General features: G+C 39.7%; 3 protein-coding genes across 16 annotated transcripts; all 3 read left to right on the top strand.

Annotated features, from left to right (window-relative positions):
• Positions 1 to 247: 247 nt before the first annotated feature.
• On the top strand, positions 248 to 5139 carry LOC104601746 (Agenet and bromo-adjacent homology (BAH) domain-containing protein). The gene is made up of 6 exons (XM_010265207.3): positions 248 to 912; positions 2465 to 2550; positions 2683 to 2790; positions 2983 to 3822; positions 3939 to 4155; positions 4266 to 5139. Exons 1-6 carry the CDS (start codon positions 630 to 632, stop codon positions 4856 to 4858), a joined length of 2127 nt encoding a protein of 708 aa, XP_010263509.1. The 5' UTR covers positions 248 to 629; the 3' UTR covers positions 4859 to 5139.
• Positions 5140 to 29877: 24738 nt separating this feature from the next.
• Positions 29878 to 33670, top strand: LOC104601717 (uncharacterized). 3 transcript variants are annotated; one of them, XM_019198662.2, is made up of 7 exons: positions 29878 to 30044; positions 30179 to 30260; positions 30388 to 31073; positions 31186 to 31473; positions 31670 to 31733; positions 32305 to 32718; positions 32815 to 33670. In XM_019198662.2, exons 6-7 carry the CDS (start codon positions 32362 to 32364, stop codon positions 33454 to 33456), a joined length of 999 nt encoding a protein of 332 aa, XP_019054207.1. In that variant the 5' UTR covers positions 29878 to 30044; positions 30179 to 30260; positions 30388 to 31073; positions 31186 to 31473; positions 31670 to 31733; positions 32305 to 32361; the 3' UTR covers positions 33457 to 33670. The 3 variants fall into 3 exon arrangements, with proteins under 3 accessions (XP_019054207.1, XP_019054211.1, XP_019054208.1); XM_019198666.2 differs by lacking the exons at positions 29878 to 30044; positions 30179 to 30260; positions 30388 to 31073 and having other exon boundaries at positions 31332 to 31473; positions 32635 to 32718; XM_019198663.2 differs by lacking the exons at positions 29878 to 30044; positions 30179 to 30260; positions 30388 to 31073 and having other exon boundaries at positions 31332 to 31473; positions 32333 to 32718.
• A 16731-nt stretch (positions 33671 to 50401) lies between these two features.
• Positions 50402 to 64259, top strand: LOC104601690 (uncharacterized). 12 transcript variants are annotated; one of them, XR_016084140.1, is made up of 15 exons: positions 50402 to 50916; positions 51492 to 52822; positions 52912 to 53084; positions 53262 to 53479; positions 53699 to 53767; positions 58808 to 58880; positions 59045 to 59201; positions 59302 to 59593; positions 59671 to 59785; positions 59913 to 60076; positions 60934 to 61008; positions 61146 to 61575; positions 61922 to 61986; positions 62557 to 62607; positions 63263 to 64259. XR_016084140.1 is itself a non-coding variant. In XM_010265139.3 (12 exons), the coding sequence occupies exons 1-12, from the start codon at positions 50518 to 50520 to the stop codon at positions 61332 to 61334; spliced, it is 3168 nt and encodes a 1055-aa protein (XP_010263441.1). In that variant the 5' UTR covers positions 50402 to 50517; the 3' UTR covers positions 61335 to 61691. The 12 variants fall into 12 exon arrangements, 2 of the variants coding, with proteins under 2 accessions (XP_010263441.1, XP_010263431.1); XR_016084141.1 differs by having other exon boundaries at positions 61922 to 62007; XR_016084142.1 differs by having other exon boundaries at positions 59913 to 59989; positions 62557 to 64259.
• The last annotated feature ends 605 nt before the right edge of the window (positions 64260 to 64864 follow it).

Genomic DNA, 64864 nt, shown 5'->3' with positions numbered 1-64864 from the left:
TTGCCTTTATTCGGGATCCTTCTTTCCCTCTTGTCCCGAAATTGAATATAATATTATTTTTAAATATTAAAATTTTGAAACTGAAAGAAAGGAAGGGTTTAGAAGCATGTGAGGGATAAGGAACATGGTAAATTCCTACACAAGAAGAGGGCATTTTGGGGAAAGTAGTTACAACTAAAGAATCCCGGCAATTTCTAAGCATTTTCGCGAGCGTTATAGTCACGAACGAAATCCACGCCGTTGATCTCTAAAATCAATCCTCGAAACCCTAACGTCTCCCTCCCTCTTTTTCCTCCCTCTCCTCCATAAAAGACGTTCAAAAAGCCATTCAAAACTCCTCCCCTGCTTTCATTTCCGAGTCCCTCTACTGGCTTTCTCAGAACACAGGAGGGGGAGAGAATCACAGATTGCAGAAACCCTCGCCTTCGAAATCTCTCGTCTTTGTTGATTCATTTACTATTTCTATAATAATAACAATAACAGTTGTTTATGCTCTATTTATATCTGGCATAAATTCAAGGTTATTGGTTGAGCCATCCCTCTGGTTCTAGGGTTTATAAATTAGGGCGTCTCTGTTGTTTTTTCGCGTTGAAGAAGCTCGGATCTGAGGTTGAATTGGTTTTCAAGATATGGAGAAATCGACGACTCCAACAAGAACTGCGTTGTTTGAGCGATGGGAAGAGGTGTTTGTGTCAAACAATAAAGGAAAAAGAGAGGTGCATTATTATCTGAAGCGGAAGGATGGGAATTCAGAGCTTGCTGTTGTTGGTAAAGAAAGGGGTCTTAGGCACATGGCTTACTACTATGCCCTTCGTAATCGTTCGCTCCTTCTCTCTCTTTTCCCTTCCAATACTATCCTCAAGCTTCGTTCTCGAAGGGATGTAGTTGACTGGCTCTCCTCTATAGTTTCAGGTACATACAAGCGTTATCAATTCTGATTATACGAAAGTCAGTTTTTTCCCTTTTTTCTACTCGGTTTTAGTCCCTTTTTTCTTTTATTTTCTAGGTCTATTTTGTGTGGTTTTTGTTTCTTTCTATTCCCTCAATTCCAATCTCATCGAAAAGGGGTTTTCTCCTTTCTCTGTCTTGTTATTTTAAAGAATAGATAGTTTTAAAGCCCTTTGTGTTGTGACTTTTGCAACGATTGTGGCGCAATTTGCAGATCTGCTGTAAATTGATAACCTCTCTAATATTCAAAGCGGCATTCTTTTTCTTCTTTGTTCTTTTTCAAATCCTACGGCAGTCGGCCCTTCTCCTACTGCAGAGCTGAGCCGGGGGCGGCTTACTCGTCTGTTCGTCGTGCAAAGATGGCTCCTTTCTCGACCATTGATTCTCCACCACCCTTCAATTTTTCGTCTTAGCGGCTACCTTCGACGAGGACGCGTCTGTACTTGTTAATTAGCTTATTATAGATCGCGTTCTTGAGAAGGTAAGGATCGTAGATCCACCAGACTGCGTGGGTGTGTTGGAGGTGATTTGGCCGTTGGGAGAGAGGTGCACGCCAGATGATTGCAGCAGGGGCGATTGCATCCATTTTTCCATGATGGTGAGTCAACTTTTAGCTTTTGGGGCCGGCTGTGTGATCTGAATGATGGATTAGACGAAATCCTGGTCATTTTTTATGAACAGCCGTTCGATCTCTAAAATGGTGAGATAGTAGTGCTGGTTCCTTGCGCGCTGACTAACGCCTTCATACGACGGGGGAGGTTAACAACCTTGTCAACACATGATGTAGGCTTGAAAGCTAAAGTTAGTTGAGTTTTCCTGCTCTGTTTCGTGATTCGTTGTAGATCCGGTCTACCGGTAGATCCTCTTTCATAACGAAGTTGAGATTATAAAATCCGCATGATGTAGGTTTTGCGTCTGCGTGCTTTTTTCGATCAAATCGATACTTTGGTAAATTTTTGTTTTATCCCCAGAAAATATTTTCTTTGGTCGTTTTATTCGTGCTTCATATCATTCTGATGCATGGGGGTTTCATGATTTGCTATCATTCCACATCTTATCCCCGTTTTTCTTATATTTGTACAATTCATCCTGCTTTTTTCCTTCCCTTTTCTTTTTTCTGTTCCTCCCCCTCTCAATCTATTCTTCATGTTATGGGAAACTAACTACATGGTGGGATGCAGGAATTATCAACCACTTAGGTAATTGCTGGTTGAGAGCGTTGGAACCCCTTTATGCCATCCTAACTGCTAGGTCAAGGTCAATAAACCTTATCTTTTGCAATCCCTTCCCCCGCCCCCCTTTTTTGTTGGGACTGCTCCCCATAGTTTCCCAACCAAAACTTCGCTTCAGGCAGTCTTCTTGTTCAGTGTCTTTTTCATTTCTAATGTTTCTATTTTTGTTTTATCTGCACAATCGTTGCTTTGTTCGAGCAATTTTCTTCTTCTGTTTGTTTGATTTCTTTCTAGATGCACTTCTTTTTCTATAAAATTATAACCTTTGCCCCTTCCTCATTCAGATCCTATTTCTGATGGGTCTTCACAATCGGATGATGGTCCTTTGGAGAGTGAATATGGTCAAGAATCAAAGACACAATCTTCCAAGGTAGGAAGAATGGGCTCAATTGGCTTCCTTGATTTTTTCCTTTGGGTTGTCTTTCGATTACTTTTAGGAATTACAGAGGGTATTGATATACTTTTCCCTATACATAATTTATTTATTTATTTATCTTTGCAGGATTTTCATTCACAGAGAAAAGAATTTACATGGTTGGGTTCTGCATGGACATGCCGGAAACGTAGAAGACATTTCAAGTCTTTCTGCCGGAATTGTATTACAATTTCTGTAAGTGCAGTGGGATCTTCCTGATTGATTTTTATCTTTATATGTTCATCTGTAATAATTTCAATGCTGGTATTGAGATAGTTTCTATGATCTCTGTTTATTTATATTTTGGCATTGGGGGGTGAAGGGTTTGTTATCCCTCCTTTTTTCCTTCTAACTCTTGGGGTTTTCGTTTTTAAATTTTCTTTTCAGGTCCATGATTTTGTATATATCATGGCAGAAGAGAACAAAAGACTATTAGCATACATAGAGGATCTTTATGAAGACTCCAGAGGCAACAAAATGGTTGTGGTACGATGGTTTCACAAAATTGATGAAGTTGGTATTGTTTTGCCTCCTGATTTTAATGACAGAGAGATTTTCTTTTCTCTTTGTCTTCAAGATCTCAGAGTTGAATGCATAGATGGATTAGCTACAGTGCTGAGTCCCCAGCATTTCAAGAAGTTTCTGAATGAGGCAAGACACAGATGGTTTGAACCATTTGTCTGCCACAGGATGGTGGACAATGATGATGTCAAGCCCTTCGATATCACCCAAATTCAAGGTTATTGGAAACAAGAAATCCTCAGATTTATGTACACCACTGCCCCTCCAAGAACTGACTTAGAGCCTCTCCATGGTGGTGGTGGCCTGGAAGTAGATGGGGATGAGGATGTTGCAAGAACTAGACCCAAAAAAAGGCTTCGTACATTGAAATGTGAGGATGTGGATCAGCAGGACAACAAAAAAGATTTCAAAGATCTTGGCAAGGGTAATAATAAGTGCATTAGCTACTTGGTTTCTGGCATCAATGGATCTGAAATGCATATTCCAAGAGAAAATGGTTTGATTGCACCTTTATCAAGGAAGGAAATTACCAAGGAGGAGCCTCATCAGCATCTAATTGTGGGTTCTCATGTTGAGGTGCTCTCTCAGGATAGTGGCTTGAGAGGATGTTGGTTCAGGGCCATTGTTCTCAAGAGGCATAAAGACAAGGTGAAGGTGCAGTACCAAGACATCCGAGATGCAGTGGATGAAAATAATAATCTGAAGGTAATTTCATTAATCTGTCTTGTTATTTTATTTGTTGATACCTTATTGCAGGGATGTTTTTTTTCTTTTTATCTCTTGGTTCAATTTTGTGACATAATTGTTTTTCTACAACGCAGGAGTGGGTTCTAGGATCAAGGATTGCTGGCCCTGACCTTTTTGGTCTTAGGCTATGTGGAAGGACAACCATTCGCCCATGCCCTCCTTACAATAAAGGAAGAGTTTCATGGGGATTTGATGTCGGGGCTTCTGTAGATGCGTGGTGGTGTGATGGGTGGTGGGAAGGCATTGTGGTCAGGAAGGAATCCGAAGATAGAGTACATGTATATTTCCAAGGTATGGGAAAATTGTTCCCTATCAACACATTGACTAGAATTTGATTTGTAGGTAACAAACCAAAACTAACACATGGTAACATTAATTAACAACCCCTTGTGAACATGCAGGTGAACGGCGGACTTTGATCTTTGGTTCCGGTGACTTGAGACGATCTCAAGATTGGGTGGGCAACAGGTGGAAATGCATAAAAGAGAGGCCAGACATTGTGGCTTCAATATTATCTGGCCTAGAGAGTGAGCAAGATGTAGGTAGACCCAACAATGTTCTGGTATCAGATAACCGACAACCTGGGAATAACAATCATGTAAATACCTTGTTACAAGAGGATGATAAAGCTACATGTAATAAGACTAGCTTAGGAAAGGAGCCGAAAACTTCAATTCACAAGAGTACATCCTTCTCAGAACCTCGTGATAATAATCAGAGGAAAGAAGTGGAGTCTGTACCTAACCTTGCCAATGATGGTTTACTTGCTCAGTTGAAGTGGAAGTCTTCCAGGAAGAGGAGACGTAGTAGAGAGTCGAAGCGTTATGTTGATGGTAGCAGCAGTAGCAGCCAAGAGGAAGGTGGGTCTCCTGCTTCAGAAAGATTTTTGATACCGAAGCCATTGATGGTTGATCACGAAAATTGCAAATACAGGGGAGATTCTCTATTCAACGCATCCATACCTCCTTTGTCGAGTTTGGTCATGTCTAGGTGATTGCTGATGCTGTTGTTTTTCCCATCAAAATTTTTGAAAATTTTTTTAGTCTTAACCAAAGATCTTAGTCCATCCCCTTTGTTCTTCTCACACACCCTGTGACTGACGACTGTTTTTACTCAATTTAACCGAGTGTTATCTCCGGTGTTGACCGGATGTGTGAGTTGTGTATCATGCTGTATCAATATCTAACTGTATCAATATGTAGCCTGAGATGCCATGCTCTATTGGCATCATTTTTGAATGAATGCATATTGAAAATATCAAATTTTTTCCTCTAATACAGTCTATACATGCTCTGGCCCTTGTTGCTTTCACCAATTGGGAGAAGGGGATGTTTGGTCGCATGGTCTAATTTGTTTTATCCAAGCGAACGATTACTCGAGCCAGGAACCCAAAGAACGAAATAAAGGGTAATTGAACACCCTGTAAGGTTTTAGTCAAATAGAGTGGTTTCTGGCTTATTACGAGTGAAAATGACATTTTTTGTTTGTATATTCTTTGATTAAATTTATTTAAAATGGGATTAATGTCCTTTTCCATTATCATCAAATGAAAGGTCAATTAAGTAAATTAAATCGATCGATTAGGAGTGTTTTACTAAAATGCAAATTTATAGCATTCGTTTGACAAAGGGGTGCTTTAGTAAGTGAAAGAAGTACCTGGGGTTGGGAAAAAGATGGTCGAAACAGCGTATCTGACGCCCCATCTGCGCTCGGTTGGATTTTTGCTGCAAGTCATTGAAGCAGTCAAGCCGACAGTCTGCACACCCTAGGTGGTTCTTTGGTGTTATCCAACAACAAACCATTAACCATTGTAGTTTCAGCCAATATAGGGGGGCAATATTGAACATTTGGATGTTAAATTTAAGAATAGTTTTGGACTTTGTAGTCAGTAAATAACCTATTCTCTAACACGTGATTTCTGTAATCGGTTTAATGTCATTTTGCTATCGCGAAAAGAAAATCCTAAATCGAAATATTCCTCGACATCGTAATTTATTATTTTATAGGGAGACTAATTTTATTTCACGCGATAGGCGATGGGTCATGTGATCCATTGTCTTTTTACCGACGTTTTACTGATGTAACATTTTAAGACCCGTCTGAGGAAAAAGGAGAACCAGTCTTCGACGGTTCGACTGGTTCATCATCTGTATGAAATAAATAATCAACGTGGGTTCAGTTTCATGGAAACCACCAAAATCCACCGTTACAATATATATATTTTTCTAAACCTGCCACTGCTTTTATTTGATTCTACAGCATTTGGCTGGAAATAATGGGCGTTCGGCGAGCACTTGGGTTCTTCTGTTGTTATTAAATAAAGACAACAAGGGATGAAATCGTGCAATACGATATTCATTGTTGATCAGTTGTTCTCAGTGAAAACTGAAAATCGTAGTGCAGCGGGAAAGCAGAAAAGCAGAAAAGCAGAAAAGTCATGCTGCGGAAGTCCTTCCAATCAGCCCGGCCGTATGATGGTTTCACGAGAAGGAAGAGCTTGACGTTCAAATAATGCATCTTCTCAGTGAGAATTGTATGTATGGCGTGTGCCATATCAACTTCTTGGACTCGGAGCCTTCTTCGATCAGCCACACTTTATATGGATGGTCCGCTTAACCCGCCACAATTTCCCGAGGTTTCTTTGTTATGACCTCCAAATAGTGCAACTGCAACATTTGTTTTTACTTCTCTCTCTCTAATAGTTAATGCTTGGCTGCTTGAGTCACACATGTTTTACAATTTGTCTGTTTGTACAAAAAGTCCAGAGCTAGTGTTTTTAAGTTCGCCCTTTCATCATTTATTAAAATATCCTTTTAATTTTATAGATTTATTGGAACTTATCATATAGTTAGGGGTGGATTCAAGCCGCACCTAACATAGTTTCAGCGAGTCGAGCTCGAATATCATGTCTTCTTTTAGGAGATAATGAAGGGACCAATTTGACATTTTCAGTCTCAAGTAAAAGACAATGAACAATGTTTTCTTTTGAAGGGTAGTTTTGATATTTTCAACAGATAACACCAACTTGACACTTTTTAATTTACTAGTAAATATGTATGTGCATTTGCATGTGATAGTATCTCTATGGCAAAACTATTTATAATTCATGGGCAGTTTTTGAACAATTATAAGTGGGCAGTTTCTTAACGGTTATAAGTGAATAGTTTTTATAGTGAGAGTAAATGATATATATACCCTTTTTATGCTCGTTGTATGCTGCTTAGATAAGAGGTAGAAAATTTCCACTAAAAATTCCAGAAAAAAGGGACATTCGCTCTTTTATAGGTAACATGGATAGTATGGATATGAACTTTTAATCAATCTTCCATTATTTGAAAGTGAAAAATGACAATTTTAAGTTTAATAGCCCTTGGCTTCAAACAAATTTAGCCTATAGAAAACAAAAATAAAAATGTCTTTTCTGTTGTAGTAAAATGCAGGTAAAAAGTCTCTTTTATAAAATGTGTTATCTATTTGAGGAAGGCATATTATTGTTGACAAAAAAACCCTGGAAGCCATTGTCCTCTTTTTTCATTCTGCTGAAGCAAAACATTTTTTTTATTGATAGATCTAAAAAAGATCAAACCTTATTTATTTCTAGAAGCTTGATATGAAATTTTAGAGATATCTTTGAAATAAAAAAGCACGGGCTAATCTCTTAGACATTTCCCACTCTTTTTATATGGTCGCGTACTCACGTTACTAATAAAATTTCGATTAAGCAAATTGGTTGCAAATTATATAAGGTATTTTAATAAAATGTAAACTGCAGGGTTGGTTTTTATAAATCCGAAGGGTATTTGCACGATTTTTACTATTATGACATCCAAGCTTAACTTACCCAAGGGTGAGTCGGTGACCCAATCCCACTATCTACCCTTTTGCTTCTTCCCATTTCTTTAGTATTAGCATTTGAACCAAATCAAATTAAACTAATTATCTATCTATTATAATTTCATATGGGCATGTTTAAAATTGTCATTTTATAGAATATGTTTTAAATAGTTTGAGAATAGAGTAAGGCTTGGCAGTCATTATCGGATCTTGTTGGGTCAGATTTCATAAGCATGATTAATTAAATAACGGGGGTAGTTTTGTGTCTATCATTTATTGAATCTATACTAGTACTGTTCATAAGAAGGCCCAATCCGACCAAACTGATCAATTCAGACCGACCCAATTTGTGTCGGTCGGGTTTTCATTAGTACGGGTCGGTTTCAAGTTGTGTAAATTCTTAAATCGACGATTCGGGTCGGTTTTGGTTTTCACACAAGAAAATCAAAACCGACCCGAACCGAATCTACTTAGTTCCTAGTTCAAACATGAAGTTTCAAAGCTCATTAGGCCACCTACTTTTGAATGGTTGCAAGAAACTTTGGATTAGTGAATAGTGATTAATGAACAACTTTTTTGATTAACTTTTCATTTAAATTTTATCATAGGAAATGGTTGAAATGATATTCAATTTATGACTGTTTTTAAAATTAGCAAGATTTTATCACAGGGATGAACCTAGAACACAAACCGACCAGGTCGGTTTTGCTTAACACTAGGTCGGTTTCGATTTCTATGTCAAGTAACCCGACCAAGTCAAGTCGGTTGAAAAAACCACAGTAAACCGATCCAACCCGACCCGTAAACAACCCTAGTCTGTACTCTATAGGGTCTCTGGAAAAGGATATGAATGTTAATGAGTTCAGGGCCGGGTCTATCCTGACCTGGACCAGACCTGAGTGATTGACAGCTCTTCTAACAAACAGACAGTGTAAGTGTTGGAAATGCGAAATGGTCCCCCTTTCATTCTATATTTAATTCTACCTTCACGGATGGACCAATGTACCATATGGCTGCATACATGCATCTAAATGGTGGTGGGGGACGCATCTAGTGCGATACAGTACAGCCCTCGATTGACCTACCCAATATGACATGCTAGGGAAGAAGAAGAAAAGATAGATATTGTTTTCTTTTTCAAAAGATTTTGTTACAATATCGATTGCTCCTACTTTTTCATTCCATTCAAATTCCAAAACCAAACTAATCGAATTTTAATTGGTGTTTGTTTATGTTAGCATTTGCCCTTTGATCTAATTTAAAGGGCACGAATCATGCTCGTAAAAATTAGACCGTTCACCAATTATCCAAAAGAATCAGAATCATTTACCAAGCATGGTGGGTCAGGCGGCCTTTGGTATCTAAGCTGTTGTTTGAATTTGAAGTAACAATTTGTACCATGCAATTCTTTATTTGTATTTATTTAGATTTAAGATATGTAAAATATCATTAGGCATCACATAGGACAAAACACCTCTCTTAAACAAGAAAATTACACTTATTTTTTGAAAATTATTTTTTACAGAAATTGAGGTAAAAGAATTTCAACTGCTTAATATTGAATCAGTCAACCAAATTAAAAAAAAAAAAAAGATTGCTTAAAATGTCTATATGACACTAACATAACATTTTTCTTGAAAAAATGACTACGATGCCAAACTCTACCTTAATCATAAGATTTTATTTATTTGAATTTGGATCATGAAATATCAACCAAGGTTCAAAGTATTGACATAGGGCGTATCAACCTGTGTGGTACTTTTTCTATGTTTTATTTATTTATTTTTCAAAATCAATTCAAAGGGATTAGTTTAAGTCCCGATTATTCTCTGAACCATAGTCACCTGATACAACCCTTATAAAGACGTATCGGGAAGCCATCAACACCATACATATTGACCAATACGAACTGATACATGTCAATACTTTAAACCTTGATATCAACTAAGTGCTCTTTAATTATAATTATATATATACTTCTCTATTTTATTAATATTTTTATTTAGGATACATGTAACATATAAGGACAAGGAGTTCTTAGGTGATTGATGTTAAATATTTTCCAATCTTTTATCTCACTTCACCTTGACCCCTTTGTGCCTCAACGGTCTCAATACAACAACTTCATCAGTCAGCTCTATTAATAGGACCGGACAAATTTAGAGCAGGGTATGGTCATGTTTTGTCGGATTTGTGTAAAGTCCAACCTGAACTCGACCAGAGTTGGTCCAGCTTCTTCCTCTTTTGTTAGAGGGGGGTAGCCGTAAGAAACTTTAGCTTTTGGCGCTTTTTTTTTTTAATGCAAAATGGTCCCTTTCAAATTTGAACATGATTGTTAAGGGGTGTCGGTGGGGGTTGGTTTAGTTGGATTAAGCGGTAAACCTTTGACCCAACCCAACCTTGTCAGACTTAAGTGGGTTAAATGGGCATTTGCTGCGTATAGAGATACTATTTGTGGGATGGGGTGGGTAATGTTCAGAACCCCATTTTATTTAATTATAGTCAGGTTGAGTCAGATTCGTGTTGGCTAGATCTTAATTAGTGCAATATCTTGATCTGATAATGACTTTGTAATATACTAATTAAAATCTATGACACACTACCTCAACCTCAATGATGATATGAAATTTTTTTACCTTCTAATATTTCAAACATCTGCTGGTTACATGAAAATAATCACAATTCACAAACTATGAAATGATGAACACACTACCTACTGATTCCATTTTAGTGAGAAAGTGATTGAAAGCTTCAACACGTCTGCAATCACTCCTCACTTGTTAGAAGTAACTGAAGACTTTCATAAACAGAGGATCTCTGGCAGCCAACACCATTGAAGCTCCTCTACAGGCCTTCAACTTTGTACCGGCGCTCCGGCCAATACCCAAATTCGGTGACCGACCTTGGTGGCAAAGCAAAGCAATTATCGGAGAAATTGAAATTTGAATAACAAAACATTAAAACAGAGCGCGTTTATAAGCAGTTCTCTATTAAGTAGCTCTGGCTCATGGGCTCCCTCCTGGATAGACAAATACAACAGTGTAATGTCAGAACCATTTATAAAAAGAAAAAGGAAAATATTAGGAGGCCAGATCTAATATAAAAATCCACACTGATCTTCTTGGTGGAATGCATTGAAGTGGTGGGTCCCTGGACTTTTTTTAATAAACTTTGGGGCATTGGTGGGCCTTGGGATGAAGAGTGATGGTACTTGTCTAATAATGGTAACTGGGCAGGTAGAGATTAACTTCAAAGCTGCAGAGATTTGGGCATCTGCAGTGCAAGCGTCTTCTTCAGAGGAAAAGCGCTCATTGTAGAACTGTTATTGAGCAAGAGGCAGATGCACATGGGCTGTTGATCATAGGAAGCTGAGACGGTGGTAAACAAAATGAGAGACGGCAGAAGTGCAGAGCCATAGAAAGAGAAGCCATGGTGTCTCAACTTAGGTTGAATGAGATGGGAGGAGCTGTAAGTTGCCAATGGAGTAAAATGGATGAAAATGCATTGTTTGGGTCTGAGCTGCTGCGTTTGATTCTGCACGCCACTCTCTCTCTCTCTCTCTCTCTCTCTCAAGCATTACTGACTCCACTAAGCCTCTTGCAATTCATTTTTGGTAGTATTCTTCTTTCAATTCAGACATATCTCATAGCTGGAAGTCTAAGATCCTCTCAAAGATGTGAGGTGTGGCTGGTTGGTCAGTTCACCCATTTAGGAAGGAGCCTTTCCTTCACTCCAGGAAGGAGGTAGAGTTCGTTAACAAAATTGAATTGTACGTCCATAGGGAATGGAGAAAGGGTCTGAACTCCTCTGATATGGGCACTGGTCTTTTGGTTTTCATGAACAGACAAATATCGGAAGAGAGGAGTAAGTAATCAATCTGACTCTGTTTCCTTTGTTCTTTTATATTGAACTCCTCTGTTGTGGGCACCAGCCTGCTAGTTGGTCCATTTCCTCTCCTGAAAATTCAATTAGCCACTTCATTATTAAAAAAAAGGTAAAAGAAAGAATCGTTCTGTTCATTGGAAGTTGGAACATCAGAAACATTCCACTGTGTGACCAAATGTGACCTTAATTAACGAAAACTACCGATAAAAAGATCAATATTATGAAGCTAGTTAAACAGGACAGGATTACTTGACGCCTAAATCTAATCATCTAATGGGACTTGACCCTTTTAACAACATCGACTGAGCTAAAACAATGTGCAATTGATTCTTGAATTTATGACGCTTTTATGTAGATTGGCCTTGTGGAGCAAAGAATCGGAACAACAGAACATATAGCTAGTTGCTTGGGCTAACGAGGAGCTGCTCTCCAGGCGTGGAAAGTGGAATCTTAATCCTAAGGCCTACTGCTGCTACTAAAAACTAGTTGCTAAATCTTTGACCATGGCTTTTGTTCTCTCTCTCTCTCTCCCGCGGTGTGTTAATTTATAGAAACAGGGTTTGGTTGTTCATGTTTGTATTGGTGTTGAGAGCAAAAGAGCGAGTTAAAAGCTGTTCTCTCATCAAACACCGTAAGGAGCATTGGCCGCCAGAACAGGATAGATAGCCCACATGTTTGTATTGGGGTTCTTAGATGAGAAATTGGGTGGTGTGTTTTCATCCACAATATAGATGTTCCAAAAGGATACTTGTTTTGCACCATGGACAAAAATGTGTATACTGATCCATATCACACCTTAATGGGTGTTTTGCAAGGTGTGGCATATTTCTATCCACATTTTGTGTTTGATTCCATGCATCTCAACTACAACATGTGAGATTATCTCTGCCGTTAACATTAAAACATAATATTTTATTTTTTATTAATATATATAATAAAAAACATTAATAAATTACAAAAATAATTAATAATTAATAAAAATAATAATAATAATAATAATTAATAGTACTAACAATAATATTAATAATATTTAATAACAAATAATGATATTAATATTAACCAAAAATAGTAATAATAATAATTAAAAATAATTATCATTAATAAAAATAATATTAATAATTAATGATTAATAAAATATGTTAACAATAATTAACGATATTAATAATAATATTTGATAATGATTAATAATATTGTTACTAGTTACTAATAATTAACAATGATTAATAACATTAATAAAAAAATATTCAAAACTTATTGATGAAGGGTGATTTGGCCCGACCTCATAGACAGACGACACGTGTACGTGACTCAACACAAGTGACAACCTGACATAAGCCAACTCGGTATAAAGCAAGCTCGGGTATGCTAGTACTTCGAACTGGGACCACCTCAGCCCAAGAACACTTCAGCATTCACAAAGGCAGGCCAAGGCGCGAGCTCGAGAAGCTCACTACCAAGCAGTCGGATATCCCGCAGATAGCCCATCTACCGTACAGATCTCCGCATGGTCACCTCGAGGAATGCACCCCCCCTTTTTTTCCTGAACCCCGCTGGACCGTACTTATAACGGTAACATTAGTTCACCAACTCCCCGTTCTGGCGGGAAGTGACAGTATTACCGTTTGGTGGCGCTTCAACCACCTAACACACGATAGGTCCCATCGTAACAGGGGTTCAGTGACCGTTCCACCTACCCACCTGAGCCAGTGTATAAAACACCCCGCACTCACCTGGGGCAGAGGTACGCTCAATTACTATTATTGATTGTGCGAAATCTCTACTCTCTGAGCTCTCACTGTTATCATTATCAATCTCTATATTATCACCGTGTACTAACTTAACCATCAGAGCATCCACGCCGGGTGAGCCACCATGGGATCTCTGAGCTCCTCTCTTTCGGGAACCCGTCCTCGTCGTCGCTAGAAGCCAGGTCACCTCTAGCAGAGAGTAGCCGGATTACACTACATCACTTATTAATTAATAAAAATATTATTAATAATATTACTTATATTGTTTTATGAAGTTATTGACAATTTGAAATTACTAGTATTTATTTATGTAAAATAATAAATAATAAAATATATATTTATCCAATTAAATGTTATTACTTTTTCCATGGTTTTCAAAATCAGACCGGATCAGAAAAACCGGGAACCGGTCAAGTGATTGGTTCCATTTTTTGCCAAAATCGGTTTGGCCAAAAAAAATGTTGATTTGGTCTACAAATCATTGAACCGGGGGTTGAACCGTTCGAACCGTTCAACGGTTTTGACCGTTTTTTATTTTTTTATTTTTCTGTCAAAACGGGTTGAAAAAAATCGAGAATCGATCAGGTGACCAGTTCTGTTTTTGACAAAACCAAATTTTGGCCAACAAAAACATTGATTTAGTCAGCAAATCGCTGACCCAAGTAGTTGAACCATCAAGGTTCAGAATATCAATACACCCGATATGTTGGTAGGGGCGTATTGGGTGAATCGATACCTTTTTTTTTTACTTTTTTTTTTTATTTTTTTTTCAAAACTGGCTTAGGGGGCCGGTTTAGGGCTCCTCCACCCCCGAATCAGTTAGAGCCCCGATATACCCACTGTAGGGGCATATTGGAGAGGTCCCGGAATGATACGTATCGACCGATACGGGCCGATATGTGTTGACACTTTGAACCTTGCTCGAACCGTTCAACGATTTTGACCATTTTTTTATTTTTTCTATTAAAACCGAACGGTCGGACTGAAAAAATCGGGAACTAGTTAGGTGACCGGTTCTATTTTTTGCCAAAACCGAATTTTGGCCAAAAAACATTAATTTGGTCAGCAAACCGCTAACCTGGGCGGTTGAACCATTTAAACCGTTCAACAGTTTTAACCGCTTTTTATTTTTTTTATCTTTTCTGTCAGAACGGACTGACCATTCAATGTATTGACACAAGATAACAGTGGTTCAATCCCAAATAAACATTTGTGATAAAAAAATCCAGATAAACATCTATTCAAATAGTTGATGAACTGATGTTCAATGAACTGGGGTAACTTTGATTGGTGTTGGACACCTGATGGGAGAGCAAGAGCTAAAACAGTTTCCTAAAAAAAAAGAGCTACAACAATAATATTTCTTAGGATGGAATAATGATGTGAAGTAGGGAATCAATGGCTCTTAGAGTTTTTTACCATTGTGTGGAGCAATCCACGATTCTTACCCGTTGTCAAGATTTTGCGAGATAATGTAGACTGTTCCACGAGATATTGTGGTTCAATCCACACCATACTGAACCGAACGATGCAAATGAGCTGTAGTGTGTTTTCAAAATCACGATACTGAACACCACCTCAGTCTGAAACGAGTACAAATACAAATATATAGAATGTAAATGCAGGTTTAGCAATAATATAAAATACAAGGCTTTGCACTGTACATGTATATTTGTATTTACACTCTTTCCAAACTGAGCCTTGACTTCTAAATGCATCCCGTGCTTCCAAATAGTATTTGGATGAGTTCTAATCAATATACACCCTCCAATTCATAAGGTCTACTTGTCTAACAGATCTCTTATACCAAACAATTTACACAATATGATGCTTCTTCAGTCACCAACTGGTTTCTTTTCTCTCCTGAAAAGAAGCAAAAATAGCAAATGTCTAAGACCATTTCCAAGTTAATTGAATGATTGTGTGATCATGTGAGCTTTCTCAAACTTGTCATGAAGTTCACATTTACTTGTATTGATGGGCTCACTATGGAGACTTTTACTTGTAATGAAATGATGGAAGAAAGTTACTTGGTATTGCAAAATTTAATCACTTAATATTGCACATACACGGGCCAATTTATATTAGAGGCTGTGTGGTACCGTTGTTGTTTTTACTCAAGCCTCTCATTAATGCCATGCAGGCATTTTGAATTCAACAAATCTATATCATGTTTGGTTGGGCAGATCAAATATAAATGTTTGTACCATGTTGTTGACCCGAATGGTCAGACCGTTCAGTTCTGAACTTGTCCAGGCAATCTATTTTGTTTCACCCTTGAACCATTCCTTTGCAAAAAAAAAGAATGTTGATTTGGTTAGTGATGGAAGACGATTTGGCTCAACCCCATGAACTCAAAACACGTGTGCATGACCTGGCTTGGTGAACAGTCTAGCCTAGCAGCACGATCCCGACTTGGCGCGAAGAAAACGCCGAGTCAAGGACAGTCAACTCGCCGAGGGCTGATACCTCGGTGAGTCAGTCCCCCGCCTAGCTCGAAGAGCCCGGGCTCTCCCCTAAGGGACGCCAAGCTTCTACCCACCTGGGAGGGAGCACCTCGGTGCTTCGAGGCAAGGACCTATCTGCCCTGAAGCACCCCAATTTGTGGCAGCTCGGTGAGCCGCATGAGGGAAGGCAGGAAGATCTCCTGCCCGACTGTCGTACCAGACAAATCTGGTGACAGCAGTCGTGTCTCTCGTCAGGCAGCGTCGTGCCTGCCACCTTTAGAAGGTGTCCTACACCTGACAGACACGTACCTAGCGGTGACGGCCCCGCGCGTGCCACCTCAGCCCTGCCAATAACGGCTGCGGCAGGTTGGTAGTGACAGTTATACCCGCCCTGTTAGAGGCCGATGGGGAGAAGTAACAGATTTCTGCTATAAGGAGTTTAGCATCAAGGGGGGAGAGAGATTCATCTATAGTACGCGCGTTATCTCCACTCTTAGTCTTCATCTTCCTCCTTGCTTCTCCTACCAAGTACTGACTTAATCATCGGAGTGTTCCCGCCAGGTAACTCCCTCCGGGAATTTTCTTCTTCTCAGGTATCTTCCAGGAGCCACGTGAGCACCAGCTAGGAGTGACCGGATCACGCTACATCATTTGGCGCCGTCTGTGGGAAGCGCTTCGGAAAGCATTTCTCTAAACTTTCACATCTTTTCTCTCCAAAAACTCAACGCTCATGGCATCCTCAAGCAATATCGGATGAAGCACGGAGATCAATAACTCCAGAGAACAACCCCAACTTCCTACTGTCTGCATCGGACAGTTCACCGTCCCCCTCTCAGCAGATGGGATCCCTAGTTTAAACGTACCTCTTGCAGGGGCACCCGTCGTTGCTCCACTCCCTACTGCAGTCGGAACAACCTTCACTGAGCCCTCGGTTGTGCCCCCAGTGGCCAGCCTGAACCAGCTGGAAGATTTGGTGCAGTGCATGCAGACCATGCAGGCTCAAATGCAGTAGTTTCAACAGTTTCAGATCTATCAACAGCATGTGCTACACCAGGTGTCCCAGTACCAGTATCAACAGCAATTCCCTCAGCTGCCCCAACCTCAGCATCAGCAGCCGCAGCTCCCTCCTCGGCACCCGGCCTCGCAGCAAGCCAGGTCTCACCGCCAGGAGGAGCACCTGTCTCGCCAAGGAGAGGACCCTAGAACCCTCCTAGGAGCCAGGCATCCTCCCGCAGCAGACGCGGAAGAACAGCCACTCCGCCCTCACGCGGGCAGTCAGGTCGGGAGGACCCTAGCTCGCCAGGTCCACGTCTCCTCAGCCCGATACCCCGTTCCTAGAGAACTGGTTCGAGATCCTGGCCGCAGGCTCCAAGTAGGATCCCTCTGTCCGCAGCCAGCACCGGCGGCCTGAGCTACTTCCTGCACACACCATTCCTGACAGCACGGAGGTGAGCAACACCAACGCCGAGCCCACCAAGAAGCAGAGACGCCGCCGCCGAGCTCGCCGATCTGCCACCCACGACCTGCTCGAGCTTGGGGGCAAAGAAGAGGTAAGCTCGGGTGAAGCCAAGGCACCCCTCCTTTCATTCCAATCTCCCCTATCTCCCGAGCTCCTGGCAGTCCCAAACGATCACGTGGACGCTTTTCAGTCGTAGATGCACTTGGCGAGAGCTAGTGAGTCGTGCATGTGTGTGGCCTTCTCCACCACTTTTAGAGGAGAAGCCCGTACATGGTACCGGAACTTGGCACCTGGGATAAGAAGTTGGGCACACTTCGCGCAAGCCTTCGCGTCCCACTTCGTTACTAACAAGCGGTGTCCGCGAACTGAAGAAAGTCTCCTTGGCATAGTGCAGAGAGAGGGAGAATTCATCCGAAGTTACATCAAGCGGTTCAACGATGCCTGTATGCAGATACCGCGCCTGGACCCCGCCGTATGCCTTGCAGCAGCTAAGAAGGGCGTGACACACAAAGAGTTTAAATGGCACATGGTCGTCAACCAACCAGCGACCATAACCGAGTTCCTGAAGCTTGCGGGCAGGTTCATAGCCACTAAAGAGGAGATCAACCAAAAGGGCGAGGGCGCACCCGAAAAAAGGAAGAGGGAAGGAGAGCTTTCCAGCCAAGGGGACAGCCGAAAGAAAAAGGACACAGCTCAGGGGGCAAAGCCGGGTCAGTTTTTCCGACCTCTTGTAGTGGACCGAGCTTATTACACCCCACTGAACGCGAAGCGGGCTGAAATCCTGATGGCGATCAAGGACGCCCCATACGTGAAGTGGCCACCCCGTTTGAGGGGGAATCCCAATGAAATAAATAAGAATCTGTATTGCATTTTTCACAAAGATCACGGTCACAGTACCGAGAGTTGTAAAAACCTCCGCGACGAGATAGAGGAGCTCATTCATCGCGGATATCTAAGAAACTTTGTACAGAATAATAATAATAGTAATAAAACAAGTCAGCAAGGGGAGCACAGTAAGGATGCCCTCGAGTCCAACAACAGGCCGGCCGAGCAACTGTAGAGGCAGCCTCCAGAGGAGAGGCCAATTCGGGGAACCATCCACATGATAGTGGGAGGTTTGATCGTTGCGGGTTGCACTTCAGCGGCAGCTCGGACGTCGGTTCGTGAGGCCACCCGGGAGGAGCAGAACCCCCCAAAGCGGATGAGAACAGAAGAGCCAATTTTCTTCATAGAAGATGATGCGCGAGGAGTCCACTACCCCCACAATGACGCGCTCGTAATAAAGCTAAGAATCAACGACTTCGAGGTCAGGTGCGTACTTGTCGACTCAGGTAGCTTAGCCGACATCCTCTTCAAAACTGCGTTTGACCAGCTCCAGTTGCAGAGAGGCGACCTGAAGCCTGTAGACACTCCTTTGGTAGGCTTCAGCGGAGAAGAAGTCCGGCCCCTTGGGAAAATAACAGTACCTGTGGAAGTCGGCACATGGCCTTGTGTGGTCAGATTCAAGCATGATTTCCTGGTGGTCACGACCCCTTCCCCTACAATGCCATAATAGGTTGATCGATCACCCATGTCCTACGGGCGGTGGTCTCCACTTACCATTTGGCTATGAAGTTTCCAATAGACTTCGGTGTGGGGGTAGCGCGGGGCGACCAGCTCGAATCCTGTAAGTGCTACGTCGTCGCCCTGAAGGGAAAAACCAAGGTAGCCGATGACCTCGAGCTGGAGCGGCCTATGGAGGAAGGCGAAGAACGAGCCATGCCCATAGAAGAAACAGTCGTAGTTCCGACCTCAGCAACAGACCCAGCTCGGACGCTTCAGATCGGCGCTTCCGTCCAGGAACCTCTACGATCCGAATTGTAAGTTTCTTACTTCAAAATTTAGATATTTTTGCATGGTCCGCGATAGAGATGCCCGGTATAGACCTCGAACTCATAACTCACAAGATGAATACTGATCCTGTAGTTAGGCCCGTTAGACAGAAGAAACACAACCTAACCCCAGAGCGATGGAAAGCGGTCGACGAGGAGGTCGAAAAGCTCCTTGCAGCTGACTTCATAAGAGAAGTCCACAACCCAAGCTGGGTAGCCAACCCCGTCTTGGTAAAGAAGGCCAACGGCAAGTGGCGCATGTGCGTCGATTACACCGACCTGAACCGGCTTGCCCAAAAGACTGCTTCCCTCTCCCCAGAATCGACCGCTTGGTGAACGCGACCTCAGGGCATGAGTTGCTAAGTTTCTGGGACGCCTATTCGAGCGATAACCAAATCAAGATGGACCCGGCGGACAAAGAAAAGACTGCCTTCATCACGGAATTCGGCCTATACTGTTACAAGGTTATGCCCTTCGGGTTGAAAAACACAGGGGCAACCTTTCAAAGGCTTGTAAATAAGTTGTTTGCGTCGTTAATCGGCATAAAAGTAGAATGCTATGTAGACGACATTGTCGTCAAAACTCAATTCTCACATGAATTAATACAAGATTTGCATTCTGTTTTTGAAATTCTATGTAAATTTAATATGAAACCAAACCCAAACAAGTGTGTGTTTGGTGTGACCTCGGGCAAGTTCCTAGGATACATCGTTAACCGGCGTAACATCGAAGGCAACCCGGATAAGATTAAGGCCATTTTAGATATGAGACCACCCCGGAAATTGAAGGAGGTTCAGAGGTTGAATGGCCGCATAGCCGCCCTGAGCCGCTTCATGTCTAAATCGGCGGACCGCTGTCTGCCATTCTTTAAGGCAATTAAGAGAAAAGGGTTCGAATGGACCCAAGACTGCCAGCTCGCGTTCAACGAGCTCAAGAAATACCCTGTTAGTGTGCCGACCTTAACCCGACCCGAGGAGGGCGACGTTTTAGAACTATACCTCTCGACGAGTGACGAAGTGGTCAGTTCGGTACTAATAAAGGAAGTAGATCGGGTCCAACGACCCATCTATTATGTTAGTAAAGTATTGCAGGGAGCAGAAACGAGATACCGGGAGATGGAAAAGCTAGCATACGCACTGATAATCGCAGCTCGGAAGCTCCGCCCGTATTTCCAAGCTCATACTGTTATCGTCCTCACCGACAAACCTCTGAGGCAAGTATTGCTTAAGCCCGAAGTCTCTGGTCGGTTGACGAAGTGGGTCGTTGAGCTCAACGAGTACAACCTCCAGTACAAGCTGTGAACTGCCATTAAGGCCCAAGCCTTAGTAGATTTCATAGCCGAATGCACATTCAGCTCCGAAGTCCCCAGGCCGGTTGAGCACAAGGCTCCCAGCTCGGGTGAGCCCAAAGCTCCCAGGTCGGTTGAGTCCGAACCCCGTGAAGTAGCAGCCAGTGTTGCATCTCTCCTAGCTCGGCCAACCGCGAGCTGGGATGAGGAGCCCTGGATCCTTCACATAAATGGCTCCTCGAACCAACAGGGAAGCGGAACCGGAATAGTTCTACACGGCCCAAGCGGCACAAAACTGGAATACGCACTACGCTTCGAGTTCGCGACGTCTAATAATGAAGCAGAGTACGAGGCGTTGATAGCTGGACTAGCCCTGGCCAGAGAAGTAAAAGCAAAGCACAGTGTTATCTGCAGCGACTCCCATCTCGTGGTTAACCAGGTCACCAGCGAGTATGAAGCTCGCGAGCCAACAATGATTGCCTACTTGACCAAAGTTAGAGAGACCCTGCTCGACTTCTAGTCACACTTCATCAGATAGATCCCTAGGTCGAAGAACGCTGAGGCCGATGCCCTGTCCAAGTTAGGCAGCACTAGTGACACCACCATGAGAACCGTGTACATAGAGGACCTATCTCGGCCTAACATTCTCAGGGGGGCAGAGGAGGTCGCTCGCGTCGTTCAAGCAGAGCCGAGCTGGATTGACCCGCTCGCGAGCTTCTTGCTAAACGGAACCATCCCTGCAGATCGCAATGCAGCCAGAAGGGTGCAGCGCCAGGCAGCCAAATACGTCATGATAGATGAGTAGCTGTACAGGAGATCCTACACACTCCCCTATTTGCGTTGCTTGCGGCCTACCGAAGTCGAACTCGTACTCTACAACACTCACGAGGGGTTGTGCGGTGGGCACTTAGGGGGTAGGGCCCTTGCCCAAAAAGCGCTTCGACAAGGGTATTATTGGCGAACAATGAAGGCAAATTCCATTGAACTTGTTAGAAAATGTTAGAAATGCCAGAGACATGCCAATATTCACCACCAACCCGCTACCGACCACAAGTATCTCACCAGTCTGTGGCCCTTTGCACAGTGGGGCATCGATCTACTCGGGCCATTCCCGCCAGCAACGGGTGGAAGGAAGTTCTTAGTGGTAGTAGTGGACTATTTTACCAAGTGGGTAGAAGCAGAACCCCTCGTAACGATCACAACCCGAAATGTCCAAAACTTCTTTTGGAAAAACATCGTATGCCACTTCGGATTACCTCGGGTATTGATTTCCGACAACGGCAAACAGTTCGAAGACATCAAATTCCAAGACTGGTGCCAAGACATGGGAATCCGACAGAACTTTACTTCAGTCGCACACCCTCAAGCAAACGGTCAGGCCGAAGTATCGAACAGAGCCATCCTCCACGGATTAAAGGCACGGTTGTACCGAGCTAAAGGATTGTGGGCAGATGAACTACCCAGTGTTCTATGGGCATACTGGACCACGAAAAAAACCGCCACGGGAGAAACACCCTTCAATCTCACCTACGGCACCGAAGCAATAATCCCTGCAGAGATCGAAGTGCCTACGCTGCAAGTAGAAGCATACAGTGATCAAACGAACGAAGATGAGCTACGCACCAACCTCGATCTACTCGACGAAGTAAGGGACCTCGCATACATCAGGACCATAGCCTACCAATAGAGAGTAGCTCAGTACTATAACGCCAGGGTCAAGAGGCGGAACCTCTGCGTTGGCGACCTGGTCCTTTGTAAAGTTATGGTACCTGAGCCCGGCGCTGGCAAGCTCGGGTCCAACTGGGAAGGTCCCTACCGAGTGAAGCGAGTGCTCGGGGTAGGAACGTACGAGCTCGAAACCCTCGAAGGGAAACAAGTACCTCGGGCATGGAATATTGTCAACTTAAGACAATATACTATCTGTAGCAACCGAGTAGGCCACGAGTCACTCCCAAAGCCCAAGGGCAAAAGTGTCGAGCTAACATGACCTCGGCACAATAAGACCCGATCGCCTTTGTGGCACGGGTAAACATAAAAAATAGACTATAAGTCACCCCCAGAGCCTAAGGGCAAAGGAGTTGACATGACCTCGGCACAACAGGACCCAGCCGCTTCTATGGCATGGGCAGACTCCGAGAGTGGGCCACGAGCCACTCCTCCAGCCTAAGGGCTAGAACGCCGAGATAATGAAAAGACCTCGACAACATACAATATCTAGTTGTCTCATCGGCATAGTCTAAATGCTTGCAATACCTAAGGCACATGCACTTTGGCCAGGAACCCTATGACGGATAGCCCACCCTGGCATGCAACAAGTTAAACCCGTAAGAGACAACCAATGCCAACTTAACCCGGGTGCAGACAAGTCGGGCATGTACCCTACTATGTCACTCACCTTGGTGTACACAAGGCTACCCCTACTAAGTGTCAGAATACAGTTCGGGACCACGATGGTTGAGGAACCCACACTCCAGGAATCAGCCTAGTAGCCTAACAGTTCAGAGTAAGACAACCACTTCGGCAAGTAAAAGAAAATTGTGCAAGTATTTGGCGAAAAATGTTCTTCATTATATAAGCTCCATTACACTACATAAATACATTCAATACAAAAGAAAGGGAAATCGAGCTCGCAGGCCCAGAATACAAGGAGCGCCTGACTACTTGGGAGGCTCATCGGCCTTACTCGGGGTTTCTTCAGGGGTTTCCTTAGAAGAATCAGTCAGATTGGTGGCGTCAGCCTCCCCGTTGCTGCCATCGTCTTTAAAGTCTGGGTCATCTGCGGCCTGGTGTGCCATGTCATTCGTGATGTTGAAAGAAGAGAAGGCACTTATATCCAGATCGGGGTAGGTATGCCATATCCACCATCGGCCGAGCTTGAACCCCCTACGGTCTTTGACATTACGTTGTCGAACCTCGAGGACTTGACGTAGTCGATGACGGACTGAACCTTGGTCTGTTCTAGAGCATCGTGAAAGATTTACGTCTTCTCCTCGATATCAGCCTTGAGAGACTCCACCTCGCGCTCTAGGGCCTCCTTGGTTCCCTTAAGGGCCTGCATCTCGAGTTGCGAAGCCTTTTGGGCCATTTTGAGGCTTTCCACCTTGAGCTTTAGGGCTTCCTAACCAACTCGGAGCCTGTTCACCTCGACCTTCAGTCTGTCTCATTCTCAGGCCAGCTCCTCCCTCTCTAGTGCCAAGGTGTCGTTCAGACCTTTCTGGGCGGCGGCAGCACTCTCCAATTGATGGACCTTGTCCTGTGTTGCCTTCAGCTCGGCATGGGCCACACGGGATGACTTCTCAGCAGCCAAAGCGCGCCTCAGGTGTTTATCAGATTGGAAAGTTAAGGCGTGCATGGCAGTGTTCGCCTAACAGAAGGAAACTAGTCAGTCAAAAAAAAGGGGGGGAGAGAGAAGAAGGAGAAAACAGAGAGGTGAGACAAAGTGTTTGCTCATGAAAAACGAACTTAGCACCATGATGTGGGTTTCTGCGCGACCTCCGAGCTGACCTGGGGAGAGTTCGGCCCAGCTCATGACTTCTGCATTGATGATGCCCCTCTTGCTTCGATCGAGGCTGACCTCGGGATCCAAGATGGACTCCTCTTCGGTCCCCGAGTTGGACGCCGCCGCATCTGCAGTATGCTGAGCCAACCCCTCTGTAGCCTCAGCGGCCGCCCCAATTGAGCTCGGAGCCTCGGCAATAACCCCGGCTGGCTCGGAGCCTCCCACGTCTGCTGGTTGAGGGCGATGCTAGTCGCCTGGGTAGCCACCCTCCAACTAGTAAGGAAGGGCCATCTTGTGCTGGCCCGGACCACAAAGTAGTCCCGCTTCCAAGCCGGGACCTTGCTTGGGAACTTATGTAGTAGCTTAAAGCCTGGGCGAGGAGATAAGTAGTAGACCTGCCCATGCTCAGGGGGAGCGCTAGAGGCGTTCTTTTTTATCAGCAGTATGGAGTAGAGTATCTCCGCGTCCAAAGAGAACCGCTTTTCATGGCAGAGGGAAATGGTCCCCACTAAATTCCGAATGGAGTTGGGGTGGAGCTGATCCAGCGTGATATTGAAACGCCCTAACACCTCGGGGATAAGGGGATGAAGAGGGAGACGAAGCCCGCCGACGAGCTGTTCCCTGAAAATCAGGACCTCATCCGGACCGTGCTCCCAGGGGAAATTACCGATGGGAAGGTTGTAGTTGTACTCAGAAGGAAGGTTGAATTGCTGGATGAGATCTCGAAGCCTCTCCGGTGTCAGAGTAGAGGGATCGAACTGGTGCGGCACCCGACCTTGATGGGAGGTGGACGCCAACTTACCCAAAGCTGCCCGTGCTTCACGGGCAGGTCGGGCCGGGGAAGGGTCACCATGACCCGAAGTGCCCACCTCGGGCTCATCTGAAAAGCTACTCTCGCTAGACATGAGGATGGGCTAAGAAAAGAAGAAAGAAAAGGAAAGGAAAGGAACGACTCAGAGACTCACCTGAAACAGGCAAAAACGAGCTGAAAAGACCCGAGCTGGAGACCTTAGACGCGAGCTCAAAGCGAAAGCTACTTAGCAGCGAAGAGAATGCCAAAACCCCGCTATTTATAGACGCGGGGTCCGGTGGCCAACGGTCAGGATTGGATCAATCCAACGGACCTCAAAGAAACCGGTTGCGGGGCTCCCAACGCGAATTTAATTTAGCGCTTTTTTTGGCGTCCGCGCAGCATAAAGTGTCTGACGTCCGCGCGTGAGTTGCACGAGACGTGGGTTTTTTCCCGTAAAGAACCAAATGCCCAGCCGGTCCAGCCATTGAACCGCCTAGCACGGCAGTGTGACTAACCAAGCCAAATCCACCCGGCGAACCATGAACTCCCCGCACTGGGGCCCCCCGTCCCCAGCACGGGGAGTGGGGGGCAATTGATGGAGGACAATTTGGCTCAACCCCATGAACCCAAAACACGTGCGCATGACCTGGCTTGGTGAACAGTCCAGCCTAGCAGCACGATCCCGACTCGGCGCGAAGGAAACGCCGAGTCAAAGACAGTCAACTTGCCGAGGGCTGATACCTCGATGAGTCAGTCCCTCGCCTAGCTCGGAGAGCCCGGGCTCTCCCCTAAGGGACGCCAAGCTTCTACCCACCTGGGAGGGAGCACCTCGGTGCTTCGAGGCAGGGACCCATCTGCCCTGAAGCACCCCAGCTTGTGGTAGCTCGGCGAGCCGCATGAGGGAAGGCAGGAAGATCTCCTGCCCGATCGCCGTACCAAACAAATCTGGTGACAGCAGTCGTGTCTCTCGTCAGGCAGCGTCGTACCTGCCACCTTTAGAAGGTGTCCTACACCTGACAGACACGTACCCAGCGGTGACGGCCCCGCGCGTGCCACCTCAGCCTTGCCAATAACGGCTACGGCAGGTTGGCAGTGACGGTTATACCCGCCCTGTCAGAGGCCAACGGGGAGAGGTAACAGATTTCTGCTATAAGGAGTTTAGCATCAAGGGGGGAGAGAGATTCATCTACGGTACGCGCGCTATCTTCACTCTTAGTTTTCATATTCCTCCTTGCTTCTCCTACCAAGTACTGACTTAATCATCGGAGTGTTCCCGTCGGGTAACTCCCTCCGGGAATTTTCTTCTTCTCAGGTATCTTCCAGGAGCCACGTGAGCGCCAACTAGGAGTGACCGGATCGCGCTACATCAGTTAGTGACCCATTGATTTGGGTGGTCAAATCATTAACCTGTTTGATTTAGACAACAATTTCTGATTTTTTAAATTATAATAAATTATCTATTTGAACTGAATGGTCAAACCATTGACCCAAAACTGGTGGCCAAAATGGTTCTGGTTACTGATTGATTTTTAAAACATTGATTTATATCATCTTTCACATTTTGTTATGTGCAAGGTAGTTTTGGAGGAAACATTTTTTTTTTTTTACGTTTCTTCCACTTCTAATTTCTCATACGGTGTCTATCTAATGGTGTTGATGTACATGAAACAACAATAAAGAATTGTACCTTGAATTTGTGTGCAAAATTCCCTATTTTCCCAAGTGCTAATACCAAAATCAAGTACAAACATTGCCACTTTAACCAACTATAGTACCAAAAAGAACCTACTGGCTAATTTAAGACAGCAGTTTGAGTTCTCTTCTGCTGCAATTCTTCCTACCTTAGCACCAATTCTTTGGCCATTTTGGCATTCATCCTCTTTTGAGGGGATAATCTACAGGATCCAATGATTGAGCTATTTACTTCATGCCTCAAACGATAACCTCAAGCTAATTGCTACATTGTTTGATAATGATACTTGTTGATCCAATATTGTGTCCATATTGGGAAAACTGTAATTACTAGCATGCAAAATTACTAATGTTCTATTTGTTTATAATGCACTTTTATTTGCACTGATGCAAATATAAGGAAATAAAAATCAGAATAGTATTTATTATTTAATGCTGGTTCACTTCTGCTTTGAGTTTCGTTTTAATTTGCTTCAAATTTTATTTTACTTCATTTACACTGCAAACAAATAAAATAAAGTGAAATGTAAAACGAAAATAAACTAAAAATCAACTTATTTGCAGTCCCATACTTCTCTGCACAGGTACAAATGAAATTACATTGAAAACAAACAAGGCCTAATGGACAACACGATTTGTTGATTTGTTGAAGTCTAAGAATGGTAGATCATCTTTGTAGTCCAACATTGAAATACCTAATTTAATTTTCCTCATTAAAATATACCGTTTTAGCCTTTTAGATTGCTATCCTTTGGGAAACCATAAAGGACCACTTGGTCCGGAGTTCGGATCACCTGCCAACAAAACACGTTGGAGCGTGTTTTGGATCAGGTCCATAGGGCTGGTATCTAGGTCCTTTGTCTTTAATTTCCTTTTACAATGGGGACTGACCTAGTGGGGGTAGATGTGTTAAAAGAAGAAGGTGACACTCACATCTGCTATTGAAAATTCAGAAAGACAAGTTGCTGATCCATGTTTCAATGTCACTTGGATAATAGGTTGATACTTCTATTTTTTATTCATAATTTTATAATTTGAAATAGTGATTAAGGATCCAAAAGAACTTTGATTGATGGAAGTAATAAGAAATGATTTAATCACCTATAATATAACAATCAATATGGCACAGAACAGAAAGACGAAACAAGATTCATGCAGTCAAGCCTATATAATTGAAACAAGGCTTAGATGATGATGATGACCAGCCATTGAAGTTTGTTGGTTGTCTGAGTTACAAAATTATTTAATCTGTAATTGTAGTTGTAATACTACATTACATCCATATGGTAAGATTTAGGCTTCATTTAGATAAGCTTTTGCTTAGACTCTGTTTGTTTGAATTACAAATGTCGTTTATTTGACATACATAACTGTATTGATTAAGAGGGTGGATTTGTTTTTTTTTGACAGCTTTGTGTCGTTTCAAGACTGTATTAATGTACCATTTTTTGGATACAAAGTTGTGTTCTCCTGACTGACGATGTAAATAGGCTATATGTTTGTGTCGTTCTTGTGACCAAATGAAGAACTATTGGTTGCCGATCATGGCATGGTCATCGCCATCTCCAATCACTACATTCTGCCCCCCAATAGTAACTTCTCACCCCATCTCCGTTCATGGCATGGTCATTGTCTGTTGCTGATCAGGTGGCATATTCCTTTGTTCATCTCCTCTTGTTGCATCAATGTCAATCAAACACCACCAAATTTGTATGCACATTTACCCCGATCCCAAACAAACAAGAAGAGTGCAAAAACGGTCTAAAGATGTGAAACGATTTTGCATTCATGAACCGAGAAGATGGTAAATATGTAGTGTACATATTTGTTTTTGCATCGCAACCAAATGCAGCCTTATGAGCTTTAAGCTGTGAGAAGTAAAAATGAGCCAAAAAGTGTTTTAAGGCTTGGTACGAGACTAAGAATTATTTTTAAAAACATAATAATCTAAAGTCAAAACACTTTTAAGCTTCAAACTACAAAACCATGGAGTTTTTTCAAACGCAACCTTAATTTGATTCATAATTTCATTTTTAGGGAAATCTTGTTGTCCACAGGCTCCGTTTGGGAAGAGTGCAAATGCAGGTTCAGTGCATACATGCACTCCAGTTCAGTTTTGCTAGTGTTTGGCAAGAATATATTTGTGCATTGACAATGATAGAAAATACAGTTTTCAATACATGTTTGCATCCAAAATGAGAGGAAAGTTTACATAAAAAAAGTTGATATACATTTAACTCAAAGTTGATCAAATGTTAAAAACGCATATTTCTGCCTTGAGATTCGTGTTTGCATCCATTACCACTAAAAATCACTTGACAAAAAAAATAAATTTATCACTGTAAAACTAAACCAACTTTACATTTGTATAGACCAAAATGTACTCTATTATTTGCATTTGCTCTCTATTTACACTCTTTCCAAATGGAGCCTTCACTTTAATTAGCTTTGATATCCAAGCTTCAGGGCAAAAACGTTTTATATTATTTATGGCCGACCTCGACCTATTTGCAAATATTCTAGTTGAATAAGCTGTTAAATTAAGCAGTTTCTCTCTAACCCTTCAAAATTATATGTAAATTGAGTCGTTGAACACAACTCAACTAAATCCCCAAGTCTACTTTTTTTCATGGCCAATTAGTACATTTTGATGTGATTGATGGGTCCGTGAATAATTAAGGGGCCACAAATATTGCCCAGCCCACCAATTCCCTTAGATTTTGCAATCTTGATTTCCAAAATATTGATCTGAGTTCGGGTAGTCATGCCTCATTCTTACCCAATTCTTGTCGACCAGGTCCGGTCTTTCTACCAAGAACCTCTGAACCTAACCTACTTGCATTTCTTATATGTTCTCTCCATGGATGGCATGTCAACCCGTAAAATACAACCGAGTCTGGTCGGGTTAAACCTTTTTCAGACTAATCCGTTTTCTTCCCAGGCACAGAGAATAAGGGTCTGTTTAGTGTGTTTTTTCATGCGGTCTTTTGTTTGTTTATAAGTTGGAAAGACTAAAATTCAGTCTATTTCAATTTGACATACAGAAGGTCTAGCCGTCAAAAGATGGGGCACCGAAAAGATGCAAAAAACCTATTTTGAACTAATTTCGGGAAGCTCTAAATGAAATTTCTTGCGTCTTTCGAATTTTATTCAAACACAGAAAGACCTAAAACAATACACTCTCAAAAAGACTTGCCAAACGGGCCCTAAATTAGTGGTTCGTGGGAAAAGCAAGAATACCCTTTTTTTTTTTTTTAGCGAAGAATCATTAGAGAATTGATCTCGTACGAAGGGAGATATATCACACATGCCTTGCCTTCGCCTAGAACAGTAACGACGTATAGACAAGGAAGAGATGCTTTCCCCTTTGCAGTTCCAAGAAAAATCAAATGGGCCAGAAACTAACATTGACCAAATAGCTAGCAATGCCGTCCTCCGCACACCCTTTAACAGAATCAGATTCTGCAATATATAGAAAAGAGAAGAATCCTGACAGAGAAACGTCAATAACCCATTAGCCTTTTTTTTTTCTTTCAAATTCTATTAGTGCCTTTCCTATCGTCTTTTCTATCATCGAATCAACCTGTCCTCGTCCCGGCACCCGCGTCCAGGCGAGATCAGCCGCCTCGCCACTCAGCCTCTTGTCAGCTTCATGTCACAAAGGGCAAGTTCCGGTTGCATTTCCTTCATCTGTTCCTTTCCTGACTTGCATGATTCCATCAAAACTAGTTAGACAATTTCTTTTTCCTTTCAGATTAATGCTGTGATGGGTGTTTCATGTTTTCTGCTACTTTGCAGCTTTTCTGCATGGTGATGAGGGTCCATATGGACTGCAACGGTTGCTACAGGAAAGTAAGGAGAGCCCTTCTCGATATGCAAGGTGAGGTGCCTTTTTAGTAGGGAGGATTAAATTTAAGCCTCCAAAGATGGGTTCTGTTCCAGATAAACTATTGGTCGAGTCTCACATGAATACTTTCTGTTTGTTTTGTTTGGAATTCTGATTGAAGAGCTGGAGACACATCTGATAGAGAAGAAGCAGTGCAAGGTAAGCGTGCTTGGAAGATTCAATCCACAAGACGTGGCAATAAGGTTAAGGAAGATGACGAACCGCAGAGTCGAAATCCTGGAAATCCAAGAGTTGGGCAACAGCAATGAAGATACCAATCAGAAGCCCGTAGTTACCACAGGATAGTTGCAGATGAGCTGATCCATCTTCTCTTGGGAGTTTGTGTTTAGGAACGTTTATTGATATAAAAAGAGATTTGGAATTCGTTATCCAATTGTAATGGCGCTTTGACAAATTCAATGGAATTGCATATATATCATACAATAACCTGTATTCCGTGCTGAGAGAGCCGGAGGGGAGTGAGGGGAATTACGAGGGTTTGCCCTCTTCGTGTATGAATTGTAAACGTTGATTTTAGCATATATAGATGTAGAAGAATAAGCTCGAATTTTTCAAACATTATGTGTTACCATGACCAGAAGTTATGGATAAAAGGTGTTGTGAAGAAGGGCCACTGCTCTCATTTTTTATTCAGTCCCTTTAAATAGTGGAGTAACTGACTCAGGACCTGCTGGGATCGATCAACTCACTAATCAGATGAGTCTGCAACGCTGCATACCTTTCAGTGTACTCTTGTTCATATCTGGCCATTTTCAGATGAGTCTGCAACTCTGCATGCCTTTCATTGTACTCTTCTTCTCATTATCTCGCTATTTTCATGTCTGGTTTAGGTTGAACCTTGCACCCTAACAAAACATGCATCGTTCACTAAAGACAATTGGATATATTGAAATCTCAGGGTCCATTTGGTTCGTGGGAATAGGGGTTTGGAATCGGAATAAGAATTGCCCATGCCTTTTGGTTGGACAGAATCAGAACCCGATTCCCTTTCCTAGTGGAATGCCATTCCCCCCACTTGAGGGAATGGCCATTCTGATTCCCCCTAGGAATGAGAATCCCATTCTAGCAGAAGACAAGTGACTCCCCCAAAGTCTATTCCTCTTTAACTTGATGCCAAGCCTCCCTCCCTCCATCTCTGTTGGTGCTTCCCCTCTTCCAACGGCTGAACCTTGCAAACTCCGGGGAGGTAAGTCACCACCGATCAATGCTGTTGTTTAGTTTTTCTTTTTCCTCATTTTTAGGTGTTTCTTTTCGTCTCTCTATGCTGGCCCCCTCCCCCAACGGCTGAGCCCTGTCGAGTGTCGTCGCCTCGTCGGACCTCGTTTTCTTCCTTTTTTTTTTTTTTTTTTTGACTTTGACATAGGTGACCTGTGACCTTGCAGCTCTCCAGCAACTAATCTAAGCCCATTTCTGGCGAGGTAACAGCCTTCTCTTCTATTTGACGAGGTAATCCACCAACGTTTTTCTCAGACTTCTCGAATGCATTTTTTTCTTCTATTTTTGAACTTTTATTTTCAGTTTTTGTATTGATTTATTGGTGGATGTTGGAAAAGGGAGTTTGCTTGTGTGCTAAGGTGTTCAATATTATTACATAGAAAATAGCATGTCTTCCAATTTCAAATAGAAAACGAAGACAAATTCACAATACCAGAATTATGTGTGAAATGGCCATGATGTGGATTGTTTAATTTAATATGTAGCATTACACTATGTTAAGGTATTTCACAATTAGAAGATATCGGTCAACATCATCAAATAAATATGAAAGGAGGATGGAACGGATTGAATAATAAGCTAACTTTATGGATAGTTTAGCTCAACAAAATGTTTGCCAACTAGAGAGCTAGAGTTAGTGTCTAGTTGTGGTGTTGATGTGTATTATTTTTCAATTGTTTGATTATTTCCTTTTTATTTGGATGTATTGTATGCATTATGTTTCATTGATTTTATATTTCTTTATTCAATTTGACATATTCATAAGTTTTATATTTCTTTATTTAATTTTACATGTTTACAGGTTTTGTTGTCATTTTTTTCTTTTAAAGTTTATGAACTGTTACTTTTGGTTGATGGGATGTCTACCAATGTTGAGAATACCCAATCTAAGCGTGGTAGAGGAAAGAACAAGCGTAAGTGGCTTGATGACGAGGATAAGGCATTGATCGAAAGCTTGCAGGAATTATGTACCAATCCTCAATGGAAATGCGATGGCAACTTTAAAAGTGGTTATATGTTGAAGTTACAGGATATGATTCGTTCAAAGATTTCAAATTGTAGTCTACAGGCGAGTCCCCACATTGAGTCTAGGGTTAAGTGGCTTAAGCAAAAATACTTTGCTATTGTTCAGATGTTAAAAGAAAATGGATGTAAATGGGATGATACGAAGAAGATGATTCGATGTGAGAAGGAGTGGTATGACCGTTGGTGCAAGGTAAATTGTTCATTATTTCTTTATCCTTAATAATTGTATAATTTGTCTTTTGTTTGCTTTAGCTCTTAATGTTGCTTGTGTTGTTTAATATGTTAGGCTCACAAGGATGCAAATGGTCTATATGGCATGAAATTCAAATGGTTTTGGGAGCTTGGTAAGATTTATGACAAAGATAGGGAAATGGGTCAATTAGTTGAAACTTTTGAAGATGATGTGCAATACATAGAAATGGAGGAGGCAGAAAACGATGTTGCACATTTTAGTAGTGATGAGGATAATTTAGGTGAGGAGGGCCAATTAGTGACACTAGTCAGCAAATCAACCACTGCAAGCACAAGTACTAAAAAGAAGAAGAAAGAGCAACAAACACTCAAAGGAAATGAAGCAAAGAAGCAAAGAGCAATGCAACCAATTAATTTGGAGGCACAGTTTTTGACTGCCATAGGTAAATTTGAGTCACTTATGCAAGATATTGGCATCCAACTTAGGACTCTGGCTACTATGATGGCTCATGAGGATGAACGAAAGCAACAACTGATTGATAGGAGCAACAACATTGTGGAGGAGCTAATGAAAATTGAAGGCTTAACTAGTAAGGATGTGTTTAGAATAGCTAACATTCTATCCACTGAGCCACCAAAGCTTAATGTGTTTTCTCAGCTTCCACTTGCAATGAGGAGGGAATATGTGCTTGATCTTCTTTATCCTAGTTTTGATGGATCTACTTCGGCCCAATAGGTGTTATGTGTTGTGCTTATTTCTTATAATATGTGGTTTATTTGGCTTAGATAGTTTGTTGGTGTTATCTTACTATGCCCCTATACTTTTATGTTATCTTATGTTGGACTTAGTTTAGATAGTTTATGGCATTATGTTATCTTATTATGATTATTTGTTTTTTTTTTGTATTATTTATCTTATTTTGTGCTCTTTCTTCATTTTTTTTGTTCTATATTCTCTTTTAACTCTTTATACATGAATTGAGTGTGAAATTATATATCTATTAAAAAACAATAATAAGTCAAAAGTTGAAGTTTTTATCAGGGGCAAAATTGAAATCTCATTTAATTTTGATTTCAACTTCTAAATGAACTAAATAACATCAATAGGAATTCAATTCCAATCCTTGTATGAACTAAATAGGTGCGGGGAATAGGCCATACCAATTTCAATTTCAGGATTCTGATTCTAATTCCGATTGCAAACCAAACAGATCCTTAGTTTGTTAGGATTGTGAAATGGCTTGTTTGTATTATGAATAGTAGTCAACTTGTCATAGGTTAATTAGAGGAATCATGATAAAATACAACACTTATTAAGCCAAGCATGAGAAGCCAAGGGTGCTAGGAGATCATGTTAATAGAGAATCTCTTGAAAGTAATTGTTTCATTCAACAAACAGAAATAAGAGAAGCCAACATACAATAAAAACAAACAGACAGACAACACAGAAAGAAGCAGAAAGCCAGAAACTACTACAGCAGACCAAAGGCACCTAAACCAAAGGGGGAAAAAAGAAGAAAAACAAAGAAAACAGATACTACACTAACAAGCTAACTTATGAGCAACCCCATTTGCACTAGTACAAATGCATGAGAGCGCAAATGAAAGAAATGCAAATTCTTGTTTAATTTTGCTTTGGGTTTTATTTTATTATTCTTCATATTTTAATTTACTTTATTTGTACTATAGTCAAACAAAATAAACTAAAATTTGAAACAAAAATAGATTAGAATTTATACTCAAATCATTTGCATTGCCATGATTTTGCATCAGTGCAAATTTATTTACATTGCAACCGAACACAGCCTTAGATTCAAGCAATAAAACACCAAATCTCTTAAAATTGGTTGGAAGAGCTTATACATGTGACCTTGTTTTTTCTCATTCTAGTACGACCAACTTTATCAGTTTGCTCGAATTGTATTATTGAACCAAACCAACTTATTAAACCCTTTTTCTAACTGACACCTAGTTCATTTTGTTAAATTCTTATTCACAAAAGATATATAAATCGTTAGCCCTTGGCTTGGCCAGAGAAGCCCCAAATCCTCTTCTGCCGTTGAGTTTGCTTTGGTTATGTTTTTGCGGTCGGAATATAAGTACTTTTGATAGAGTAAAGCATATCATGAGGCATCAAATTATATAAGTACTTTTGATTAAGTACTTTTAATCAAGTCCTCAGACGCTTTTATGGCGACAAGTACTTTTTTTTTTAAGTCTGGTTAACGCTGTAAGCATAAAGGAGATTAGTGAAAAGCTCCCTTGTTGATACCCTTTATTTTATTGTCAAACATCAAAATTTCTAAGTGAAATTTTACCTTTATGCGATTCCAAATTTTCAATTGTTGCTTTTTTTTGGCAAAAGAGCATTCTCATTGAGGAGGATATTTCCAAATGTTGCTTTATATCATGGGGGAACTGGGAAGTAACTTGGGACGGGCAGCCCAAGCCCAGTTGCTAAGACTGACTGTAACTATTTTAGAGGGCCAAGGCCCAGCATATAATGCCATTTATGCCGGTCCTTTTTTTTTCGTTTTGTGGTGTTTAAGGGGCTACATGGTTCATGTGAATAAATAAAGAAAATTTAAAGATATTAGAAGGGGGGCCTTACTATATACTCTATCATCGAGGATCTAAGTATTGATATGATATACCAGGTATCATCCTCAAAGATCACCGAAATGCAAATTTTTAAGGGTTTGAAATTTTTAATGATTTTAGTCGTTAAATATAAATGTCACAAGGCCCCATGTAAAATATAAACAAAAAAAAAAGAGCATTGGTCACCCAAAATGTCCAATACACATTTGTGTGCATTAGGCCATGTTTGGGAGTGCTTAAAAATACGTTCTTATTTGGGCCGAGACTCTACCATTAAGCACTTATTGGTGCTTGGGAAATAAGCCTGAAATAAGTGTTTACTTTAAAAATAAGGGCTTAATTTTTAAGCCCAAATTTTCAGCTTTTTTAAGTGCTTATACAATAAACACTTATTCAATTTTTTCTTCCAAAATAATCCCTAGTTGAATTATAAAATACCACTTATAAATTTATCCTTAGTTAAACTTTATAATTGTACTTTCATAAAAGTACTTTTGTTTAAAAATTTGAAAAAAAAAATGAAGGACAAAGTAGTCACAAATGCTTGTTTAAGTGCTTATTGGAGAAAAAGACTACCAAACATCCAATATGAAATAAGTGCACTTGAAAAAGTTGGGTGTCAAATACAAATAAGTGCTTATTCGAATAAGCACTTGCTTTTAAGCACTTATTTTTTAACATAAGCACTCCCAAACATGGCCTTAGTGTATCAATACTTCAAATCTTGTAAGAAAGTAGAAAATGGGAAATAGGAAAAAGGATCAAAACCTAACTTTTTTTTTTACTTCATGGGGCTACACAAATGGGAATAGCCCATCCCCTGAAGCCCCCAACACTGGTAGTAGGTAACAATGAGGTGTTTGGCAAGTCTTTTGTGTGGTTTTTGGACTTTTTCAAAGCTTTAAATATTAAAATTTGGTCTTTTCTATTTTGCACTAAAAGATAGGAAGTTAGGGAAACCTATGCCCTAAAAAGCTCATGGAAGATTAAGAAAGCCAAAAATCTAGCTTCAAATGAAGCTTCTTGCCTTTTTGCAACTAAAGCTAAAATCTTTCATTTAACAATTTTGTAGATCATGATGATAGACTAGGATACTTACCAAAGGGCCTAGATCTTTAAAGACGAGACCCTCAAAACTCATTACATCTTTTGGCATTCTAGGTTAATGACATCTTAATTGATACACCAAATGTTAAGAGTTAGGAGGAAAGCAAAAAAAAAAAGACTATTACCCTTTGAGTTGTGCAAAACACAAGTTTTTGCATATTACAATACTTTAAACACCTAGATATTGTTTGCATTTGTGGTTCTCCAAATCCTAAAGTTGGTAAAAACACTAAAAAAAATGAACCCGAATTGTGAATATGGTAGGATTGGTCCCCTCATTTCGTTCTAGTACAAAAACCTCCCTTTATACTACTTTCAATGTGGTTTAATTCACCATTTGGAAAGATGGATGGAATAAGGAGAAATCGGTGGAAAGTCTGGCAAGGTATCTTGAAAAATAGAGGATGGAAGGTTCGGTGGTTCCATCAAGCTACGGTCCTTGGTTGAGGGCTGAAGTTGGGAATGAGGAAGATAGATATGTGAACGCAAGCAGAAAAGAAAAGTGGCAGAAGAACTCAAATTCTAGAACTCAGAGTGAGGACAATAGTGACAAGCCAACTTGTGAGTTGCATCCAACTGGAAACATAAAAGAGGGGCCTCAAAGATAATCTGAAAACAACTAGAGAGAGAATGCAAGTGAACAATCAGGGGAAAATCTGAATCTCAATTTAGTGAGAACACCTGTAAAGAGAAAACTGTTGCATGAAAGAGATGGAGATGGAGATGAACCTCTGTTGGCCGGAAATGAGAGAGATACTCAGAATTTCAATGTGATCCTATCGTTAGTGTCCTTTTTTCCGGCGGGGATCAACTTTCAAGAAAGGGGAGAGGTGGTCATTCAGAGATGGTAAATCCTTTCCAACAAGCTTTACCTTTCCTATCTATACTAGCAGCGAGGAGCAGTCGGGCCTGTGCTCAAGCTATATGAGAAAGGGAAAAACTAACCTTACACTCCAAGCATTACCAAAAGTAGGTAGTGAGGTGGATGGTTTGATGTACAAGGAAGGTGGACAGACTTCTAGGTCTAAAAATCAGTTTGAAGACAATTCTGATGCATCGTCCAAGAATGAGATTACGTTTGGAAAAGAGATAGAGGCAAGGTTAATAGAAGACTAATCAATTCAGGTTGTGGATCTGGGTTTGGGGAGTCAGATTGTATCAAATAAACCAAACCCACCTAATCACTTTACTGGAGACTGCTCGAATTCTTTCTCTCTTGGAAATAGCAAATCAAAAAGGGAGAGGGTGGAGGGTTTAAAGGATGGTGTCGAAATGGCCTAGAAGAAATAGAAGAAATCCAAAGGGACTAAGCTAGAGAGTTCAAATGGCATAGAAGATGAGGTGTTGAGTTTCTTCAAGTGCGATCTAGAATATCAAATGCCCATAAGCTCATATCTATTAGGTTCTCCACTAAGAAAAGGTACCCTAGAACCCTAACTTTGACTTTAGTTTTGATGGTGTGTGTGATAGAACAAGAATTAGAAGAAATTGATATCTTTCTATTGAGAAAGTAGTACATATATATACAACCTTGTAGATACTAAAAAGGAAGAATCATACAGCCTTGCAGATACAAAAAATGAAGAAAATCATACAGTCTTGTAGATACTAAATAGGAAGAAAATCAAAGAAAGAATAATTCCTATAATCAAGCTATTCCTAATTGGGCTAATACTACATATATACAGCCTATAATTTCGTAACACTTCCCCTCAAGATGGAGCATAGATGTCAATCATGCCCAACTTGTTACAAATATAAGAAATCCGAGCTCCATTAAGAGCTTTTGTAAAGATATCTCCTAACTGCTCCCCAGTCTTTACATATGCTGTAGAGATCAAGTTTTGTTGAATTTTCTCACGAATGAAATGACAGTCTATCTTGATATGTTTAGTTCGTTCATGAAAAACTGGATTCGAAGCAATATGAATCGCAGCTTGATTATCGCACCATAGCTTCGCTGGAACTAAGACTTTAAGACCGACCTCAGTTAAGAGTTGAGAAACCCACATAACCTCACACGAAGCTTGTGCCATTGCTCTATACTCAGATTCTGCACTAGATCGCGACACCACATTTTGCTTCTTACTCTTCAACGAAACCAGATTACCACCAACGAAAACACAATAGCCAGTAGTGGACCTTCGATCAATCTTGGAACTTGCCCAGTCCGCATCAGAAAAACACTCAATGTTACTGTGACCATGATTCCGATATAGTATCCCCCGTCCAGGAGATCCTTTCAAGTAACACAAGATTTGTTCTAAGGTTTCCCAATGATGCACTGTAGGAGAGGACATAAATTGACTTACAATACTAACTGAGTAAGCAATGTTTGGACGAATCACTGTGAGATAGTTCAACTTTCCATCCTTTGTGAGTTGCTAGTTAGGAAGCATTGGAGTACTGCATGGTTTGACTCCCAGTTTCTGTTAACAGGTTCAAAACATACTTCCTCTGAGACAGGAAAATGCCTCTCTTACTCCTTGCCACCTCAATCCCCAAGAAGTATTTTAGGTGCCCCAAATCTTTAGTATTGAACTGGCTCTGCAAGAAGGATTTCAAGGATGAAATTCCCTTCGTGTCACTCCCAGTGATAACAATATCGTCTGCATATACAACAAGTAGAATGATGCCAAATGTGGACTGCTTATAGAAAGCAGTATGGTCAGATTTGCACTTCCTCATCCCAAACCTCTCTACTGCCTGACTGAATTTTCCAAACCAAGCTCGAGGACTCTGTTTTAGTCCATACAGCGATTTTTGAAGACGACAAACTTTCCCAGACTCCCCCTGAGCAACAAACCCAGGTGGTTGCTCCATATAAACCTCCTCCTGAAGAACTCCATGCAGTAAAGCATTTTTAATATCAAGTTGGTAAAGTGGCCAATCATATGTAGCTGCCAGAGAAATAAATAATCGAACTGAAGTCAATTTTTCCACAGGGGAGAAAGTATCAGAATAGTCCACTCCATATGTTTGTGCATAGCCTTTGGCCACCAGGCGAGCCACTGATCCATCAGAATTAAATTTGACTACAAAGACCCACTTGCATCCAACCGCTTTCTTACCAGCAGGTAAATCGACCAGATTCCAAGTACCATTCTCAGTCAAAGCATTCATTTCCTCAAGCATGGCTTCACGCCACCCAAGATGGGATAAAGCCTGGTGAACAGTTTTGGGAATCCCTACAGAATCAAGAGAGGCAACAAACAAACAAGAAGTAGAGGACAAACGATCATAGGTAACATAAGAGGAAATTGGATAAGTACATTCACGTTTACCTTTCTGAAGAGCAATAGGTAGATCAATATCACTGGGCATTGAATCTGATGACGAAGAAGAGACCGATGCCGGACTTGTCACAGGAGGATTAGGTCGTCGAGAATAGACTTGAGTAATAGGTAGTTTTGGTTGAGAAGGTGGTGGTGGGGGTATTGGAACAACACTAGCGTCTGGACCGGTGACATGATACACTAGTAGCTCATCATCCTCTTGTGGACACACAGGTGTAGATGGAGCAGTAAAGAAAGGAAGATGTTCATGGAATGTAACATCAGCTGACACAAGGTACCTGTGTCAAGAGAGTAGAAAAAACACCTGTACCCTTTTTGGAGACGATAGTATCCCAGGAAAACACATTTTAATGACTTGGGGTCCAATTTGGAAACTTGCGGACGAACATCACGAACAAAACAAGAACATCCAAAGATACGAGGTTCAATAGGAAACACAAATTTATTAGGAAACAAAATCTTATAAGGGATCTGATCATTTAGAACAGTGGAAGGCATGCTATTAATCAAAAAACATGTTGTAGAAACAGCATCAGCCCAAAACTGTTTAGGAACATGTGTTTGAAATAAAAGAGCCCTGGCAGTTTCAAGAAGATGTCTATTTTTTCTCTCAGCCACTCCATTTTGAGATGGAGTATCAACAAAAGATGATTGATGGAGAATTCCATTCTGAGTCATGTAAGTCTGGAAGGAATCAGAGAAATATTCTTTGGCATTATCACTTCGCAATGTTTGTACAGACACATCAAACTGGGTTTTTATTTCAGCACAAAAGGTTTTAAAATGTGAAAGCAACTCAGAACGAGATTTCATTAAATAAAGCCAAGTCATACGAGAAAAATCATCCACAAAGGTAACAAAATATCGAAATCCAGTCTTAGACATAATAGGACAAGGTCCCCAAACATCTGAATGTACTAACTCAAAAGCATGATTAGCTCTTTTATTAACTCGAGAAACAGACGATAGACGATGATGTTTTGCAAACTGACAAGGCTCACAATCTAAAGAAGATACATCATGAAACTGAGGAGATAACTTCTTTAACAAAGGTAAAGATGGATGCCCCAACCGACAATGAGCTTCAAAAGGAGATAAAGTACTGGAACAGGCAATGGTCTGAGGTTCCTGGGTATCCAAAATGTACAGACCTCCTGATTCTCGTCTTTTACCAATAATCCTCTTCATCATAAGATCCTGAAACAGACAATGATCAGGAAAGAATGAGATACAACAGTTAAGAGTACGAGTGAGTTTGCTAACAGATACCAAATTAAAAGAAAATTTTGGTAAAATCAATACAGATGACAAAGAAAGTGTTGGTGTGGGATTGATAGTGCCAGAACCAAGGACAAAAGAAATAGAACCATTTGCTAAGGTGACTGAAGAAGGAAAAGTTTGTGATTGGAAAGTGGAAAAGAGATTAGGATTACCTGTCATATGATCTGTTGCACCAGAATCAATGACCCACTGAGAGGAAGAAGAAAGAAGACATGTATTGGTTTTACTTGACTCAGCAAGGGCAGTGATGGACTGAGAGGAGTTCTTTAATGCCTCTTGATACTGGGTAAATTTCGCATACTTAACTGCAGAAATTGTAATGGTCTGATTTGACGATGGATGAGGAGCATCACTCGTAGTTACAACATGAGCTGACTAAGACCCAGAAGACTTCTGGTTTTTCTTTAGCAATTTCTGGCAAGTCCTTTTAGTATGTCCTGGTTCATGACAATAGTAGCAAACTATTCCCCCTGTGGCCTGAGTTCCAGCATTCCAACCACTATTACTGCCACCTCTGCTACTATTCTGAGAACGAGACCGGCCAGTTGATCCACTATTCTGACTGACAAGTGCACTAGGTTGTTGTACAGGTGAGGTATGGGAACCAGTATCTGTACGAAGGACCCTAGTAAAGACCTCTTTTAAAGAGGTAATCTCAGGATTAGACAAAATCTGTAACTTAGCACCATCAAATTGAGGATTAAGGGTAGCCAGAAAACTCATAATAGCCATCTGTTCACGTTGAGTCTGCTGAACTTTGATATCAATACTGAAGGGTAACAAGGCGTTCAATTCTTCATAAGTGCGCTTGAAATTCATGAAATAGGTCTGAAGAGACTAATCCTGTTGTTCAGCCCGATAAAATGTCTTGCAAACATAAAAAAATACGGGAAATATTTTCTTTACCAGAGAACAGAAAAGCCAAATATTCCATTAGTTCTTTTACAAACTCACAGTGAGAGACATGACCGACGTACTCATTCTCAATTGAATTGTGGATTTGCAAAAACAATTGCGTGCCAATCCTTAGCCATTCAGTGCGGGTCTCATCAATAGGAGGGTCCTTAGTCAGATGGTCGTCCTTAGAGATACTCCGTAAATACAAACGAACAGTCTTACTCCAGTCTAAATAATTAGTTCCGTTTAGTTTTTGTTCAATGATCTTAGACAGAATGGGGATAACACTAGGCATAGCCAAGTTCTTTTGTTCAACCGCCATCATAAACACAGAAAAATAAACTTTTAACAACCAGCAAAGCCAATAAAACAGAATCGGCAGCAGATGCAACACCCAAACAGCAAGAAACCACAACTGGCAGCACCGAAATATCAACTGTATAAAAAGAACAGAGAATAAAGACTTTCCTGATGGGCAAACAAACACCACAGGAGTAACACCGAGGCTGTTGTGCTACTCTCCGACCTGTTGCAGACTTGAAAGCCCTCTCCCGATCGAAGTGAAGAAGAGATGGGTGAAGGTGGGTAAGCCGATCTGGGATTCCACTTCCACTGGTAGGGGCAGTGAGATGCAGATGTCACTCAGAATGGGTGACCTAGAGATCGCAACTGCTGCTCACTTGGGCAACGTAAAGAATTCAAAGCTGCTTACTTGGTGTCTCCAGCTCTGATACCATGTGATAGAACAAGAATTAGAAGAAATTGATATATTTCTATTGAGAAAGTAGTACATATATATACAACCTTGTAGATACTAAAAAGGAAGAAAATCATACAGCCTTGCAGATGCAAAAAAAGGAAGAAAATCATACAGCCTTGCAGATGCAAAAAAAGGAAGAAAATCATATAGCCGTGCAGATACAAAAAAAGGAAGAAAATCATACAGCCTTGTAGATACTAAATAGGAAGAAAATCAAAGAAAGAATAATTCCTATAATCAAGCTATTCCTAATTGGGCTAATACTACATATTTACAGCCTATAATTTTGTAACAGTGTGAAATGCATTGTTGATCTTAAGATCGATAGTTCTTTATGGAAACAAGAAAATTGTACTTCTTTCTCTAGAAATGATAATCGACTATTGATGTATGAGGCAGACTATCTGACAATTGTCTTCTTTATAGACAATTTTTTTTTTTTATTTTGGAGGGAGAGGGTGGAGGGTTTAGAGGATAGTGTTGAAATAGCCCAAAAGAAATCTGAAGGGAATGAGCTAGAGAGTTTGAATAGCATAGAAGGTGAGGTGTTGAGTTTTTTCAAGTGCGATTTATCATATCAAATGCCCGAAAGCTCATATCTATTAGGTTTTCCATCGAAAGAAAAGGTACCCCAGAACCCTAACTTTGATTTTAGTTTTGCTGGTGTGAAATGCATTGTTGATTCTAAGATCGATAATTCTTTATGGAAATAAGAAAATCGTATTTCTTTCTCTAGAAATGATAATCGGCTGATGATGTATGGGCATAATATCCAATGATTGTCTTCTTTCTAGAGACAATTTTTTTATGTTGGAAAAGATCAAAGATAGAAAATGGGCAAGAGGAGGTTGTTTCTAAGTACTAGGAAAAAACATAAGAAAAAAGCACAACAAAATATGGAAAAATATTTGTGGTGGTCAAAAACACCAAACTATTCTTCTCAAAACTGGTTATCCTCTAAAACTTGGGTAGGTAGAAGTTGGGGGCAAAAGTCTAACTATGGGTGTTGGTGTAATCAGAAAATAATATTCAAAAATCGTTTCTTTGTTCTACACAAAAACCAAATCTCACATAGTCCAAATCTAAGTAGGAGTTATTTAGATATGGATTTGATCAAAAAGGGGAAGCCAATATTTCAGTTACCTTACCAACAAAGATATTTCTAAATTACATGGAAAATCTTGGGTGGACAGGAATTGTTTGATCGAATGGGTTTGCAGGAGTTGTCCCTAAATAACTCCCTTAGTGGCAATGAAAGCTATCTGTTGGAACTGTTAAGGGTTGGGATCCTCCGTGACAGTTCGTGCAGTAAAAGAAACCCAAAGAAAAATAAAGTCTGAAATTATTTTCTTTAGTGAGACCAAGTGTAGTCTTTCCAACTGTAGAAAAAAATTCAGCTGACTAAAGGATTGGAATTGTTGGGGTGTGGACTCAGTGGGTCTACCAGGAGGATTAGCTATTTTCTGGGACAAGAATATGAACCTCCAAATTTTATTAACAGACAAGAATGTCATCCATTAAAAAATAGAGAATGTGAACAATGATAAAATTTGGTGGTGTTCTTTCATCTACGAAGAGCTTGAAAAAAGAAAGATGTATTTTGTAAAAAAAAATCAATTTTTTGGCATCCAAAACTCAGGGTCCTTGGTGTTGCATTGGGGATTTTAATATGATCTTTAATTTGGATGACAGAATGGGGGGAAAGAAGTGAAAGTAAGACAAATCAGAAGAAATAGAGCTGCAATGCATAAGTGGGGCCTTGAAGAAATTCAAAATTCAGGTCCAAAGTTTACTTAGACTAATAAGAGGGATAGTGCGAACCATATAAAGGCCAAACTGGATAGAGGTCTAAGCAATTTGAGATGGAAAGAATGGTTCCCTAATGCAAAGATTTTTGGTTACCTTTACTTATGGGTCAGACCATTTATCTATTTGTTTAGACACCAATCAACCATTTTTAAGATCAAAAAGCCATTTAGATTTGAGGAAATGTGGCTTACACATGAGAAGTTTGTAGATGTAATCAATGAGGTGTGGACAGATTATAATCCTGACCAAATAAACCCTTCAATCACCAAAAAATGCTCAAAGTTGAGTAATTCTCTGAGGAAGTGAAACAAGAATGAGTTTGGGAAAGTTCAATATTGCATTGAAAAGATTAATGGAGAGTTAGTTGTAGAACAAGCAAAACAAGGATCACATTTCTGCCATCAAAAGATTTTAGAATTAGAGAATAAGATAGATGTGTGGCTTAGAAGGGAAGAGATTTTATGGGCCTAGAGATCTAGGGTGAACTGGCTACACTATAGGGATAGGAATACAAGATCCTTCCACAATTTGACTATCAAAAAGAAGAGACAAGAATAGAATCCTAAAGTTGAAAGATTAGAACAGGGATTGGATGGAAGGGCAAGAGAACATCAAAAAAAAATCTGGAGAATAATTTCCAATGAATTTTTGTATCCTCCTCACGTTCAGATATTGATTTGGCTTTACAAGGGGTCAATGCAGTAATTAATGAGGAGAGAAATGAAGAGTTGCAAAGAGAAGTTACAGAAGAAGAGATTAAGGTGGCCTTTTTCCAAATGGCTCCTAGGAAGGCCCCTAGTCATGATGGTTTTTCCAACCTTTGTTCAAAACTTTTTTAGATATAATAAAGGAAGATGTGGCGACAAAAGTGAAAACCTTCTTTAACAATTGTCTGTTAAATAGAAATCTGAACTCTACCTTCATAGCTTTGATTCCAAAAGCAAAAAATCCAGAAGATGCTTCTCACTTCGGGCTAATAAGCTTGTGCAATATAGTGTACAAAATAATTTAAAATATCCTAGCAAACGGACTGAAACCAATTCTAAATGATATCATTTATGAAAATCAAAGTGCCTTCATCAATGGGAGGGAAATCTCTAATAATATCTTGTTAGCTCATGAAGTAATGCACTTCATGACTCATACAAAAGCTATGAGTGGTTTTGTGGTAGTTAAACTCGATATGAGCAAAGCATATAATAGAGTAGAGTGGGAGCTCTTGGAATTAACAATGGAGAGAATGGGGTTTGGTAGCACTTGGATATCTTGGGTAGTGAAATGTGTTTCTACAGTCTCTTTCCAAATTCTAGTAAATGGAACCCCCTTAAAAGGAATCTATCCTCAGAGAGGGCTTAGGTAGGGAGGTCCTTTCCCTCCTTACATTTTTTTGCTTTGTTCCGAAGTTTTCTCTTCTATTTTCAATCACAAAGTTGGCAAAAAATGAATTATCTGTAATCAAAATATGCAAGTTGGCTCCAACAATATCTCATTTATTTTTTTGTAGATAACAATTATATTTTCTCGAAAGCCAATATCAAGGAGGCAAGTACTTTATTGGATTCCATCACTCTCTTTGAAATAGCCTCAGGACAACAGGTGAACTACAAAAAATCAGAAGTTTTTTTCAATAACAATTTTATGCAAAATTAAAAAAAAAAACTAGTCTCAAATTATCTAAAAATTAAAAAGGTTGATAATCCATACGTTATTTGGGTTCCCATGCTCTTATAGGCCAAAAAAAAGTTGCAAACCTTTGAGTACCTTGTTGAGAGAGTGGCCAATAGAGGCAATGGATGGAGGGATTCTCTTCTATCCCAAGCTGGAAAGGAGGTCCTTCTAAAGCCAACTCTAACAACAATCCCAACATATTGTATGCCATGTTTCCTATTACCAAAGAAAATATGTAAGTCTATAGAATGGAGTCACAAAAGATTTTGGTGGAGGGAATGAAGAGAAGAAAGGGGTAAGGTGGACCAGCTGGGGCAAATGTGTAAGAATAAGTCTAATGGTGGGTTAGATTTTAGAGATTTGAGCTCCTTCAATCTAGCCATGCTTGCTAAGCTGGCTTGGAGGCTCTGTTCTGATACAAGGAGCATGTGGGTAAGGGTCTTAAAATCAAAATACCATCCAAATTTCCACTTTCTCCATGCAAGTCTTAGAAGTAGGCCTTCTTGGGGTTGGTGGAGTGTGCGGGAAGGTAGGAAAATTCTAAAAAGAGGCATCTTTTGGAAGGTTAGTATTGGATTACAAATAAAGGTGTGGAATGATCCATGGATTCCAGGATTAGAGAATTACAAATTAGTGGGGCCAAGGCAATAAAATTCTACAAATTTAGTAGTTTCAAATCTGATTGATCATGAAAATAGGTGGAATAGAGAGAAGATAAATGTTTTCTTGCCTCTAGTTTTTGCACAAAAAAAGTTTAGAGGTGGACCTCCCTTCAAATCCATGGGATGACAAATTGGTGTGTGTTGAAAGTAAAAATGGGGTTTTCTTAATAAAATTTGCTAATTCATTGCAAAGAAATCTCAAGAGGAATTAACCAAAAGAACTAATGATACAAATTTTAATAAATCCTTATGGAATCTAATATGGAAACTCCCAATTGAGCCAAAAATTAAGCATTTCCTTTGGAGATATTGTGTTAATGGTCTAGCCATGAAATGTAACTTATTTAGAAGATTATTATTGGACTTAGATATCTGTGACAGATGTGGTAAGGAGGCTGAATCTATTATGCACACTTTGTTGTTATGTGACAAAGAAAGATGCATATGTTTGGTATCAAGTTGTGGCATTAATCCAGGATTTAGCAATCGGTTCCTTATCTTTAAGGGCTAGTTGAAGTGGATTTTTTCTCTCAGTTGGACCTCCTAGTAGAGATTGCTCGAACCCTTTGGAGTATTTGGAAGGATAGAAATGCCTATTATTTTGATAAGGAATATGTAAATCCCTTAGTTGTTATTTTCTCTATTCGTAGATCAATAGTGGAGAAATCTTATCTTCGGCAATCAGGGGTGAGCATTCGGTTTATTCGATTAAAATCAGGCCGAATAAACCAAATTTTTAAAAAACAAATTGAAAAAAATAAAAACTGGACCGAAACCAAATTTTAGAAAAAAATGAAATAACCAAAACCAAAATTTTCTGTTCGGTTTTCAGTTAAAACCAAATTTTAATAATATATTCTATATTATATATATTATAACATATAATATATATTATATTATATATTATAAAATATATATCATGAAATCAATTTTCATTATATTAATATATTAATCTATAAATATATATTATAATATGTATTATATATTATATCTTACATATTATATATTATATATTACACATTATATACTAAAGTTTGTTTTATTCAGTTAACCAAATTTGTAATTCTAAAAACCAAAACCAAAACCAAAACCGGAATATTCAATAACCAAATTAACCAAAAACCAAACAAACCGAAACTGAAATTTTTGGTTCTGTTTTTCGGTTTTAACCGAAGAATGCTCATCAAGCAATAGAGATTGGAAGGCTCTTACAAAGTTAATCACCATGCGATTTTGGTTTTTGTGTTCTACCGGATCAGGGGTGCTAAAAGACCAATTCAGATGGTGAATTTTTGGCAAATGGTCAAGCTTCATTTTGAGATGTCACAGCGGTATCTGTTGGGGAGCTGGGTTTGGTCCTGTTAAAGCTTCCACATTGATAGTAGCTGAAGCCAAAGATTTATCTAAAGATGTTTCTTTTGCTTGTTAGTTAAATAAAAAACAATGTTCTTTTTGAATCTATAATATCAGTTTAGTGAAGTTTTTGAATGAAAAAGATGGTTGTGTAGATCCAAATATTTATTTCTATTGCAGGGACATTCAGAATATTGCAACCAACAAAAATTACAACTTTCAGTTTTGTCCAAGGAAGGCGAACAATGTTACCCATGTAGCAGCAAAGTTTGGTTTCTCCCAAGCTTTTAAGTCCAACGTATCGCCCTCGTTGCCTCTTAGATGTTGTTTTGTTGGATCAAGTTTTTTTTTTTGTTGTTGATGGTTTTTTTTCCTATTTTATTATGGGTAATTTTTTGTTCCGATTGTGTTGTCTTTTCTTTTCTATGCCTACTTGTAATCTTTCTTCTCATGTGGTTAATGAAAGTCATCTTTACAAAAAAAAAACCCTTTTAGCCCCTTCTTGGGTGGACTTATCCTACGGGTGCAAATTGGGTACCTAACTTAAGTAGTTAAGTAATTTATTCAACATTAGGTATGTCCTTCTAGTTGGCCTCATTTGAATTTTAACAAATCCTCATCCCCAATACTCCCAAATTGAACCCTTAATGGCTTAACCTAATCTGAACTTTTCCCAAGCTTAGGTCTCAAATTTTTGGGCTTTGAGCTCGACTTGGACTAGAAAACTCAAGCGAGTCAAGCTCAAGTTAAAGCACCTTGCTTAAACATATGGTATAAATTACAAACATAATGCAAAAATACTCATTCCAAAGTATTTGAACATTTATTCATCTATCTAAACAACCTTCAATTATTTAAATTTGGTGTTGTTTGGAAAGTTTTTTTAGAAAGATCTTCTAGCAGCCCAAATGGCCAAAAGATATATTGAGCTTTTGGGGTCTTGTCTTTAAAAACAAAGACCTTAGGGTAAGTGGCTTAATATACTGGAATTTTAAAAACACGTTCAAAGGCTATATATCAATTTTTTGAACCACCATTGGCTTGGAAAATCAGACTATTCGACCCAAAAACCATCCAAGTAATTGGTTCCACTTCACTCTTAACCCTTTCTTGGGCCGAAATCTGTTGACTTGGTTAGAGAACCGCTGACTTGGGTGGTCAAACCATCAATCCGAACAATTGCTCGTGGTTTAATAAAGATGTAGAGGAGATTAGAGAGGAACTAAGACGATAACGATCTTAGATTTGAGATCACTATATCACATAGAGAGAGAGAGAAGAATAAGAAGAAGAAGATAAAACAAAATTGAGGTTGGAGAGGAATCAGATCTTAGATATGAGATCTATGTTTTTGCTGTCGTTGCAATTTTGTTGTTACCGCCATACCGCCATTGTCGTCGCCATCGCCATTTGTTGGTGAACGTTGGATCCTCCTCCTCCTCCTTCCTTGCTTCCTTTTTCTCTCTCATTTCCTTTTTTTTCCCACTTGCTCTCCTTCCCTTATTTCTTTTTTTTCTTTCTTTCTTTCTCAGTCGACAACTGTAATCTATCTTTCTCATAAAAGACTAAAAGTTTAAAAGAGTAACAAAAGTTAACATATAAACAATATTTGCCCTAATAATCCAAACCGCCTAAACTGTTTGACCCAGACAATCAAACTGCTGACCTGGAAGCTGATGGCCACAACGGTTCCATTTTTAGCTTGATTTTTAAAACCTTGTTATATATCACATGGAAAGACCAAAACTTCATTTGAAGCTTTTCCCAAAATTCAGTGTTTTTGGTCTTTTCAGGTCTTTTTGCACACACACCTTCTCATCTTTCAGACTTTTGGTTAGCAAACAGAAAAATATCGATTTTCGGTCTTTTGAACTCATTGAAACCCCAAAAACTATGCTGAAAGACTTGTCAAACACTACCTTAATTAACTAACTTTTACCACACAAAAGTTATTAAATATAGGCCCAAAAGATGTGGGCTTTGGACGGATTGGGCTCAAGCTTACTGGTCGTGCTTGACGGTCCAAGCTTGGTCCTATGTTTTACATTTAGGCTGTGTTTGGTTTGAAGGAAAAAGTAGGAAAAGGAAGAGAAAGGTGGAGAAACATTTACAAACCATGTATAATTTTCCCTACCTTTCCCTACTTTTTCCTTCAAACCAAACATAGCCTTAAGATTGGCCTGGGTTGGCCCCAAGCCCGGCCCAACCCACCCAAGTTTCACCTTTGACTCTACCGCTTGTGCTTCTCTCGAGAACGCATACCCGCGTAACCCGCAGTCTTACCTGAAGTCCTCAATTCTGTTCCTGTATCTTCTTCCTTTCGGCAGCCATATACCGGTCAACCCTAACCCTAAATTAATTCCATGGCGGGAGACGAAGCGGAGACTCTGAAGAGGCATCGAAGATCTCCCGACGAAGGAACTGAAGGGGTCTCGAAGCGCCGGAAGCACAGCCACCGACACCACCACAGCAGTAGCGGCGGCAGCCATCATCGTCATCACCGTCGTCATTGCTGCAACAAAAGTGACAATAACAGCAAACATGAAGAAGGCGACTTCACTTGGCCTATTGCTATTGTCCCAGCCTCTAATTCATGTCCAGATGACGAAAAGGAAGAAGGAGAGATTCTCGAAGAAGAAGAGGAAGGTTATCAAATTGGCGATGTTGCAATAGTAAAGAAGAAAACAGACTCTGATATTGAGTCCGGCGAGATTGAGCCAGAAGAAGTCGCTGACAGATCGGATAATCGAGGTCGTGATTCGGTAAGTGCAGATTCCCTTTTGTTCATCTCGTTTTCCTTTCTAAGTTCGGTTCTAAAATCCAAAGTCTGGTTTTGTTACATACTATTACCTGTTGACTTCGTTTCAATGTACTTTGATATTGTTGGGACTTTGAAGCCCTTGTCAGGGTTTTATTGCAAAATTCGTTAGAACCTTTGTTTGCCTTTTCCCTTTGTCACTAAAAGGCAATTCCTAAGAACCTATCTTTTTTCTTTTTTTTTTCTCTGTTCCCTAAAATTGGTTTCAGTTTTAGAAGTTTGTCTGTTACCATGTTCTCTTATTGCTATTGGTCGTAAATTAATCGCCAGTTAACCAAATTCAAGTACTGCGTTACACATTTTTTCAGGCGAAGTTTCTATAGGCATTTCCTGAAGATTGATGGTGTATAACGAGTTTTTAAGATCTGTTCCCTTTTTTATTAATTTTATTTTGAAATATAGGAGCTATCCTTAGACTTTTATGTGCTTATATTGAACTGTAGAAGCTATCCATAGAATTTTGCTTGTTTATAAGATTAAACATTTTCTGTTAATGCTGTTTATTTTTTTCTGCTTTAGGAGAGATTTGGTGAGTGGGACTTCAGTTCCGGTAAAGATCAGGAAGAGCTTGAGCTAAATCATAATATGCTGACAGAGAATAGTATAGAAGAAAATGCTCAAAGTTCAAAGGCCTCCAAAGATTACAAGGTTCATAATACTGTTTCGGTTTTGGTTGGGGATAGGAGAGACAATGATGAGTACCAGCTTCTTGAATGCTCTGACAGGAAAGATGTTAAGAGCACACTTTCCAAGGTTGATATTCTTGGAAATTCAAGGACTGAATGTCTGGTTTTTGATCAGAGAAACCATGGAGAGGCAGAAATTGATGGGTTAAGCTCTGAGTATGAAGCCTTCAAATCCAGAGAGAAGGGAGAAGGGAGACATAGTTGCTTGTCCTCCAGAGATGACATGCTGAACCATGATAATGGGAATTTTAATCACAAATTTCATGGAGAGGATGAAAAACCTCATGCAGAGCCTATATCCTGTCCCAAAGAAACTGGAAAGGAGAAGGATTGCAGGAATGTTCAGGAAAATGTGTCAAAAAGGCATAATAGGTCAAGATCTCCAGTCACTAGAGAATATGTGGATTCAAGCAAGAAAAGAAAAATAGATGATCAAGGGGCTAAAACTGATTTCTGTGGGGAGACTGAATGGCGTGATTCAATAAGACACAAATCAGAGAGATATTTGGAATTGAATGACGCTGACAGAATTGATGCAGGGCATAAAATAAGATCAACCTTTCTATCTAATGATTGGTTCCACAAAAAGGTCCATACTAGGGACAGTTCAAGGTCTCATGGTCGTTCTAGAGAGAGAAGATCCCCATCCTATAGCATGTTGCAAGAGAAGAGTAAAACTGATTCTGATCATGAAAGAGTGGTTAGATACTGTAGTGAGGACAGACATAGTAGTAGAGACTGGGTGAAGGACAGGGAGGAGCAGAGTAGTAGCAGTTACAGAAGATACAGTGGGCAAGATAATAGGCATGGCAGTAGAGAGACAAGAAACAAAGATAGGAATAGGGTTAAGGAGAGAGATAGAGCTGGAAAAAGGGATCCAGACTGGGATAGGAATATGGAAAGAGATAGGGAAAGGGATAAGGAGAAGACTAGAAATAGGGATAGAGACAAAGGCAGAGATAGGGAGACCCGGTGTGACAGACCCAGCAGGCATAATTATGATGGACATGAAGATGACTATCATGACCAAGAGAAGTACAAAGAGTCCAGGCATTCAAAATATGATGAATTGGAACAGCGGGATAGAGTAAGAACAAAAAATGCACCAAAGGTATCTAATTTCATGAATGGTGATTGCGAGGGACATGAACAGAAATTACAAAGGTTGGGGTTCTTAAACATAATCATTTAATTGTTTCAAGTTTCTTAGGTTGAATTGTATTTGACTTCATTTACATATTTCTGTGTTCTAGAGATGAAGAAGAAGACTATGAAGATAAGATTGCATTGCAACTTGTAGACCAGGAAGAGGAAGATCTTGACAGAATTAAGGAGAGCAGAAAAAGAAGACAAGCCATTTTAGAAAAGTATAAACAGCAGCAATTACAGCAACAGGTTCTATCTCATTCTGAGAGCTTGGGTAAAGGTATCTTTTAATAATATCCAAGTTTACCTTAGGAAGATTGTATTTGAAACTCAGAATTGGCGTCTCCTTGATGCTTTAATCTCTTTCTGTCTGTCCGCCCTCATGTTTTTCTCTGTTCACTTGTTTTTTATGATTCTGATCTACTTTATTTTGCACTTATGCTACCCTTTGAACCAGAGGAGAATTATCTCAATGTTGAGAAGCCATCAGAAAAGCCACCCCCTCCAAAAACTGCTGTTAATGTACCCCCTGAAGCTGTTGAAAGTGCGAACGAAAATTCAGATTCCTGTGCAGTTGATGTGTCATTTTCTGTTGGGAATTCACCACTGCAAAATGGAATTTTGGCTCATAAGAGGACTTCTGGTGCTGTGGTACTGGGAGATGGTTCCCCAAAGGTTTGTTAATCATACCCCATGTATACATATATATGACCCCCTACATTCATTATTTTGTGGGCTTCCATCCTGAAGTTTGTTAAGCATGACTCTGCTGCTTCCTCCTTTTATTTAGTTCATTCTCTATATATTTTGTCTTGTATATCGATTGAGAAAACTATTTGCCTTCAGCTTCTAATGCTGCACCTACACATGTAACTGTTTTATCAATCTGTGCAGAGTGAGAGATCAGATGATATGTTCTGTGACGATATTTTTGGTGAGTCACCTGCTGGAATTCGTAAGCAGGTAATTACCAAGTCTTCTCTTCCCTTTTTGATTTTACTGTTTTTATTGCAGCTTTTGTATTTAAAGTAATATCATAACATAGCTTTTCTTTTTAATTTTACTTGTAGTTGCTCTTTTCCACATGCCTCTTTAGAACGAACTACAACTGTTGTAGCCTTCTTATCCTAGCTTTTCAATGCCCATGTAGGTTGGGGCAGGGACTTTATTATTGCCTTTTCTAATGTGTACCCATCGTTGACAAGATTGAGCAGATGACTTGGCTATGCCAAAGTGATACCAATGAATGTACCATTGAAATGGACTTGTTTCATGGAAGTTGATGGTTATAAGGTTATGGTGGAACTGTCATGGTGTTCTTATAGTTGTAATTTTTATCTCTAAAAAGTGAAATTTGCCTGTTTTATTAACTATTTACTGTCTTTTTTGATAAGCAAAAGAAACTGAACGGTGGATAATTACAAACAGTAGCATTTGAGTTACATAGAACAAATAAGTACACTTAGAGTCTCAAATCTGCTAATCCCCACACTAAGCTTTCCCGGTTATCCCTGACTATGCTAATGTGTCTGCCTGTGCACTTGCTGATTTTGGAACCCATCTGAATGAGCTGTGCAGAGTGTGTGCCAGATGATGTATGTTTCAGATAATATGTCCAGGGAATTTCCTCACATCAAATCCAGCTTAGAATGACTTGGCAATCTCCTCCTATTAGAATATCTTTCTTCTATCCTTGTAAGGTTACAAGCTTCAGTCGTTATAATAAATAATAATGCCATTATCTCAGCCTTGAGTTGCTGATTCTGATTGGCCCTGAATATCTGAGCAGTATATTGTCAAGATGATCTCTTACTGATCTACCAATGCTTGCCATTCCTGAGTTTCCGAGGGTGCAACCATCAAGATTTAGCTCTAATTTCCTTCTTCTGAAGCCTCCCATTGTGCCTGCCTATTAGGAACTCTCAGCCGAAAGTTCTCAATTGTTTGTCAATGTCTTATCATGGTATCAATGTATACACCTTTAAATTCCTCACAAGCCAATGCCCAATGCACTACTCTCACTGTTAGGATATCAATGAAGGTGTTGATGTCTTTCTCTATGTCTTCAAGCATCTTTGCATTTCTCCCCAAATTCTGCACAAAATGGCTGCTCTCATACATTCTGATAGGATTTTTTAGGTTAGATTATCAAAAATGAAGTTTTAAAGTTATTATATTACAGATAATTATGTATGCCAAATATAATCGGGTCTTATTGGGTCAGACCTGATAAACATGATTAATGATCAGTTTGGTTCTGGATATGGTATTATGAACCCTATAGGTTCTGGTTTGGAGCTGGGTCTACATAGTTTCCTTATTGGTTTGGGACCGGGTCCACACTGTCCTGGACTATACCCCACCCATTGACAGCTCTGATCAAACAAGGTCCTGGGTGTGGTTTACCTGAATGATCTTGTTTTAGATAAATAGAAATGGACAGATGCAATTCATGCTGTCAACTCCAATTAGATAAATAGAAATGGACATGCATGAGCATTCCAGCGTTCAAACTTTAATTTTAAACTTAATGTTTAAAAAAACTATTAGCTCAAATTTAAACACATAAACATAACATATAAAACATATCCAAAGTAAAAAAATGCAAAAATAAAATAAAAAATAGCATAGAAAACATATTCAAGGATGCCAAGCTTTTAATTCCTTTAATTTTTTTTTATCAGTAAAGAAGGATAAATTCTATTAAAATGAAAAAAAAGATTACAGCCAGCAGGAGAACACAAAACACAACAATCAAAAAGAATTATGAAACTGCCCAGAATAGATTTTGTCTGTACACTCCTTGTTTTGCTAGCGAGTCAGCCATCCCATTTGCAGTCCTCCTAAAGCTCCCTTGCTAAACTTTCAATCTCTCGCAAGGAATGTCTATAAATCAAGGAGCATTACCTCTGAAACTGAACCAAGAAATCGCCAGTTTTGAATCTCCTTCAACCTCCAAATTTTTAAAATCTGCTTGTTTGGCAAGTTTTAATCCCTGCAAAAGCGCATGAAGCTTAGCCTTTATGGAGTCACCTGCCCCTATAGGTCCTGAATACATAGCCAGAACTTTGTTTGTTGAGTCTCTGAATCCACCCCCTATACCTGCCAATCCCGGATTCCCTATGGAACTGCCATCAAAGTTCAACTTTAACTTATTTGCACGGGGGGTTTCCATTCCATCACCATCTTATTTGCACGGGGGGTTTCCATTCCATCACCATCTTTTCTTTCCTCTTAGTTGAACATGGCACTTCTTTCCAAGCCCATAGGATATCAGCCACAGAGAAGCTTTGGAACAGCACGAGTGTTGTTATCCAATGAGCAACTTTTATCTTTACAGCTTCCACCAACTCTTCCTTTGGTCTGCATTTGCCATTGAATATTCTTGCATTCCTTCCCTCCCAAATCGTCCATGACACAGCTGCCCTCGTTGATTTCCACATTGTTCTTCCCCTCTTTGTCGGCTGCCTTAGGAAGTTTGGATTGAAGAGGCTCACTACATCCTGTGGGCAGTGTTTTAAAAGCACAAGGACCAATTTGCGCCTGAGGCGCAACACGCAAGGCGAGGCGCGCGCCTTTTTAAGAAAGGCGCAAAATTACAAAAAGAAGCTAAAAAATAAAAAAATCAGAAAATTGAAAAATATTAAATATGATGTTAATAAAAGTATAAACTTAAATTTTAAAATAAATGATTTAAAAAACCTATTATCTAAAATTAAAATACATAAACATAACATGTAAACTGTATTCAAATGAAAATTTAAAAATAAAAGCAAGCATGTAAAACCCACAATCTCTTTTTTTACTTAATTGCATTGCTTCAAGTAGTTAATATGATGTAAAACATATCGCATTCTTGACTCTATGAGTCGCCTTTGTAGCACGCCCCTTGAGGCAAGCCTGAACAAGTCTATGTTAGGGTCTGAAATTCTTATTATGTGAGAAATAAGAATTTTAGACCCTAACATAGACTCGTTCAGGCTTGCCTTGAGGGGTGTGGTCGGGGGTCCAGGGGCGGAGCCCCCGGCCCAACCATTAGACTAAAAAAAAAGCAAAAACCGCAAAATTTTAAATAGGTAAATGCCTGGGTTGAGGCGCAAGTCACATCAGGCGCACGCCTTTTGAAAGGGGTGTGCCTAGGACCTAGGCGAGGCGCATACCCCAAAATGCGCCTCGCCTATGCACCTAGGCACACCTTTTAAATCACTGCCTGTGGGGAGCTCCACCTGCAACCAAACAGAGAGCAAATAGACTTCCAAACAAAAAGCACATAAGGACAGTGGATCAGTAAGTGAGAGAGGGATTCACCATTCACAAAACAAAGAAAGCACATATGAGCGGAGAGGCACAAATGAGGTATCCTCTTTTGAAGCATATCACAGGTGTTCACCTTTCCAAGGAACATCTTCTAGCAATAAGTTTGAACTTTGGGTGGAATGGGCTTACTCCAAATCTCCTTCACCGGGGAATCCTCTTCCCCCGGGAAGAATGCACAAGGGAGTTAAAGAAAAAAAGAGCCATTGGAAGAAGTGGACCAGACTCTAGTGTCCTCCAAAGATTGGACTAGAAAAGCTGATATGAGGTTATCAAAAAGGCTTAATAAGATTTCACATTCACAATCCCTTAGACCTCTCTTAAACCCAAAGTCCCAACTCACACCGGATTGAGAAAAGGTGATGAAACTTGAGATAGGTCTCTTCTTATAGTCAGAAATCAAGTAAAGATCGGGGAAAAGAGAACAAAAAGGAGAGTCAAAACACTAAAGGTCTTCCCAGAACAGACCTGGAACCACAACCCACATCATATCTAATGAAGTTAAGAAAAGTTGGATATACCTCTTGAATTGCTTTCCAAGGAGTGTTTGAGGTAGATGTCGGAGCGACCTTTGCATCCCAACCATTATTTCTTAGCCCATGAATGCTTTCAATAACCTTGTGCCATAGCCTGTTCTTTCCAAAGGAAACCTTCAAAGCCATTTTCCTAGCAGCGAAGCATTCTTGTGAATTAAATTCCCCAACCCTGAACCTCCCTCTTCTTTTGTCTTGCAAACTTGTTCCCACTTTACTAGATGGTCTCTATTTTCATCCCCGGGCTCCCAGTGAAAGTCCCTCATTTGTTTCTCTAACTCTCTTGCTACCCTCACCGGGACTCTAAAAGTGGACAAGAAATAAACTGAGAGGTTCGCTAATGTTGCTCTAATTAAAGTTATCCTTCCACCAATGGATACGTAATTTCTCTTCCACATAGCCAATTTCTTCGTAAATCTCTCCATCACTGGTTTCCAAAAAACCTCTGGTCTAAGGTTAACATGATTTATATCTTTCATTCCTAATTCTACAAGCCGCCGTTATAACAGGCTCCTCAAAGCAAGCTCAAACAAGTTCGTGCTAGGGCCTTGAAATTCTTAATCCCTAAAAAAATGATTTTATAATTTTAATTATCTTTTAAAAATATCTTTTATTGGGATGAATGGATGAACAACATTAGCAAAATGCCAAAAAGGGGGTTCTCAAAGCTTCGGTGAGCAAGCAAAATGAATGAGAATTATTAGTAAAATGAATAACATTACCATTTTGCTAATGTTGTTCATTCATTAATCCCAATAAAAGATATTTTTAAAAGATAACTAAAATTATAAAATCATTTTTTTAGGATTAGAAATTTAAGACCTTGACATGGACTTGTTTGGGCTTGCCTCAAAGGGATTGGTTAGGGGTCTGGGGCTGGAGCCCCGAGCCAGCCACCATTCCTAAAATACACCAAAAAGTGCCTTGCACCTTGCCTCAAAGGGTTGGTACACCTTGCACCTCAGCCCAGGCATGTGCCTTTTGAAAGTGGATGCTTTGTTTTTTTTCCACATTAAAATGTACAATTGATGTGGAAGTGGACTGATTGTGTTGCCAGTAATTCTCAATTCTATTTTTTTTTCTCATGTGATTCCGGAGGTTGTACCTTGTCTCTCTTCCTTGTATTAGCTGATTTTCAACTTTTTGGCTTTTGCAGGGGAAGGGAGATGGTTTACAGATTGAAAGGAGCGGCCTTCATGACAACTGGGATGATGCAGAGGGATACTACAGTAAGTCTGATCAATTTCTTTCTTTCCTTTGTTTTTCTTCAGCAGATGTAGGTGGCTGAATTTTTATGGCCCAGGCTTCTAATTTGATTTTTGATGGTTCTCTTCATTTTGCCATGCTTGTTGTGCATAATCTTGTGGTCCTGGATTTCATCCTTTCTGTACAGGTTACCGATTTGGAGAAATTCTTGATGGTAGGTATGAAGTTACTGCTGCTCATGGAAAAGGTGTTTTTTCTACTGTAGTTCGTGTGAAGGATCTCAAGGCTGGGAAGGGTGATCCAGAAGAAGTGGCCATCAAAATCATACGCAATAATGAGACAATGTCTGTAAACTTGTTTTTCTCCCATGGATATTGGTTCCATTTGTCATAAATTATTGGATTTCACAATCATTTGAAAAATTTACTATTGCCTACCTTACAGGTACAAGGCAGGCATGGAAGAACTTGTCATATTGAAGAAGCTAGCTGGTGCAGATCCTGAGGACAGGAGGCATTGTGTTCGATTTCTCTCAAGTTTCAAGTACCGGAATCATTTTTGTTTAGTTTTTGAATCTCTTCATATGAATCTACGTGAAGTTCTTAAGAAGTTTGGCCGTAATATTGGACTTAAACTGACTGCTGTGAGGGCATATGCAAAGCAGCTTTTTATTGCGGTGAAGCATCTGAGAAACTGTGGTGTTCTGCATTGTGACATAAAGCCGGATAACATGCTGGTAAGTTATCTTTTTGGTCACAATCCAGATGCTTTCTTGTATAATTTCTTACCATTTTGTCATTGCTGATTATATAGGTGAATGAAGCAAAAAATGTGTTGAAGCTTTGTGATTTTGGCAATGCCATGTTTGCTGGTAAAAATGAGATTACACCATACTTAGTCAGCCGCTTTTATCGTGCCCCTGAAATAAGTAAGACTTTTGATTGAGTCATTAGAAAGTTGTTTTGATTGTTGGAATAATTCTTCTTACTTGAAGTATGTGGAGTCCTAACATTGCTTGGGTTTTTAACATGTGGATTTGTATCATGTTGCTCCAGTTCTTGGTTTGCCATATGATCATCCAATGGATATTTGGTCAGTTGGTTGCTGTTTATATGAACTTTATTCAGGGAAGGTACTTTTTCCTGGTCCATCGAACAATGATATGCTTCGCCTCCATATGGAATTAAAGGGCCCTTTTCCTAAGAAGATGCTGCGCAAGGTTAGGTTTTGCCTAGGGATGCAAACAGATCGGGTCGGATTCGAATCAGGGTATATTTGAATTCGATCCAACATTGTTCATGTCGGATCCGATCCGATTCAAAGATCTGATCGGATATGATAGGATTTGGTTTGAATTTGAATCCTATTGGTAAGTCGAATCTTCGGATCTGATCCGTTCCAACTTGTTTTTTAATTAATAAATTATTAAAAGAAAAATAAATTGTACTAATTTAAATAAAGTAAAAACAAAAAATACAAGTTTTTTTTACTTATTTTCATCATATATACATGTTTTTTATAAAAAAATAAATAACATAACAAATTTATAAAAATATATTTATAAATAAATAACATATATACGTATTATATATATTTATATTTATAAATATATAATACATATCGGATCGGATAGGAGGGGTGATCCTAATCCAATCCGAAGATCTGAACAGGGGTGATCCGAATTCGACCAAATAGGATCCGAGCTCAGATTAGGTCATGATCCGATCAATTTGAACCCCTAGTTTTGCCCTTTTTCGGGTTACTTTGTGTTGTTTTAATTGATTCGTTATTATGTAGCAAGTATTGAGTAATTGACTTTAGCTGCCTTCTATATGACATCAATGCCATGCAATAATTTATCTAGACCTTTTGTGTCTTATTTTTTCGTCATCAACATCAAAATATGGATTTTATTATTTGGTAAGATAATATGCACCTCATTTCAGAAGTTAGAATGAAGGCAGAACAAACACATCTTAAAGTTGGCAATTTGCAATATTGTTGCTTCAAATATCGGACTGTAGCCCTGTTGAGCTTTTGCTGATCCTACTTCTATTTTTTCCTCTCTTATCACAGGGTGCATTTACTGATCAGCATTTTGACCAGGATTTGAATTTCCATGCCACAGAAGAAGATCCTGTTACGAAGAAGGTGAGTATTTTCTTTTTGGCAATGCAGTTGCCAATTTATTGTTGATTTTGGATTTAACAACTGTAAAATGTCAGTTCACCTTTATGTTGACTTTGTTTTCTGTAAATTTGAACAAGTTTTCTAATTTGTTTTTGCAGATGGTAAAGAGGCTTTTTCTCAATATTAAGCCAAAAGATATTGGTTCCTTGATTACAAGTTCCCTTGCTGAGGATCCAAAGATGTCGACAAATTTCAAGGATCTTCTAGAAAGGATATTTATATTGGACCCAGAAAAGAGAATGACAGTATCTCAAGCATTGAGTCATCCATTCATCACTGGCAAGTGAACAAAGATGCTGATTTTCTGACTCCAGAAATGATGTTAAGCTAGATAGATGTTATTGGTCTCACTTTTATAGATCACTAATCATTGGGCATTTCCCTGTCTTTTTATCTCTCTGTGTTGGACCAAGAGCATTTGTCAGAGAGTTATTGCATGGATGAAGTGCGAAAAAGATAAAATGATGATGTTTGGTCTGGAGATCATCCTTCTTGACAGTTCTTTCAGTGGGATATTTTCAGTCTATTGTAAGATAACTCGCCGAAGGCGTTTTCATCTCTTGTAATCATTCTTGATAATGGGCTTTGTGAAGATTTGTAACATTTATTCTCCCCTTTAAATTTTCTTTTGAACTTTATAGTTCCCTGCAGCCTTGTGGAGATATGCATTTGAAAATTTCTAAGAATAAAAGTAGTTAAATTCTCTGTGGTTGTAAAAAAAATGTGTTTTTGATAGCTAGCTTCCTTCTCTATTCAGGGGACTGTTACTAGAAACTTGGATATTTCATTTTTTTGGTTACTTTTTGCTGCACTTTGTGTTTCACTTATCCATGTGAATTTGATTCTGGAGAGTCTAATTATATTTTTCATTCAGGGTTTCCTCCAGTGCTGAGGCAACGATTCAGTGCTTTAGATGCTTAGAAGGCAACCAGAAAGAAGGTATCCTGGTTTGTTTATTAGGTAGCTTACTGTCACACAATTGAAACTAAATGGCATAGTTGTAACTGTAAAGTTGTTGCTTTGAGCTGTTATAAAACTTTAATTCAACTTCAAAATGGTACTAAAAATCAAATGGTCTGTATTTATGTGGCCAGCAAAATCTTTACCCCATTTCTTTCATGGCTAAATATAAAAATAGAGGTTAGTAATCCACAGTATATCAAGATATATACTTTATCAGTCTATCTATCAAGTATATATATATATATATATATACACACACTTCAAGATAGTTGCACCACATATTTTGAATGTTTCTTCTATTTACCCTCTATATTTTCATAAAACCCCATTACATCTGATCTATCCTTTGATCATTCTGGAGGCTTTTGCACTGGAGATGATCGGTTGCACTGCTGTGGTGAACTGTAGTTTGGTATATATATATATACATATACACACACACACTTCAAGATAGTTGCACCACATATTTTGAATGTTTCTTCTATTTACCCTCTATATTTTCATAAAACCCCATTTCATCTGATCTATCCTTTGATCATTCTGGAGGCTTTTGCACTGGAGATGATCGGTTGCACTGCTGTGGTGAACTGTAGTTTGGTAAGTGTTTTCCCCTAGATTTTGAATAATGTTCATTAACATGTTCTGTGCTTTTCCATTTCTTTTGTTTCACCATTTTTATTAAGTACAGTGACAGCAATAGTGAACTTATGGTTGCTAAGTTATCTGGATTTGCCTGTAAGTATTCTACTTCTCATCTACATTGTGAACTGCCCACCTTAATGTGGTTCCAGTTATAGTTTCTTTCTGATGGTAAGTGCCATATGCACTTGTTCTTTAGAGTTTTCTGTTCTCTATTTTCTTTTAGTAAATTTTCTCAGTCTGATGGTAATTGTCAATTCCCTCTTGTGTGTGCCCATCTTTTGTTTTTCTCTTAATGGAAGGGCTTTATTGCTTAGGAAAACCGTTTCTGTATTAACTTATCAAAAAAACCTGCCTGTGGTTTGAGTTCCAGATATCTTGGTTGCTTGATTTCTCAGTTTAGGGCTATACTAGCCTGATATTATATAGAACAAGAGTGGGGCCATGTTTGCTATAACAGATTGCAATTTGATGTGCTTACATATGCTAGTCTTGATGCTTTTCTCATTTTTTTATAGTTCTTTTATGTGCTTTTGTCGAGCGCCAGTACTTGCCTACTCTAGTAACATATCTTATATAAATTTAATTTGTTGTTTGGAAATTAATTTTGCAGTATATAGATGTATCATCTGATCAATGATCCGTCTGTTGAAGAGGCTGTTCTTGTTAGTGGATCCCTTTCATCCTTGGGTATATGGTGGTGCATTAGGGATTATGTTGTGATAAAAAGAGGAAAGTCAGTTAACTGATGTCGTAATAGCCTTAACACAATTTTAGAAATCAACAACTTTTTTGAACATAATTCACAACTCTGTCAGATGGTAAAATGTGAATCACGATTTGTTGAATGACTCTGATATAATACCATCTAACTGGGCTACATGGCGAATGGTGGGTTCAGGTTTCCTTTTGTGCTATATTGTGTTTATGCAGTATTGCACTATAACACCAATTGACATTGGGTTATATTATTCTTCTCTTCTGATTGGGAAGATTAAACTGTTCTTTAAGAAGAATATAGAATGTTAATATGAGCTACAAATGGATGCTTTCTTTATATATTTTTTATGATTGCAAATATAAGTTTATATTTAAATTTTAGGTTTAAAAGAATTTAATTTCATTTAAGACCGGATGCCCGGCCTGACATACATAGACTGGGCCTGGGCAATGTGGGTATATCTTGTCAGGCTCAGGGCGCAGGCCAGTCTCCAATGGCCTGTGCATATTATCACTTTTCTTTTATTTTTTTCTTGTTTTTTTCCCTCTTGTATCAAGTTCCTTGTGTGTCTTTTAATTATCCTTGCTTTGAATGCATGAAATGCACCGCATTTGCTTAATCACACAAATGGAGATAGTGGCACTCCTTTATCTCTCTTCTTTCACAATTACTTCCCTTCTATCTCTTTAAATTTAATGGCTGTCAAGGTGGTGGTTGTGTTCACTTTGTTGAGCTCATAGCACTATATTTGTCATTGAAAGCTGTAATTGTTTCCTGTCTTTTTTGCTGCTGGTTGAGGTGAATCTCTCACCTCTCCCCAGGCCGATTGTATTGATATTTTACTGATTCTAATAAAATTCACTTATCAAAAGAAAAAGCTGTAACTTCATTAATTTGTCTTCCATTAGAAGGGGCATGCAAAGGTCTTGAATTTTAGTTCAATAGAAATCATGCAATCGGCTAGTTGCGTGGTTATTGAGAATTTCAATCATTCGATTGGGAAAAACATCTTTAATTTGTATTTTTTTCCTTCAACAATAAAAAGTCGTCCATAAACAACAGTGGTGACTCTAGATAAGCATACAGGGTGACCTACGTTCCACATGAGTTCTTCTATGTGATATTTGGCTTTATTAGGATGGTGAGAATACTAATGAAGGTTGATACATAAGCCATCAAGGATGAAATTAAGTTTATGAATCAAAAAATGGGGGGTTATGCATTCGGATTTAGTTTTGACTCTGAGGCTCCTTAACTCTTAGATATCATGATTATGCAAAACACTATCTACGAACTTGAGGTCAGATGTCAGAGTTTTAATTATAACCGGACCTTCATCTAGGATTGACACTTGGCCCTCCATGATGTATTCTAGTTGTTGATGACTGTAACTGGTGTTTGATAACACTTCTCAAATGTCCAATGTTTAAAAATCTTGCTTTTTAGACGTGTGATACATTTGCGTTTAGGTCTGAACATAAACTTTAATAAAAT

This window comes from Nelumbo nucifera, chromosome 3 (assembly GCF_055504915.1).
Source record: "Nelumbo nucifera cultivar China Antique chromosome 3, China Antique-T2T, whole genome shotgun sequence".
Classification (NCBI taxonomy): Eukaryota; Viridiplantae; Streptophyta; class Magnoliopsida; order Proteales; family Nelumbonaceae; genus Nelumbo; species Nelumbo nucifera.
The sequence above is the reverse complement of the archived record's forward strand: the minus strand, read 5'-3'. Positions and strand labels throughout refer to the sequence as shown.

Coding starts and splice junctions, on each gene's coding strand:
- LOC104601746 (XM_010265207.3), top strand. CDS start 630: ATGGAGAAATCGACGACTCCAACAAGAACTGCGTTGTTTGAGCGATGG. Junction 2,791..2,982: donor GGAATTGTATTACAATTTCT/GTAAGTGCAGTG, acceptor TTTTCTTTTCAG/GTCCATGATTTTGTATATAT. Junction 4,156..4,265: donor AGTACATGTATATTTCCAAG/GTATGGGAAAAT, acceptor GTGAACATGCAG/GTGAACGGCGGACTTTGATC.
- LOC104601717 (XM_019198662.2), top strand. CDS start 32,362: ATGTCTACCAATGTTGAGAATACCCAATCTAAGCGTGGTAGAGGAAAG. Junction 32,719..32,814: donor GGTATGACCGTTGGTGCAAG/GTAAATTGTTCA, acceptor TTAATATGTTAG/GCTCACAAGGATGCAAATGG.
- LOC104601690 (XM_010265129.3), top strand. CDS start 50,518: ATGGCGGGAGACGAAGCGGAGACTCTGAAGAGGCATCGAAGATCTCCC. Junction 52,823..52,911: donor CATGAACAGAAATTACAAAG/GTTGGGGTTCTT, acceptor TCTGTGTTCTAG/AGATGAAGAAGAAGACTATG. Junction 60,077..60,933: donor CTAAGAAGATGCTGCGCAAG/GTTAGGTTTTGC, acceptor CTCTTATCACAG/GGTGCATTTACTGATCAGCA.